The following is a 53450-nucleotide window of genomic DNA, read 5'->3' as shown; positions in this document are numbered from 1 at the left end:
GATTACGCCCATAGAGTGCTCGAAAAGGGTTGATTTATGTAGCCATCTCGTGTTTGAGGGTCTTGTTGAGGCGTTTGGTGAAGATGGCGTGGGGATGTAAACATCTATGGACACGTAGTTGAGTTGCAACGAAGTTGAGGACATCCCCGTGGAAATGTTGGCCTTGATAGTTGGACGAGGCTAGTGACGGAAAACGAACTAGCAATCGGCGAATAGAGATCAATCACTCCTGTGGACTGAGGGCCAACTGGACTTTGCTGAGGTGGGGGACAGGAGGGCTATCGTGTCGGAGGGGGATCGAGGAAAGATCATATGGCGGCGAAGATCAATCGTTCCTATGGACTGAGGGCCACCTGGACTTGGCTGAGGTGGGGGACAGGAGGGCTATCGTGTCAGAGGGGGATCGGGGAAAAGATCATTTGGCAAAAAAAGATCAATCACTCTTGTGGTCTAAGGGCCACCTGGACTTGGCTGAGGTGGGGGTTAGGAGGGTTATCGTGTAGGAGGGGGATCGGAGAAACTCATGGGACATGAAGTTAGTGGGCAACCTAAGGTGAGGGGGAAGAGTTGGTGGGGCAAGACATAAAAGTGGTGGGAGAAAGTGAGAGTGTCTAAGGTGAAGGTGTAGTGGGCTTACGTGCTAGAGAGGTATAGATGGCGATCGCCAAAAAATGATTTGGATGGAGGAAGCGGTGGATATCGGGAGGCCTAACTAGTGAACTAAGGCGGTGCTAATAGAAGAGATACTACTACAAGAGACTAACAAGAGTGTCGGTGATGGTGGTGAGGGCGATGCTACCTACGAAGCGGAAGAGGCGGATGTTTGGATGTGGGGGACTGGTACCCGTCATCTCCACGAAGATGTGAAATGCACATAATAGATCAAAACCAGTCTACTTCGCCTCTTACTTCTTAATCAATTTATAGTTGATACAACGGAACCCATTTGGGTTGGCTTGGTTAAACATGGTGCGCTAAAAGGGTGGGTCAACTTGAGCACACACATCCTAAAAAGGGTGAGCTAAAAGGGTGGCACAAAGGAACACATGCACACCACAATACTAATACTAATACTAATACTAATACTAATAATAATAGTAATAATAATACCTGAGAAAGAGAGGCCCCTTTTTGTAAACTATACCCCCTCCATCGCCCCCTCCCTTAATACGCGATTGGGTTTTAGGGTTTTGCAAGGGTTTCCGCAGCGACCCTTTCCTTGGCCTGCACCTTCCGTTGTCCGGAAACCCTGTTTATCTCCCCATCTGCAATCTTCGTAAACTGCAAATTTTATCTGCTGTTGCTCAGTCGAAGTATCTCCCGGAAACTAGGTCAGTCAACCCTAAATTTCTCATTTTCGCCTTGTTATTGTTCCTGTTATTTTAACACTAGAGCTACGTTGAATATGTTCATTTTTTTACTGAGTATAAGTCTTGGACAATCTATCGATTCTTGAAATTTCATAAAATTCTTTGTCGAATTTAGCCTACTGTTACGATACCTATCTGCTGCTTTTGCATTTTGTTTTCACTGATTCAATTCTTAAATATTTGAAGGAATCAAACATTCCAATGGAAGAAAATCAGAATTGTGTAGCCTTGATGAGGCTCGTTTCACGTTATCCAGCTTTGAATGAAGACCAATCTATAAGTGCATTGCTATCACAGGTAAATCATATCGCATCATTCATATTTGTGGCGATGATGATGCCCGAAGAAGCTAATTACTCCATGTGTAAAAAATGAATTGTATAACTCCTTTTTTCGTATTCCAATATGCGCAATTTATTGTTGGTCTATCAGGGAATGAATGTGAAGGATGAGGACATTATAAGCATTTGTGGGCATATGTTGCTAAGACCTGATATTACCGTAGCTGTAGCTGGATGCTTTCGGCATTCTTTACCACAAATTGTAAGAAATGTTGTTGACACTATGCGTGAACGGTACAGCCGTAGGACAATGGAATCTATCCAAGACATTTTCGGTGAAGATGCATTGTCCGTGGACTCATGGAATATTTACATTCATGAGTATGTTGTTGTGGCATTCAGTCGAATTTTGGAATTAGCACCACACTTATTGAGGTTAGTTTCGCAACCATTACATCATTGTGTTTTAAAACTTAATGTCAATAGAGGAGCTGCAGCTTTATTAGTGAAGTAAGAGAATCTCATGTAAAGTGGTGTCAAGAAATCTGCAGGCATTGCATACATGCCTATTCATATGTTATTGTGATCTTATATGGCTTTAGTTTCTTTTTTATGATGATAGGTCTACAACATTCACCCACTCTCGAAAGAGAACTTTTTTCTCATATCAAATAGTTAGGTTGCTATAACTAAGACAGACTATCTTAATATAGATTTTATGGCCATTGGCTATCGAATCCACGATACATCCACTGTCTTACGGCCTTTGGCTATTGAATCCATGAGACTATACTTTCCACTGTCTTCGTATAACAGACAAGATGGATGGCTAATGAATACAAAATGTAGATAATTAATAGAATTGTTCAGAGGTTGGCCGTAAAAATATTGTATGGTTGCTTTATGCATGTTGTTATTGGAAGGCTTCTGTTGGGACAAGTTGATATACTCCCTTCTGACCAATTTAATGTAAGCTAGCTCTAACTTTCTAGTCATTGATACTGCAAGACTATCAAGAATAGAGTGTGTACTTGATCATCAAATATGGCATTATTTCAATGTATTATTGGATATATTTTAAAGATAAGGTAAACACTAACATATTGATTGTTACCATCATACTGCCTAACCAGTCTCAACAATATCTAACACTGAACTGTACAATATCGTTTTGACTCATCACTTAGCATCCCATTGCCAAATTTTAGGGAGTCCTAGTTGTATACGGTGTAATAAAACATTTTGATGCATTAATCAGCACACATTTGTTTTTGTAGTTTTGATTGACACTAAGTTTACTGATGGAATGATATATTGTATACATAATTAATTGTGGTGTATATATATCAAAGTTAGGAAGGTAAACAAGCGATTTATCAATGGAATGATATGTTGCAGAAATAATTAATTGTGATATACATACCATCGAATTTCAGAAGTTAAACACCTAATTGCCAGATAACAATTGTTTGCCCCTTATTTATTTTGACAGTTCAATCCTCCAATACTTTTTGTTTGCACCTCCTCCATTTGAACGTCTTTTCTGCAGTGATCCTTCAAATTGGAAGGTAAAAAAAGCCTCCCGTTCTTTTTGTCTAGAGGCCCATTATATGAGTATTTTCTGGATGCTGAGTTCCAAGAATCTGCATTGGTTACTAAATTGCAGTCAAAGTTACACCTACTGGATGTTGTGAGAGCCTCATATCGATTCATCCAATTGGAATCTGCTTCGTTTGAGTGTCTCTGGGATTGGAGCCCTTTTCTTGACTTGCTGATGTACAAAGAGCTTTCAGATTACGAACTTAACCAAGATAGCATAGATGTCAGATGGTGTGCTGTGCAAATTCTTTCATTGGTACTCAGATTGAGTGACGAAGCTACTCGTAGAGTCAGCTTGAAAGTATCATGTATGACAGAAGAGATGACCTTTGCTTGCTTGTTGAGGTAATGTATTTTATTTCTTATGGCTGCACTATTCTAAAATGTTCCCATATTTGGTAAATATGTCATGTGAGCTGTTCTTTTTTCATCTCTCCCTTCTCTGTATGTTTGTTTCTCTGACCTCCGTGAATGTAGTTATCTATTAGAATTTGTTTCATATTTCTTATTTTTTGATGTGTCATGAAATTTTCCATTTTTAGGTGGGAGGAATTTTGCCAAGAGATCATTGTAGAAAAGGCTGGTTGGTTTGTGCCACCATCCTTATCTTCAGTTGATGAGGCATTGAAGAGTAGACAGGATGATGAACAATTAGTGAAATGGAGATTTGAAATGCCAAATCAGATTTCTCATGTGGAAATCTTTGGGGTGGAGCTACCTATCAAGAAGAAGATGATAAATAAAGAGAGGCAAGTAATGAATATGCTCATTTTCTCAACAGAAGTCCACCTGAAGTGGCAGTGTCTCTGCTTAGGATCAAAGTACTTAGTGGCCAACTTTGCTGCATTCGTAGTTGTTAAAAAGCACACATTCTATGTTTAGAATACATTTTAGAATACTCTGAAGTATTCTACATGTATTCAACATTTTAGAACTGCCATTTTATATTATTTCACGTATTCTAAATCTTCAACATATTCTACATATTTAACAAGCATTTAATGTTTCCAAAAAGTTAAAAAAAACTTACTTTTTTTTTAGCTTTAAAATCTAAGAAGTATTTAACATATTTCACATTTATTCTACGTATTTCAATTATTTTACATGTATTCTATGTATTTCACGTATTTGATCTATGGAATATGTTTTCTAAGTATTTTTAAAAAAGATAGAATACTTAGCATATGTATTCTACGCTTATTCTATGCTAAGTATTCTACAACAATGGCCGCATGATAAACTTGCTATTGACATAAGTTTTCAATTTAGTTTTACTTATCAGTGTGGGTCCTCTAACATTCAGCATTATGCAGTTTGCTGCCATCTTTTAGTAAGTCATTTCTCATCAGTGCAAACTTGAAGGGGAGTTTGAAAGCTTTGGCATTAGCTATTAGCTGCCAAGAGCCCGTGTTACTAGAAGGTCCTCCAGGTTGTGGGAAAACTTCTATAATTGAGGAGTTTGGGCGACTTACAGGAAATTCTGGTAAATCATATAGAGATCAATCAATTCTTGTATGCATATTCTGCTGTGATAGAATTTATGTTTATAGTACTTGTAACGTTCTTTGCTCTGCAGTACTTAATTTTTTTATGTTTCTATTGATGATTGGATTTACCGAATGAATACTGTTTTCTGGAAACTATATCTATCTTGGCTTACCTATTAATTTTAAAAATTTACAGATGCTGTACATATTCACTTAGATGAACAAGTGGACTGCAAGACTTTGCTTGGTACTTATGTTTGTACAGAGGTTCCAGGAGAGTTCCGATGGCAACCTGGTGCCCTCACACAGGTGGAGTTATTGTTATCTTTAATTAAATATTTTAAACGCTCAGTGCCATAATTCTTTTGTTTAATCCTCTTCACTTTCATGGAAAAACGTCTAGGCTGTGCTGCAAGGTCTTTGGGTGGTGTTTGAAGATGTTGACAGAGCTCCTTTTGAGGTTCTTTCTGCTCTTGTGCCGTTACTTGAAGACCGGAAACTGTACATACCTGGTTTTGCAGAGGTGCGCTCTCATGGAACATGCTTTTGTGTATATATTGTTTGACTCTAAAGAAAGTATGTTGAGCCAACTATCATATATGTATTGTTTGACAGTTTTGTACTCATATTTCAGACTGTTGAGGCAACTGAGGGTTTCCAACTTCTAGCAACTGTATCAAGATCAGATTCAAACCATTCAAGCCATCTACCAGGTTCATTGATACACTGCGATTTGTCATTTTTGCGTTTATTTTGTAGACTAACTTTTACTGGTTCATTGATACATAGGAAACAATATTTTGAATAAGTTGTGGAGGAGAATTGTGATTCCTGCTCCTAATGATGAAGAGCTGGCTGCAATAATTGCATCACAGTTTCCATCATTGAAACCCCTTCTCCCAAAGTTGATAGGTACATATGTGCTGCTTGCCCGTCTTTTTGCTTAATGTGCACGATATGCATCAGTCAGAGCAGTGCTTCTTTCTTCTTCTATTTCATCTTTTTAGATAGGATACACTTTATCTATAGGTTGAGATAAACCTTATTATTTTCTACTGCACCAAACAATTCTTTATATTTTGTGAATTAAGTAGGTTTTACATTGGTTTAGCGTATGATTGTATCCTCTCAGCATTCTTATGATTGATCTTTAGGGATTATATTGTTGATTTAGGAACATCGAAAATGATGGATAGCATTTCGTCACAAATACTCACTCCTGTTAATCTCTCTGCCAAACAGATATGGTTTGGGCGACAATTTTCAACAAGGTCTGTCTTACATTTGATCTCACTTTTAAGTAAAAATTGTGGACATTGAATGCACCGACATTGGTTTTTATATGTAAACAGAGATCTACTAAAATGGTGTAAAAGGCTGAACAATTTAAGAGATTTTGGAGCGAATAACCAAATTGCATTACATGAGGTTATCTACATAGAGGTCAGTGAAATCCTTCATATTTGTAGGTGAAAGCTGAAGTAATCTTATGATGTTTGATGAAAATTAACTTAATATCGTGTCATTGACAGGCAGTAGATTGCTTTTCTGGGTTCATTCAAGACTGTAAAAACCGTCGTTTTGTTATGGAAAGTATTGGAAAAATGTGGGGTGTCAGTGAAGAACAAGTTAATTATTTTGAAACTTTGAACAAGCCAATATTGCAGGTCGTTCAATGTTTTATATACTTGTGCTTAATTTGTCAAAGTGGTTTTATCTTTATTCATCTATTTTTTACTCTTTACAAAGCCATATTTAGAGCAAACTAGATTTCAAATGCAATTTTATGGACGATGTGAAATTTATGCTACAGGTGTCTTCGTGTGGAGTTCAGATTGGCAGGGTTTGCTTACCCTTGCATCCACACAAAGTATGTCGAATTGTATTTACTGTTTGCTCATTAGAAACTGTCATAAATTTATCAAAGACCGTTTGAGAAGTAGAAGAAACAAAAATGAAATGATGAAGGAATATCCCTGTGGCATTGAGAGAGAAGATATTGAAACTATTAGTATATTAATCACATTTTGATAAGATAGGCAGAAGTAACAGAAGGAATATTACAGAGGCATATTTCTGTGGCTATGTTTGAGGGGAGAATAGAAGCTATTAGTAAGGTCATGATCAATAATTCCATATTAAAGGTTCAGTAATGCATCGTAAAAGGCATGATAGTCCAACAGTTCAGCTCTGTTAACTTTTTGAGCATTATATTTTGCCGAATTCTTGCAGGAAATTCGAGCTTCACATAGATTATTTGCATGCACTGGTCATGCTATGAGAAATTTGGAGCGTATTGCAGTATGTGTTCAGCAGAAGGAACCAATACTACTAGTTGGTGAAACTGGCACTGGGAAGACAACTCTTGTGCAACATTTGGCTGAGCAGATTTCCATGCCTTTGACAGTGATGGTGTGCAATCTGTCCTTGTTACTGTTATGACCCCTGAGATTTGACTGAACCCTGTTATTTTTTCTAGACTGCTGCATTTGATCAGGAAGCTAAGAGTGTTATTTGGATCACAGAATTTGAGCCAGCAGAGTGACACTGCAGATTTTATAGGGGGCTTTAAGCCAGTGGAAGCTCACCATATGTGCATGTGTTTACTAGAGAAGTTTCACAATCTCTTTCTCCGTACCTTTCCATCACAGGTTCTTCAGATGTCTGTTGAATTTTGATATTCTGCTTCATTAACTGGTTTCTAAAGTATTCTATGCCTTTGACTGCACAGAATAACTTGGAATTTGTTGCGAGAATCCATCAATTCGCTGCTAAAAAGAAGTTTAAGAAATTGCTGATGGCGTTTGGGTCAGCTGTTACGAAAGTTGAGAGTCTATTAGGGATATTCAGTGTGGAAGGATCTATTAGTACGATCTCTGATACTGCATCACAACCAAAGTCTAAGAGAAAGCGCCTGTTAAGTAAAGAGCTTATGCAAGAATGGCGACAATTTTCTGCAGAGCTGGAGAAATGCAAGCGTCAGGTAGCTGCCGCTGAAAGTACATTTGCATTCTCCTTTATTGAAGGAGCTTTTGTGAAGGCATTAAGGTATGGACATTGGATCCTGTTAGATGAGGTGAATTTGGCACCCATCGAGACTTTGGAAAGACTTACAGGAGTTCTGGAAGGGGACCATGGATCACTGAGTCTGACAGAGCGTGGGGATATTGAAGTCATTCCTCGGCATCCTGATTTTCAAGTATTTGCATGCATGAATCCTGCCACAGATGTTGGGAAGCATGATCTTCCTCTTTCATTGAAAAATCGTTTTACTGAATTCTACATTGACGAAGTAACAGCCACTGAAGATTTGCAGACATTTGTATTCCAATATCTTGGCGCTTTTATGCCTTCTCCTCCGGTTGCAGCTATTGTGGATTTCTATCAGCAAGCTCAGCAAGAAGCGGAGACAAGACTGTTTGACAGTGCAAACCAAAAGCCTAAATACAGTTTGCGATCTCTTGCACGAGCATTAGAATACGCACAAGTTGCAATGCCGCTTTATGGGTTTGCAAGAGCATTGTATGATGGCATCTGTATGACTTTTCTCACTTTACTTGATCCGCCAAGCAGAATCGTAATGGAAAATTTGATTTTCTCCCAATTAATGAAAAAAATTGGCGTTGATCCTAAAACCAAGAGCTTATTGGCCAAAGTTCCATCTCAGCCAAGTCATAATCATGTACAATTTGAACATTTTTGGCTAGAAAAAGGTGATGTTGAGGCATCTGAGTTGTGTTTAGAGTTCACACAAAGATATGTTGTGACACAAAGTAGAAGGGAGCACTTGCAAAATATTTCTAAGGCAGTTTTTATTCGTAAATATCCTGTTTTACTACAAGGACCCACTTCAAGTGGTAAAACAAGCTTAATAGAATACCTTGCAACTGTAACATGCCATCGCTTTGTTAGAATAAACAATCATGAGCACACAGATTTGCAAGAATACCTTGGGGCCTATGTTACTGGGTCATCTGGTAAACTGGTCTTTCAAGAAGGAATTTTAGTGGAGGCTGTGCGCAATGGGTACTGGATAGTTTTGGATGAACTAAACCTTGCACCTTCGGAAGTTCTCGAAGCGTTAAATCGTTTGTTAGATGATAATCGAGAGCTGTTTGTACCAGAACTTCAGATAGTTATAAAACCACATCCCCATTTTATGCTCTTTGCTACACAGAATCCTCCTGGTGCTTATGGAGGTCGCAAGGTCTTGTCTCGTGCATTTCGAAATCGCTTTCTTGAGCTACATGTGGATGATATACCCGAAAAGGAACTATGCAGTATTTTGGAGAAACGCTGTGAGGTTCCTAAAAGTTATGCAGATAAGATGGTTGCTGTTATGATAGATTTGCAAAGAAACAGGCAAGCGAGTCAAGCATTTGCTGGGAAACATGGATTTATTACACCTCGTGATCTATTCAGATGGGCAGATCGATACAGGAAAGATGGTATATCCTATGAAGATTTAGCAAAAGTTGGATATGTGCTCCTTGCTGAAAGATTACGAGAACCAAATGAGAGGCAGATTGTCATGGAATCATTGGAAAAGAATTTGAGAGTCAAGATTGACATCAGCATGCTGTATGCTGAAGTAAGTCAGCACACTATGTATATCCTTAGCTTTTTATTCCCATAGCAAAGTAAAAAAGATAATACAGTTGAAAAAAGTAGTTTTAACACTCTTGAGGTTTTTTATACAGTTGTCATCAAAGTCACTCATTCCTGAAGTGCAGAGACAGCTGGAGATAAATCCCACTGCTGCGGCTCTTGGAAAGTAAACACCCTTATTTATTTGCATTAATCACCCTTATTTATTTTTATGCATGTGCCTAAGTGCACCCATGAAGCTGATTGTAATGATTATGATGGATCAGCTTTTAATCCCTGCCTTCAAGGCTTTCTTCTTTTTGGTTCTCTATAAAAGACGTTAATATATCTTTCTTTCTTTCTATATAAGAGTGCCATTTGAAGCATATCCACATTGAAACTCATGGGTTTCTCTCTTTCAACAGGATAGTCTGGACAAATTCTATGAAGCGTCTCTTTAGCCTTGTAGAGCATTGTTATAAGCACAAGGAACCGATGCTCTTAATTGGAGAGACTGGTTGTGGAAAGACTACAGTATGTCAGTTGTTGGCAATGATCCATGGACAAAGTTTGCATATTTTGAATTGTCATCAACACACGGAGACTGCAGACTTTCTTGGTGTATGTGTGACCATGTTTAGTAGCGTAACTGTTTTGTGTGATATATTGGCACAACTAATAGCTGATATTTTTCAGGGATTCCGACCTATTCGTGAAAGAGACAATATTTCTTTGAAATTTGAATTAACCGTTGATAGGCTCAACGCTTCTCATATTTTATTTGAGCACCATCAAGATAAAGTTAGTGCTTTCATGATTTCTGTCATAACAACAAGTGTAAGCCATACACTTGAACGAATTGTTGATCTGACCTCTGACTGATCATGATGTTTGTTCACACAGCTCTCCAATAATATAGAAGATGCAGAAATGACAATATCATCGATTGAGAAAACAATTGGGAGATTGAAAACACCATTGCTGAATGCGAACGACAGCACAGATGGAGAATTAAGATTTTTAATGTCTGTTCAGAAGGAACTTCAAATACTTTATGCTGAATGGAAAGCACTATTTGTATGGCAAGATGGACCACTTGTAGAAGCCATGAGAAAGGGTGATCTTTTTCTGGTAGATGAGATATCACTTGCAGATGATAGTGTTCTTGAAAGACTCAACAGTATTCTTGAACCTAAGCGTTTGTTGGTAAGTGTTAATATTTGATTGATTCATTAAACTGCATTCGTTTATACTCAGAAATTCAAGACTCACATTTTAAGTGAAAACATTGTCTATGGTCCAATGAACTTCAATCTATGTGGCAAACCAAGTTAGTGAACGAAGTTATTTGCCAAAGAAATTGAATATATATATATATATATATATAATATAATAATATAATAATATATATTCAATTTCTTTGGCACACTGATAATAAAACACATTGTTAATGGGATATAAGGAACACATTGGCATATGGGTACTACATACAAAAACTCAGTTCAAAATTTGGCAGAATTCAGTTTTGCCCATGCTTATTTGCTGCACATGAAACTTTGAGTAAGATTAAAAAACCTAAAAGTATTGTTTTGTTATAAAATCTTATTTCTAGAATTTCCAATATATTTAATATTGTTCATCTGATGCATTTGTGTTCATCTTGTCACTAAGGTATATAAAGACCATTTTATGTAGGTACTTGCAGAGAAGGGAGGATCGAATTTGGAGGAGCTTGTAGCACATCCAAATTTTTTGTTGATGGCCACAATGAACCCTGGTGGTGATTTTGGCAAGAAAGAGCTTTCTCCTGCGTTGAGAAACAGATTCACAGAAATTTGGGTTCCAGCAATTGTAGACGAAGAAGATATTAGAAACATTATTAGTGCACGGTAATCCTTCATTTATGGACTCTCAATCTCACCAGCAGAGATATTTTTGTTATCTTTTTGATTCACAGATATGCACGAGATTCATGTGTTCTTGTCCTTTGGGTTGCATAGGAAAGTGATTACTAATGCAGCTTTCTTCATTCTGAACATAACATACTTCTTTGTTGCTTTTGTCACTGATTTAATTTTTATTTCTAATGCAGCTTCTTGCATTCTCACCTGGAGGCATTGGTAGATCCTCTTCTGAGCTTCTGGAAGGTTGGTTTCATAATTACCAAATAAATAACTCACCTGGTGCGTATTTATAATCATGTCACTACTGATATCACTTTTTCTCTGACAACAGTGGTTTCAGCAACAGAATATTGGAAGATCCCTTACTGTGAGAGACCTATTGTCTTGGATCAATTTTATAAACACCGTTGAATGTAACATTGGAATGTATAAAGCATTAATTCACGGGGCCTTCCTTGTGGTTCTTGATGGAGTTGGATTAGGTATATTTCCTCATTGTTAGGAATTTGAAAGTGGTGGGAATAATGAGAATTTTTTTCACATCTGATACGATCTTAAAACTTGTACAGGCTTGTCAAATGAGTCTATAAAGGGATTAAAGAATAAATGCCTCAACTTTTTACTACAGCAGATACCATTGGTAGTGCTAGACAACTTCTCTTCAACTTTGTAAATATAATGTGAAGATAATATTTGAGTGTTGTTTTCTATGTTTACAGAATTCACAGATTAACAAAGATGATTTTGAGGACGACACAATGATACATGCTAATCATCTATGTTCATCTTCTGAAAATGTTGGCATTAATCCTTTTCTTATCTCTAAAGGCAAGTATTCAATTTCAGATGAGCTTTCTATTTTGTGATTTGAGATACCATGGTGAATTCAATAATTGGACACATTGTTTTTTGATATTTAAAAAGTAATTTCCTGGGTAACTGCAGGATGCATACAACCCAGGGTTGTGTCGTATGAAATGATGGCACCTACGACCAGCATTAATACTTTCCGGATTCTTCGTGCCATGCAGCTGCCAAAACCAGGTGACTCTTTGTATCCAGCAATGAAATCTTATCTGTAGAATGAGCAAGCTAGTTTTATATGGATGTTTATTTGTGTTTCATTTTAGTGCTGATTGAAGGCAGCCCTGGAGTAGGGAAAACAAGCTTGATTGCTGCTCTTGCAAACATATCGTGCCATTCATTAGTGAGGATAAACTTATCTGAACAGGTGAACAAATGAGAAAGGTCACTGTTAATAATTGTTGCTAATACACCTTATTAATTGCCTAGTGTTTTTACTGCAGACAGATATGATGGATCTTCTTGGATCAGATCTTCCAACTGAAGGCAAACGAGCTGACTTTAGCTGGTCAGATGGGGTATTTTTGCAAGTGAGTTATATTGTTGTTGATAATCTCTTGTTTGGTCTTATAGGCCATTTTGGCCTCTTAAAAGATGATAGTATTCTTTCTTTCTTCTTTCTTTCTTAACTTCAGAATACCTGAATATGAGTTTATCCCTTTTTTGCCTTCAAGCCATTGATTATCTGAAATTGCTGTACTTAATATTACGTTATTATCATGGAGACACATGTTACATAGTCGTGCTTACTTATATTGACATTCCATGATTTATAAACAACAGTCATATGTAGAGGTTGATAGGCTTTTCATACTAGGCTAATGTGGCGATAAACTCCATGATGTAAGTATGCCTAAATCAAGGCTTGCAGTGTGAGAAAACTGTTATGAATAGCTGTAAGATGCCAAAGAGACAAGCAGCAGAAGAAAAAGAAACTCAACAAAAACCATATTCCTTAGTGAGGCTCAAAGCCTTCAAATACAAAAATGAGAGTGGGTTTTGTAACAAATAGATTTATAAAATGGGATGGGCTGTAGAGGTTGATGAGCTTTTCATACTAGGCTAATGTGGCGATAAATTCCCTGATGTAAATATGCCTAAATCAAGGGTTGCAGTGTGAGAAAACTGTTATGAATAGCTGTAAGATGCCAAAGAGACGAGCAGTAGAAGAAAAAGAAATTCAACAAAAACCATATTCCTTAGTGAGGCTCAAAACCTTCAAATACAAAAATGAGAGTGGGTTTTGTAACAAATAGATATATAAAATGGGGTAAAATATGCCTAGAAGCATGTGAGTTATGGAGGAGAGAAAAAACGGTGTAGTAAATGTTGTAATAAAGCAATGGCAGTTCCAGAAAGTCAAATGAAATAAATGCTGTATAAAATGAATCTAGAGAGAGAAAAACGTGTAGAGAGACTGTGTGTAGAAGGGATAGATTAGTTCTAGGGATGTCACCCTCCAGCACGCACTTCCATCTTGGTAATTTAGTTTTTCTCTATCTAAAAATAGATATAGCAGTGATGATCAAATTTGGCAAATGTTTTCTACCCTTGATGATTACTAATTTATTCTCTGTGAACAATTACTGAAATCTAGAGTTTATGTATGTTATATACCATCAACAGTTATACTTTCCATTTATTTTATGTCACCTTACTGTTTTGGATAATGGGAGCTTTGTATTTTGAGCCACTGAATTGGAATGTAATTTTCCATGTATTTGCGGAATGCGTATTTCATTATGTTGATTGCAAATCCAGATTATGCCAAGTATAGGGCATTAAGTAATATTTGCTTTTTATTGAGTATTCGGTCTAGATTATGTCAAGTATAGAATCACTACATTATTTGATATAACTAGATTCATGATGGATTTATCAGTATTCGAGAGATAGATTGATTCGTTGATATTATCATTTTTGATTGTAGGCATTAAAAGCTGGCAAATGGGTTGTATTAGATGAATTGAATCTAGCTTCTCAGTCAGTGTTGGAGGTAGGAATCTGCAACATTTTCGACACATGTTATTTTTATTTAATTGGCAGTTTACAATCGATATCTATGTCTTTTTCTCGGAACAGGGTTTGAATGCATGCTTAGACCATCGTGGTGAGATCTTTATTCCAGAACTTGGGCGGGTATTCAAATGCCATCCTGATTTCAGAATATTTGCTTGTCAAAATCCATCTGCACAGGGAGGTGGCAGAAAAAATCTCCCACGCTCTTTCTTAAATCGGTTCACAAAGGTAGCTCTACAAACCACTTCCAAAATAATCTTATTCAATATTAGTTATGAAGGTTATGTGTGTCTGTGATGACAGGTGTACGTTGATGCACTTTCTGAGGAGGACTTTTTGTACATCTCAAGTGCCTTATTTCCTGAAGTACCAAAGCCATTTCTTGAGAAACTAATCCAGTTTAATTCTAGAATTTTTCAAGACACTATGATTTCTCGCAGCTATGGCCGTTTAGGTGCACCTTGGGAGTTTAATCTGCGTGATGTTCTCCGATCGTGCACACTTATAGGAGGTGACTACATTGTTTAGATGCATTGTTTTCTGTAAACGTTTTATGGTACTCTAATCATTTCAACCTATTCTGTCTGCTATGTAACAATTCCAGGTAGGGGTAATTGCACCACAAACTTCTTGGAAGTGATATATTTGCAAAGGATGCGGAGTGGGGAGGACCGATCCAAGGTTTTAAAGCTATTTGAGGATGTTTTCCAATATCCTGCAAGTATTGAAATTTTTCCAAAAATGCACATAGATACGGAACACATAACAGTTGGCAGTGCTACTCTCAGGAGGCTAGATGGACCTCAAACATGGAGTCATAATGATGACAACGCCTTCCTTTCTAGTCAAGTGAAGTGCTTAGAATCGATGACATTTTGCGTACAGAACAACTGGATGTGCATTTTAGTTGGTCCAGCTGCATGTGGGAAGACCTCTTTAGTTAGGTTATTAGCAAAACTCACAGGAAATTCACTTCAAGAATTCTCATTATCTAGTGGTACTGATACTACTGATCTTCTTGGATGCTTTGAGCAATATGATTTATCTCGGTCTTGGGAGCAACTGGTCAGCAAAGTGCATTATCTTGTTAAAATGACATGTAGCCTTTGTCTCACTACATCTTTTGATAAGCTCGCAGTTGATTCACGACCTCCTTTGGTGAGGGCTATAATGGCAGATTGGGCAACGTTCGAAAAATCTGTTAAAGTAAGATTACAGGGTACCTGCAAAAGTCAAAATAAGTTTAGGCGAAGCTGGGGAAGTCATACGCTTGATTCATTGGGAATAAATTTAATTTGCAAGGTTTTGGCTCAAATACGGAACATTGCTTGTATTCTTGACTTGTGCATAGTCCCTGATGTTGAAAAGCTTGAGACCAAACTGATGGAGATAAAAAACAAAACAGACAGTGACGATAATACACAACACTTTGAATGGGTAGATGGTGGATTTTTGAGGGCTGTTCAAAATGGGGATTGGGTGCTACTCGAGAACGCAAATCTCTGTAATCCAACAGTAAGTTGTCAACAGGAAATTATAAATCAAGTCTTAATTTTCCCCGAATTGATCCTTTCTTATGTTGTCATATAGGTTCTTGATAGGTTGAATCCACTGCTGGAACCAGATGGATCTATACTAGTAAATGAACGGGGGCTTATTGATAATAAACCTATGATGCTTCAGGCACACCCTAATTTTCGTCTCTTTCTTACAGTAGATCCCATGCATGGGGAGATTTCAAGGGCAATGCGCAACCGTGGTGTTGAAATTTGTGTTATGCAACCGTACACCATGGTCCAAGATGACTATCTGCTTGGTACACACAGTGCATCAGAAAAAACATCTGATGATGTAAAACAATATTTAATAAGTATGGGTCTACCTAGCATGGCTCTTGTGAATTCTATGTGGAAAGCTCACACTGAAGTTGAAACTGCAAATACTTTGATATCGGGCCATACTTTCTCTTTAAGGGAGCTTCACCAATGGGTCAGGTTGTTCTGGCAATTATTTGAGGGCGGTTCTGGACTATTAGAAAGCCTTAGTTGCAGCTGGAATCAGATTTATGTTCATGGTCTCGAGGATGGAAGAGCACGGTCTGAATCATTGCACATCTTTGATGCACATTTTTCTGCATTGAGCACTGCATCAATCATGCGGTCTTCGTTAACCTTGCAGATCCCTGGTGGATGGCCTCATGTGTTAAGCATTAAGCAATTTGTGAGGACGTCTCTTGAGACAGTTGCCAAACATGATTGCATTTATCTACATCATTTAATAGGCGAGCAAGTTGCTTATAAAATTGGATCAGCTTTTCCTAAAATGAAAATTAGCAGTAGGAAAAAACATTATATGCAGGTCCAAAGTCAGAAGGAGTTATCCTCTATGTTTCCAGTTTCACTGCTTCAGTTCTTCCTGTATCCATCATCAGGAGCTATGCACTCAGAAGTAACTTGTACAGATAATGTAAATTTGGACCACAAGATTCTATATGCTGCAATGTGGATGATTGAACAAGCAGGTACAACCTCTGGTAAAAGAATCCGATTGGTGTGGTTAAAAAACCAGATGTCAAGAATTGGTTTATACTGCAACTCTTTGGTGCTTTTTACTAAAGTCCTTCAAAGACAATTGGATCATCCCATATTCAGCAGGATTAACTTATTAAAGCATGAAAATAGGGAAACAAAGCAAGTTCTGTTGAGTGGTGTTTTTCTACATACATTGCTGCAGTGGCAAATTGAAGATGATGTTTATTTACAATCACAGCATGATGGGTCAATTAGAGCAGAAAATTTGATTATTCAATCTTTCAGATATCATTCAAGCAATAAATTTGATAGAATGAAAACATTTGATTGGAAGGACTTGATTGGAGTATTATATCCACTCTTTGAACTTCTAAGAACTTTAGAGGAAGACATTATCCTCTGGTGCTGCTCTTCTGACAATGATCCTATATACAAGGAATTTCTGAGATTTGTGGACAGTCATAAGCTATTTTGGAGGGTTATGCATGAACGAAAATCAGGCTTTCAAACACAGCAGTTAGTGGTGTCTTGGAAAAAGCTAAAACAGAGTGGAGGAGATCTGATTCGAAAAATCTCTGAACCGAAGGAAAGGTTAAGTAAGGTAATAGATTTATATAGTTTTTGGCGTTAATTACAGATGATTTCCTTCGGATTTGACAATAAAGGTCCTCTTCACTTGGGCAGGTAATGCAGAATGTTGTAGAGGTGTTTGCAATTATCGATAGACTTTTTCGTGAACAATATGGAGTACTAAAACTTTATTTGTGGAAGAATTGTGGCCACCCCTCTGTTCCCAGATCAAAGGAAGCCTTTGATCAGCTACAGGAAATACTCAAATTCTGTCATGGATTGTGGCCAGGTAATGCTGAAAGTAGGATTATAGTGATTGTAGTTGTCAACAATTTTAGAATTCTGGTAATACCAGAAATTTATCTTGAACCTTGATATTAATGATATATCTGATAATGCCAGAGAATCCAGGAAATGGAAATGATCAGAGACTTACAACTACTGAGATGTTTCGTCGACTTACGCTTGAAGGTGGGAGGGAAGTCTTACTTTTTGTACTTGAGATGTGATATATTTAGATGGTGATTATTATTGTATCTCGACGAGGCAATCTTTCTTTTAGTACATGCAAATATGATGTGTTGAAGTTTGTTGTTATTAGAGCATGCTAGATAATTGTTCTGATATTCGAATTCATTGCATATGACAAATGCATCACAATTTTCTGAGAAATGCAATTCAGGATATTTTATTTGATAATTATTGCTCTCCAGAGAGGTAATATATATAAAGAAATATACAAAACATCAAGGTGACTAATGGTTTGGCTCATAGTATGAACCATACGTACCATACATGCATTCACATTCAAGAATGTTTCAATCATTCAAGTATGGTAAACACCCTCAAAGTATGGCAAATACCATACTTTTGTATTCATTATTTATTATAAGGTAATTTTTTTAAGGTAAAAGCGTAAAAAAAACAATAAGAAGGTTTTGATAACATACACATTCGTTCTCATTCGTATGAAAAAGAATGTTTGCCAATACATTCGAGTATATTACGTGCTATGGTTTGGCTGGCTGATTTCAAATCGGCAAATAATGGATAATTTATTTGTTGGTACATGTTTGTCCATCAACGGATGAGATGCATGACATGCATTTGCATCATACAATTCCTACTGTTACAATTCACTAAATACAAGATTGTGCTGCAGGAATAAGCATGGCATTGTGGCTTCTCTGTGGCATGCAAACTCAGAGGCAGGATAATTTAGCAATGAATGATCAGTCAATCAGAGCTATCCCTGAAATAAATGATTTAATAAAGGTACATATTGGTCCACTGAATTAGCAATTCGAACTACTCTTCTCGAGTATAGCTGCTCTGGAAGTTTTTCATTCCATAATATATACAGTTTGATGCGTTATGTGTAATATTAATCTTGTTTCTCATCTCTGTAGGATCTCCGATGGCGGCAAAATGAAGATAAAGCTGAGAATCCTAAACAATTAGGCATTCCTAAAGATTATAGATATTTGCCATCGCATTTCCTTGAAGATCACGAGTACTATAATGTTCTGCTCAATACTACAAGACCTCAAGATTTGGCTTCTATACAATGGCTGGATTCATTCTGTTTACGATGGGATAGGATTATAATTGCCTCGGTGTCTGATATAAACAGCAAACTGCAGTATACCAATGGATCGGATGTATCTCAGGATAAGGTTGGAAGATCATACTATAATTGATTTGACTTTCTTTTTTAAATTTTTTGTAATATGTATATAGAGCATATGATTTTTTATTTAACAGTTCTCTGGAGTGAAGAAGGAGCTTGTTGAATTTCTTGATTTTTCTATAAAATTTTCATCAAGGTCTCCCATGGATTATGTGCCACATCAGCAGCTTGTGTGGCTCATTAATTCAAATGCAGGCAAGATGCTCTATCCTCAACTTTTAAAGAAAAATAAATTTGCCTGCTTATCTTATGATTGATGTAGCAGGAAGTCTGCTCTGAATGTGCATCAGGGGGGTGGAGCTAGGTTTACCATTTACTCACTATGGAGCTAATGAGAGATTACATCTGAAAATGTTCTCAACTTGGATAATAAACCAACGTACACATAAATAAATTAACAAAAGTGGCTAATGTACTATGGCTATAGATCAAACGCTGGGCTAAGCAGATCAATGCTCTTGAAGAAAAATGTTGATATATTCTGATGTGTAACCAAACATCATTTTGAGCTTAGATGAACCTAAACTTCTGGCTTTTAAAGTTTTTGAAAATGATGTTGTCCAAGATATAGAGGTCTCTGTAGCTGTAACCCCTTTAGAATGTTTGTGGCTGGTTCCCTACTTGTCCAACCTGTAATTTATTGGTAACATCAACAAGAAACGAATGTGAGTTTGATAGCATTTTTGGCTCGTCTACCAGATAGGTTAGGAGGGAGAGTTGTATCTGTGTTGCCCATTGTCTGATTTCTTATTGGACAGCAGTGCCATGACCATAGACTACCCATTTTCCTTGTTTTTTGCCCATTGTCTGTTTTTTGGGTTGAGGAGTTATGGAAGTTCTTGATCTACTTTCTATATTTTACTTGTTGATTTGTTTATATAGGTAATGTAGATTTCCATCTTGATGATGTCGGGAAAACCATCTGATCTAATTTCTGTTACTGGCCTGCTATATTTCAGATGGAGAGATTGAAAAGAATTTATTGACAAAACATTTTCGAAATGTTGCTCATCAGCTATATTATAATTGGCACCCCACTTCTTGGAATAATTACCAAGTAAATGATCTGGTATGCCCGGACGACAATTGTTGTCATGCAATGAACTAAATGTTGTCGAGATGTATACTATTTATCATTATACTTCATTGTTTAGCGGGTTTTCTCTTTCCATTTGTATTTGAATATCTGGAAACTCGCGAGCTTTCAGGATCATGTATCTCTTGTAAGGAATGCAAATGTAGGCCCAACTCATCTCTATAATGCATCTGACAGTGCAAAATTAGCAAGCTTAATGTGAGTGCATTTTCTTGTTATTAGATTTTATGTTGGGTTCTTTTTGTGTCGTTTTTTATTGTGCTAAAATTGTGATACTGAAATGTTTGGTGCAGAAAGAGTACAATGCCTGTGAGTGAGTATAATGTTAAGGTTGCGGAACTTAGTGTAGTTGGGAAAGTCTTATGGAGCAGAAGAGAAGGAATTCAAAACTGTGAGAAAGCTGAGTTTCTCTTAGCTAGCTCAGTTTTTTGTCAGGTACCAAACCTTTTCTCGATTGTCCTTTTATCCACTCAAGCACTTTAGTGGGTTCCCAAAGATTATTTTCGGTTTTGTTGTATAGATAATAACCGCTTATGCTAAGACGTTCACGGAATGTGAAAGAGTCCAATTGCAGTGGCTGGTAACGAATTTACATCTGGAAAAACTACAGGTGTCTTGTACAACACTCCTTACCTTCTTTAGAAATTATCTTTTTTCCCTGCATTCTGGTATTATTTTGATGTTTTCTGTCTGATTGCTGTGTACCTGGTAAAGACTGTCATTGATGACCTCATATTTCAATCTTACCATGTCTATGGATTATTTTCAGGATGACAAAGCTGGCAGGAAAATAATCCCGCTGCTTCAAGTTCTTTTAAGGAAGTCAAGTGATCAGAAATTTGTGTCTTTAGTTACTACTCATATTGATCTTTGTGTAGATTTGTTGTATGGCAAGTGGCACCTAAAGTTATTGTACACAGGTATTTAACATTCTTTTATGGTTATCATCAAATATTTGTATATAATGATATGTGAGATTACGTATGTTTACAGAGGCCCAATCTATTCTTGCAAAGGTATGGATACTGTTGGGGTCTATACGTTTAAGGTTAATGTTACCGGACATACCTTATGATCCTGTAACAAAATATTCTTATGAGTATGAAATCATCTCACAGCAAATTGCAGATGTAAAGCTTGAGTTAGAGGTACCATCCAAATCAATGTATAAAGAGGCACACCTATGAAGCAATTTTCTGTACCTTGTGCTTAACGATGGTGGATTGTTTCTTTCAGGTAAGGCAGCAGAGTGATTGTATTATAAGAGGAGGCTCAAAGACAAGATGTTATTCTGAACTGGAGTTAAAGATCAAAGAGCTAGAAGCAGAGAGGTCTGATGCTGCTTCTAAGGTGTAAAATGCATACAAGACATCTGAAAATTATAATGTTTTAATTTGACGTTGTCAACAGTAAATACTCGTAAATGTAGTCTAACGTTGCTCCATAATTTGAAGTGTGTCTATCGTAGTCAAGCTGGAAAAATTCAAACCTTGTTTAAGGAGATTGAGCGGTTTGTCAAGTCTTTGGATAGTGTTGGCAACACCTTTACCTGGATTGCTCAACTAGAGCATGGGCTTGGAAATCTATCAATAGACCAAATTATGCATGAAATATACCAGTGGCAGGTTGCAAAGAACTCATGCATTTTTTTTCTGGCTCTATTGATTATTGTTAATATAGACGTAACAATGCAAAATTTCTATGCAGGAAATTGCTTGGGAATTCATATGTCGTCTAAAATCTGATTATCCAGATTATCAAGATCTTGCACAGCCCATCCAATTGTTTGTATTTGAATTAAAGTTGGGGTTATCATTGCTTCTGTCTTCTTTCCTGCAAGAAAAATTCTTAAAGTATGGGTCTACAGTTACAGATGAAATTTACTTGCATGTAAGTAATACATAGATAACGAATTATATCATACACAATGATTGGATACGTTATTTGTTTAATATCTTAACTTGGATACGTCATGCACATTTGCAGGAAGCCCTCTGTGCGCTAATGGAGTATCCAAGCAGGAGTGACATATTCTGTGATAAAAAGCAGAAGAATGTTTCAGTTGATATGGTCTATGCAGATTATTTTCTGGGAAAAGGATTCATTGCGTCAATGGAGTGTAGAGGTATTCAGGCAACTGATGAAAAGGAAAAAGAGGTATGAATGGAATTAAATATTAGAGCACTGTTAGGAATGTTAGAAAGAAAGAAATATTAATGTCTTTTAAGATGCCAAAATGGCCAATAAGACCAAACAAGAGATTCCATCTTAAGTGTTGTCTTGTCTTTGAGAACAGCAAATCAAAATAAACTAAATATTACTCAGTAAATATAAAAGTAAATAAGATAAAAAGAGACGAAAGAATCTGGTTTTCGGCTCATGTGAGATTCTCATGTTAGGTATATTATGACTTTTGTCTTCGAAAGATCTCTAGCATAGGTCGATCCAGAATGGAGAGGTCACTTTCGATGGCAGGAGATAATAGCCTTTATCAGTCGATGACATGGGGCTGGGGCCTACGTGCACGACAAATTGCTATTGACTGATCTATTGTAACCCCTTTGTTATGTCCTGGTTGGGTGCCCATTTATGTATCCCTTGACTGACTTGTAGCATTAGTAGGAGTGATGGGGCTAAAGAAAGTTGTGATTGTTCTTTGTGGATGAGCTTGTGTGGCTGTATTGTTGTCCTTCTAACGACATTTCCCTATTTCTCTCTTTGTGTTCTAGCAAGAAAAGTCCTATGCAGTGTTGGTCCTCACATTCCATTACCTTGCGTAGTGGGCCAAAGCCTTGTTTAAAGAGGCAATGGTATCTCCCTATCTTCGTACCAGTGATATTTTGGGGTGTTATCTTGTTTTCGAAGTAAATAATATCAGTTTGGATCAGTCTATTCTTTTCCACTTTGGTCATATTTAGATGGCGAGAGTCCAAGCTATATTGGAATGGGGGTATTGTATTTATACTTAGCACAATATCATCAGTATATAGTAATATTTGTATAACTATACTTACTAGGCAAACTCCCGAACCCCCAAACTCTCTATGTAATTTGATACCTTGTCTATATAGAGACCGAAGAGATTGGGTGATAGTGGGCATCCTTGCTTCACTCCGATTGTGGTAGCCACCGCCTCTGACAAACCCTTGGAAGACCGCACTTTTCCTGACACGGATTCATAGAGTGCCATAGAGTGCATAGATTCCCCGTTGCATATCTGTAGGAACACCAAGGACTTCTAGCCGTTGCATAAGCCAAGCACGTGGCAGATGTCAAAGGCAAAGGCTTTTCGGAAATCCACAAAGTAGCATAGCTTGATGTGCAAGTATTGATAAACAACACTCCTAGGCGTGAAGGTTAATTACAATATAGCCTCAATTAATGATACATGTGAATATGAACTTAAACAGTGAACACTTCAAAATTAAATTTTAGAATTAGTTTGTTATGATTTATGGAATTAAGCTGAAAACTATTTGTTGGAATTTTTCAGCCATGGGTTTGTCGTTTCATCTAAACAGAATACCTATTACAGGTTTTGCTCACAAAGCTGAAGGTCAAGGTTCTCCGCTCTACAATAGCATACATCAAGAAAAAAGTAATGCATTCTCGTATGACATATGGTGAATCGTTGAAGGTGAGACCTGAGGCTGAAACTTATATTTGATGGAGCCATTTTCTTGATGTCCATCATCATTGAGTGGCAGAGTCACTTGAGGAATTCAGGGTGCCACAGTCACTTGTGAATGGGACCATGCTTTGACTTTCCTTCCTTTTTTAAACTATTTCAGCATGTCTCTGTGTTTTGGAAGTGTTTCACGCAGTCTTATGTTGGTGATTCCAGGTTCTTATGGAAGTGTTTCACGCAGTCTCTGTGTTTTGGAGTGAGATGGTGGAGAAAAGAGATGCAAAGATGGATGAAGAACATGCTTTGATACAATTCAAGCAGGGTTCACATTCAATGGGTTCAGAATTAGATCATGACGAGGAATTTTACAAAGAGATGTTCCCTGACTATATAGGGACTTTTGATTCTCAAAATGAATCTTCAGAGGTGGTATGTAAAGATAAATTTCGATAGTTAATATTGGCACTTCATGTTATTTAGTTTTCCTAATGTTAAATAAGATCTCTCCATCTAATATTAATTCCATGCTCTGCAGGAACTACCTGAGGATGAAAAGATCATAGTGACAGATGATAAAAGCTTTAATGTCTTAGACCAGGTGTGGAAGGAATATGGAGAAGTTATCAGCAGGGAAATTACTGATTTACATAATAGTGCTTTTGGTCTTTGGAATCGTCGGAAAATGGTGAGCTTGATTTCTCAGTTTTGCTCCTTGCTCCTTTCAAGCTAATGGTGATGTTGTTGATATCCTGAAAATTCGTAATGTTAATATTCTGAAATTGTTACACTTTCTACATGATTTCAGGAATTCGATTCGATGGCTATTTCCGATGAGCAACACTTACGTACTTTTACTTTTGCATATGATGCAGGGGCAACTATTCTTGAAGGTTGCCTTTTGTAGTATATGTTTATATGTCATTCTGTCTGCATAACTTTTACAATTGATTAATAGAATATGATTCTCTAAGGGTCTACTTAAGCGATTTGATACAATCCTTTTCAAAAGAGATCTATGTGATGAGAACTAGGAAATATTGGGTAATGGGCTTGAAGGAACAGAATTCTACTTGTGGAGTGTATATGTCTCCTTTATGATCAGTAATTTCCAGCATGTTTTCAGCATACATGTGTCGTATATTTCAGGTGTAGGAGCTCTACTCCCAGCAAGTGTGAATGAGAAAATAATTTCATCTCATATGCTAATGCTTTCTTTGGAGCATGAAAAACTTTTGACACCTGCCGAAAATGCAAAGAGCTTCAACATATATCAGGTTTGTAGTCTTTAATACTTGGAATTGGAAAGACCAATATTTACACAAATTAAAAATTCGTTACAAGATCATTGAATTTTTTTACAGGATGCATGTCCAGTAGAACTGGCATGTCTTTTGAATCCATTGGCAAGCTTAAAAGACAGAATCTCTGAACTTCTTGCTGAGTGGCCAGACCAACCTTCTCTGCTTCAGCTAATGCGTGGTGTACAAGCTCTGCTATCTCTACCCATTACTGTTCCTCTCATGAAGGTTAATATAGATTACTGGAATTCTTGACGTGTACCATTATTGGTCAGACCCCAAACTGATTTTAAATATTGGCAGGCCTTGACTGGAGTAGAGCATCTTCTTTCAAAAGCTCAGTTATGGGAGGAGAATTCTCCAAAGCATTTGTCATTAGCTGGTAATTTGAGAACAAGGAAATGCTTTTTTATGCCACTGTGTACGAATGTCTTATTTTAATTATATTCTTTGGGCCTAATACTTTCAATTCTGTAGTGATCTTGGATGGTTTACAATACTTGGTGTCACGATGGAGAAGGTTTGAGCTCCAATACTGGACTGTTTTGCTCGAAAAGGTGGAACTTGAATGTGAGACTCAAGCTGATAAGGTAAGCAACTTGCAGTTTGCAACCCTTGTCTGTTTACATCGGTACTCTGAATATAGGATCGTTTCAGGATGAACCCTTTCTTAGTTTTATATAATGTTCCTGCAGTTATGGTTTCCATTGTATAAAGTGCTGCATCCAGCTTCTGGATTAAGTTCAGAGTGCGAACTGGAACCTACAATTGCGAGGTACCCTAGAAGAGATGTGTTTTGTTTTGCCATTAATTCTATATGGCATATATTCATTTTCATCGTGTGTTTGTCCTTATTGCAGTCTGGAGGAGTATATGCAAACATCGACATTAGGAGAATATAAGAAGCGGTTGGAAATCCTGATGGGTTTTTGTGGTGAATTTTACATTCTAAAAAGGTAAAACAAGTTATTCTCTTTGCTAATTCTATTACAATGAAGTGTTGTCTTTCTTACTTTTTATCATTATATATATAATTCTGATGCGAGTATACTTCATTTCCGTTTTTCTATGAAGCAAGAGATTCTTTCCAAGAGATGTTTGAATTAAAAATAGACAATAAATGTTTCACTTCCTGATTTTCAAAACAGAAAATTAAGAAGTAAACTCTTGTTTGGTCTTATATACAGATGTTGCAGTCTTTCCTTCTTTATTTACAAGGACACACCTGCAATGTTAAGTAGCTTGGGGAATTTGTACGCACAAACAAGCAAGAAAAACCTTCCAATGTCTTGTGAGGAAGATGAAGAGATCATATTTAATGTTCCTAGGATACACCTGTATTGCTTGTTCCTAGGACATGAAAGTAAATGAGCATGGAAAATGTTTAATGAGAGGCAATGTACCACATGACTGACTGTTCCCAGTGGTGGCACGAATATGCTAAGGTACTATAGAATATCCTCAGCAGTCCCCACTATCACTCCCACATGGCTCATGCCCAAATTAATCCATCTTTTTGACTTCACAAAATGTATGAATTTGGAAAGATCGGTTACAGTTTTTAAAGTTTCAGGATCATGATTGATGTTGGTAAGCACTTTATCTGTGCCCATGAAACCTTGTTCCAGTTCCTAGCATACATCTCTGATAGTGCTATATGTGAAGGCTTCCTACTAGCTTGACTGAGCATACAATGTGTGCCAATCTTCAAGGGTGGAGATCCCATGATGCAATTATAGGGCAATCATGATTGGCGATTACTTGGTTGTAGTCAGAGTTGAGTGTATGGGCAGAGATAAATGGCTGTCATGACTTTGGATCACATATTGACCCTCCAAGCCCTTATTGGGAACGGCAGAACCAATAGAAAGAGGATCTATTGTTGCTTTGTGGATTTCAAATAAGCAAAACTACCACATTCTGTTTTGTGCAGTGACCACAAGCCCTTGGTGTCTCTATATCAGGAAAATTGTAATCTCCAATAGGTTGTTGAGGCTGTGGACTCGCACAAATGGAGTAAAACAAGCATGCCTTCTATCACTTACTCTCTTGGGTTGGTATGTTGAGGAGATATCACATTACATAGAAATTTGGCGGCGTAGAGAATGCTTGGTGAGTATAACCATACTGATTACTGTATGCTGATGACATTGTGCTGATCTGACTCTCCAGAAGGACTGCAAATATATAGGAATAATCTAAAACTCAAGTAAAGGTGTTAACACCACTCAAGCATGGGTAACAAGATCAGAACCAGAAATCTTCTTGTGAGATGAAAAGTTGGAATACACGCGCTCCTACACATACTAGGAGTTCCTTACAGAAGGTTGCTTGTGCCTGACTTTCTTGTGGATATGCAGTGCTTGGTGCTCTCTAGAGATAATGTTCAAATTTGCAGCTCCAAGAGTCAAGAAGTCAACTGTTGTTGTTATTTGATACACTTGTCACACCAACTCTTCTCTATGGAGTAAAAATGTGGGGACTGAGTCTTAACAAGGCAAATCATTGCAAAGATTAAGAGGGACCTTTAGTGTTAATGATTGCCCACATGATAAGGAGCAAAGCATCGGTGCCCCATGATATAATCCAGGCAGAGATGGGAGCAACACCTATAATGACTGAGGCATTGTTTTGATCAATGACATGTATCCAACGTCTTTGGGAGGTCCCTAAATGAAGTTACCCAAGGTTGGCACTTATGTAATCAAGACAACTGGCTGAAAATGGTATGCTGAAATGCAGCAATGGTTCGAGTCACATGGCATAAGTATAAATGCACTACCCCCGTTTCAATATAGCTTGGACTCTCCCCATCTAAATATGACCAAAGTGGAAAAGAATAGACTGACCCAAACTGATATTATTTACTCCGAAAACAAAATAACACCCCAAAATATCACTCGTACGAAGATGGCCCACTACAAGACACTTTGTACACACATCATAGGATGGGTTCATCATCAGGCCACCTTATATGGACATGCATCTATCCTATGTGTTGCACAGTGTGATAGGGCAGCTGTGAATTTCATCACATCAGTTAGAGATTGAGGTAGGCATATATACACAAATACCTCTAAAAGGAGTGGAATCCGAAGAACACTATGTTTGTCACTATAGTGTCTTTTATGAAATCAAAGGGAGATACCATTGCCTCTTTAAACAATGCTTTGGCCTGTTACGCAAGGTAATGGAATATGACTTTTCTTGCTAGAACTCAAGAGACATAAGTAAAAGTTGTTGAAAGACAATAATACAGCCACACAAGCTCATCCACAAGAACAATCACAACTTTCTTTAGCCCCATCACTCCTACTAATGCTACAAGTCAATCAAGGGATACACAAATGGGCTCCCAACCAGGACATAACAACGGGGTTACAATAGATTGGGCAATAGCAATTTGTCATGTAGGCCTTGGCCTCATGGACCACGACCTCAACGTCCTTGTCATTGACAAATAAAGGCCATTATCTCTTGCCATCGCAGGTGCTTCCTTTGCGTCGGAGATCTCTCCATTCTGGATCTACCTATACTAGAGATCTTTTGAAGACAAAAGTTATAATATATCTAACTTGAGAATCTCACATGTGCTGAAAACTAGATCCCCTCGTCTCTTTTAATCGTATTTACTTTTATATTTGCTGAGTAATATTTATTTTATTTTTTTGTTCTTAAAGACGAGATAACACTTATGATGTAATCTCTTGTTTGGTCTTATTGGCCATTTTTCCTCTTAAAAGACATTAATATATCTTTCTTTCGTTCTTCTATGTCGTGGTTTTCTGGTCCTTTTTAGACTTTGTATTTTTTTTGTAGGTCACAGTGCATATAATACATATTTGATCCCAAGTCCTATAGTATGTTAGTAATGTTTTTCAATGGAATGCCAATGCAGTTCTGGCACAGATAATATCTCAAGGATTCTTACGAACATCATCAAATACTATTCTCAATTTCTACCGCAGTAAGCTTTTCAAGACAGCTGGAATTAATCTTAGTTCTGTCATTATTCCTGACAAGGGATTTTGATGCTATAAATGTTGGTGCTGAAATTTTTTAGGATAGCAGAGCATGCTGCTGCAGAACGTAGTAGTATAAGTAAGGAGCTGCAGGATTTTATAAAGTTGCACAAGTGGGATGAACGGAGCTATTACTCTTTGGTTTCATCTGCAGACAGTATGCATAAAAGGGTCTTTAAATTGGTGAAGAAATACAAGGTAGCATTCTAACTGTTTTTCCTGTAAAAGACTAGTATTGGTTAATATGAAAATTTCCATTATTGAGGATGTGAATATCCTCATTGATATATTTTGTCTACTTGTTTTATGTTCGCAAGTTATATTGACGTAATAACCTTCTAGGGAAGCAATGAATTATGATATGCTCTTCTTGTGAAGCATTGTACAGGTAGCTTGAAAGCATTTGTCAAAGTTTTGTCGTGCTTTTGATAGCATATTCCTGAGCCTTTAAATATTGATGCAAACCTTTATAATGAGAGTTTATATATCTATGCAGACTAGTATAGGTGGAAAGACACCTATAATGAGTGTTTACACATTGATGCAAACCTTTTAATGAGAAGTATGGTAGGATCAATATACCTTTTATAATGCAAACCAGTATGGTGTGATCTCGTGCAGTTTTTAGGGCTTTTAATACATAGCTCATATAAGCTCTGTAAAATTAAGTACACTGCATTTGCATATTCATGCTAATCCCAAAAGGGAACAAATATTCAATACTCTTTCTAAAAAGAAAGTGCTTATCACTGCTGGTGAAATAGTCAAAAGCGCTGGACTAAGGATTTTCAGGGAGTAGTGTAACACATCTTTCTTATGATGCTTCAGACATTGCTTGGCAGACCTGCACTAATGATAATATTAGAAAAAAACCAATCAGGAGATGCTGTTAATTTGATGACTTCTTTCGGTGAGCAAGAGAATGCTTCGGACCATACTGGAAAGGAAGGAAATGAAGGCATTGTTTCTTTAGGGAGTACATTGAACACAATGTAAGCACAGTAGTAATTATTTTTCATATCTAAGTTCAAGGTTGGCTGTCATGTTGAGCAATTTATTTAATGTTTTGCAGGAGCTTCTGTCAAACATTGCAGTCCTTTTTCCATAATAAAATGCAGGATATTCATTCTTTAAGCAGAGTTTCTTGCCATTCTGATGAACTTGGTACATTTTCCTTGACTGAAAGAAACTTCAAGTAGAAATGTAAATATATGATCATTTGTATAATTGACTCATTGTGGCTTTTTTGCAGATATTAAAATTGAATCATACTTCAATAGGCTCCCGTCTTTGCTGCCACAGTTCTGGAGTTTACTTAACAATAGTGTTTTTGCAGAGCTTGCTTCCAGTCTTCGCCAAAGAGCAGCTTCTGAATTTGAGGATCTTGGGAAGACTGTGATAGTCCGAAGTGCTGAATTACAGGAACATGAGAAGAAAACAATGGTAAAAAAGAAGTCCCTTGTAGACCTCCTGAAGACTCTGAGGAATCTTGGCATATCCCATCTCAAATCTGCTGTTCCAAAGGTCTTTTCACGCGTTTTCTTGACAGCAAATCATGTTCGTAGTTCATCTTAAATATTTTATTACATTTAATACTGGTCCTGCAGGAACATAGGACAGCCAAGTACTGGATCGAGCAGCCAGTTTGTAGAATCAGTGAATTGCTTGAGTTTTGGACCGATTATATTGTTGACCAAGAATTCCTAGAAGGAACTGGGGGACTTGTGATTGTTGGACTGGAGGACATTTCTTGTTTATGGAAAAGAGCACAGGATTATTACTACAAGAACCTTGCGCTTATGCAGAAGCTAAGAGTTCAGGCATTGAATTATCATAAAGATCTAACTCTTCATGAGGTATGATTTATGTCATTGTTTTTCCTTGGCGATAGAATTCTGAGGGAAAAATGAGATCCTAAATATAGTGATTGTGAAGGTAAGGACATCAACAGCATACATGGAACATGCACTCTACATCCAGCTGAGACAGCGGTGCTTCGCTGATGAATTTGCTCTGAAGTTGGTTCGTCTTCAGAATGCTGTATGGCAAGTTAGTGACTTTGGTATGTTACATTTTCAACTTCATAATTGTAGAAGAGGGAATTGTTTATTTAGTTTGACCACAATAAACTGCGCATGAATTGAACTATGAGTCATTTATCTATTGGACTAATGTTCCATTAAATAAAATCTAAGTTCTCAGGCATGCCAACTTGCTTTGGCACACCAACAATTGATAAAGAGAGGTAACTATGAGTTTTTGCACCAGACATGATATCAATGAAGAGGATTATTAGATCCGGCTCAGACTGAAAACAAATTTGGCTTTTCATTCAGATGATTGAACTATATATGATGAGGAGATCTGGCTCAGACAGCATTTACGCATAGACTAAAAACACATTTGGCTTTTCATTCAGATGATTGAACTACTATATCGCACAACTATAGATTTTGAGCCTTTTTAACTGACTTGGGTTGAAGAATTCCTCGGATAGCATATTCATTCGACTGAGGATAGATGTAGATGATTCACTTATTAGTGTAAACATGTTTGTTAAAAACGAAGAATCCTATCCAAGAATTTCATTGCAAGCATTGAAGACATGGTGACAGGATTCAAAAATAAAAGAAACACTTTTGTTAATCATACTGAAGCATATTTCCTTTCAGAGAACTGGACTGGAAATGTTTTCATATTCTGTTAATATATATATCTTTCTTTCTGTTGCATTGAAATTGCATTCATGTTTGTTTAGGCAAGCTGGATAGTGGGGAATTTCACTTAGGGGAGTCAGATTGCTTACGGAGCTGGTTATGGATGCAAAAGGTACTGAAATTATATAAAGTGCATCAGCTTAGCTTATTGATAAACTTAATTAATCATGGACACTTTGTGCAGGAATTTCTGGACTCTATTAGTAACACGTGTACTGAGACATTGATCTTTTATAAAAAGGCAAAACCTTTTCAAGACGGCCCTCAGGTGGCTGGTCCAACTAAGCTAACATCCATAAAACATGCTGTTGAGAATGTCATGTCCATCTTGAGTTCCTGCAAGGTTTATTTCTACCTTCAATTTATTTGCATTTTCATGTGTTTCGTAACCTCATGTAGAATCATGATCTATTGTTTTCAGAGCAAGATTGACACAGTTCTTGTCTCTGGCATTCAACTGTTCTGTACTAATGAATTGAAGTCATCCTGGCCGGTTTTTATCACACCTAGTGTGGAAAAGTTAATATATGATAACTTTTCATCTATAAGAGAAGCAAAGGTCATTACGGACAACCTACTTAATCAACACAAGTTGAATTCTCCTGGAATGAATCCACTCTGTCACGAAATTGGGCAGGTAATTTTGAAACCATTTGGCATGTAAGATAAGTTTATCTTAATTGTAACTTTTTATATCTGTTTTCATGATATAGGGTATGATTATGTCTGAAAACTTTGAGAAGCAACTGAAAAACTGTGAATCAGCAAATCTTGGGAAATGGTCAAGGTCAGATGGTGAATATGAGATGCAACGGGAAAAGCTATTATCTGAAGTGCTTCTTTCTGTGCAAGAACTTACCAGACTAAAGGACAGAATAGCTTCAAAATTTATTGAAATGGGAAGTCTTTCTCAGGACATGGATGTAACGTCCATGACCACACAATGTGAAACCATACAATCTTGGGCCTCTCTGCTAGAGGACCAAATGTTAGCTCTTCGGCTCGAAAAGCTTTACGCAAGTGTTGTTTCAACAATCACGATTGGTGTAAGCTTCATCAGTTTAGTTTAATGCATAATGATTAACTACTTGTAGTTTAAGCTGCATTAATCCTTTGATTATGCTATTTTCCAACATGTAGGTTCGACAAATAAGATCCAAGGATGTGACAGGAATATTATTACTGAAGAAAGATTTTGTAATTATAGCTGGGTTGTTGAAGTTCATAACTGCTGCTGGGTTAACCATCTTTATTGATTATATAAAATTTCATAAATCTGTAAGTGAATATCTTGATCTCCTGCCTTGAACAATCTCTCCATGATATGCACCTGATTCCTGTAGCATTATGTGGTTTTTTCTAATTTTTGAAGATATAATGGCATTTACAATGCAAAAATGCTTCAGTATATTACCAGGCATATTGTACTTTCTTTTGGGTCAAATTCTTACCAGATTTCATAATAGATGTGTTTGTGTTTCATTCTGAAGCTAGTAAAGGTAATTATAGTATGACCTGGCTTTTTCAGTATACAAAACAAGTATGACCTCTGCATTATTTTTAAAGGACTAAGTACAAAACAACTGAAGGGCTACAATATAATTCCTTTTACAACTTAAGAATTGAAAATCCTAGAGTAGTAAGTAGCGTCCTCCACAGTTTGTGCTGTCTAGCATATCATCTCAAATTCGTAGTATTCATTTATGGAAATTATAGGCGTTTAGGGTAAAATTGGACATCTTTTTCTGTCTTTGGGGTTTTATTATAATTTTCTAGCTTTATTACTGCTTAGGCTGTACATGCCTCCTGTGCTAGAATTCATCTTGAGATACCTCTATTTCAATAATGTAAGATTGCTATAGGGCAGGCAACAATGCTTGCAACCATTTTTGTATCTTCTCATGCATCATCCACTTGCTTGTGCATCTTGTAGTTTTTTATATAATAACTCACTGCCTTTTTCAGATATCCAAGTTGTCGTACATACTATCCAATATATTCTGCACCTTGTATAAAGATGGATTTTGCAAGAGACATGATGAAGTGGAGGAGAATGCTTGCGATGAGAAAGATGCTCATGGGACTGGTATGGGTGAAGGAGAGGGAAGAACGGACGTTAGTAATGAGATAGAAGATGAGGAACAGCTGCTTGGTAGTTCACAAAAGGTATGTGCCAATGTAAATACATAACCTTCAGGAAATTTTCTGTTGAAATTGTAAATTAAGCTACCTTTGTGCAGGGGGTAGAAGAGCAGAACACACAGACAGACAAAACAGACACCTCAAAAGGCATTGAGATGAATGATGATTTTGAAGGTGAGCTGATGGATGTCAGCCAGAGTGAATCAGATGAGAATAATGATGAAGATGATAATGATGATACTGATCAGAAGCTAGAGTCCAAAATGGGGGACAATGGTGAGAACGAGGATATCCTGGATGAAAAACTCTGGACAAATGATGGCGATGAACTAGAGAATGACGCACAAGAGAAATATGAAACTGGGGCATCTGTTCAAAGTATTGTGGATGATTTAGAGCTTCGAGCCAAAGAATCTAATGATGATAAGGCATCAGAAAGCCATGAGGAAGATGAGAAAAAACAAAACCATGATCAGAGTTGTCTAGAAAGTTCATTGGATAAAAATATTGATGAGAAAGTTGAAGATGAACTTGAAAACTTGTCGCTGGATAAAGAAGATGCATATGAACCCCCAAGTGGAGTGGAACCATCTGTTGAGCCTACAGAGCTTAACGATGGACATAATTCAGACAATGAGGAGGGTGTTGAGACAACTGCTGATGATGTGGAAGATCGGACTGATGAGATGGAAGTTGACGATCATAAGCAAAGAGATCTAGAAGTAAGTGATGAACATCATCAAGAAGGTTTGGAAGACACAATTGCTGAAACGCATCAAGAAAAGTCTGATTCACATTCAGTGGAAAACACTGAAGAAGTCAAATCCCAGGATGAAGATTGTGGAAATCAAGATTCTGGAGAACCAAAATCAGGGCAAATGTCAGAGGTTTGCAACATTCAAGGTGCTAATGCAAATGATGTCAGAGAACCGAGCAAACCACAGAATTTGATGATAGAATCTCCATCTGTGTTTCCAACAGATTTGTCACAATCATCTGCACTCCAGGAGGAAAATTCCCAGATCAACACTGGATCATCTTTGATGACTAGTGATGGGGAACAGCTAACTGGTGAAGCTGCTGATGGTCAGAAAACAGATAACTCATCGTCAGCAAGTGAGATGGAAACGAAGAGAAGTGTTGGACTTGATGCGAACCCTCTAAGAAGCCTAGGAGATGCATTGAAGGAATGGAAGGAAAGAGTCCTTGTAAAAGATGCAGGGAACATGGAATCTGACACAGATGTTCAGCTGGAAGATATGTCAGTTGAAGAAGGAAATGATTACCAGTATGTGGAAGACAATCAAGCCAGCACTGCACAGGCCCTTGGATCAGCTACTGCTGATCAAGCAGAAGAAAATATCCCAGAACAGTCCGATCAAGAAACAAAGGATGCATCATATTCAAAGGATGATGTATCAATGATGGACACCATGCAAGAGGAAGAACAAGACAATAGGACACTGGAAAAGAGGATGCAAAATATCTCAAAAACCAAAACAGAAACTCATGTGGAAACAACGGTAATGGAAGAAATTCATAATATCTCTAATGAGGACACTGAAAAGGATAAAAATCAGCCAGAGAATGACAGAACTACAGACCGTCTTGAAAGCTACGTGTCTACAAAACATGATAATGTGACTCCTGAAAGTGGCACTTTAAGTCTTCTGAATGTAGAAGCACGCTGTTTAGATGTTCACATTATCAGAAAGGAGTTAGAGGCTAATCTGCAAGAAATTTCACAAAGCTATGATAAAGCAAGGGTCATTTGGTTTAAATATGAGCAGATAACATCCCGACTTTCACAAGAATTGAGTGAGCAACTCCGACTCATCATGGAACCTACATTAGCAGCAAGACTTGAAGGGGATTACAGGACAGGGAAAAGGATCAATCTGAAAAAGGTATGGGTGAATAAATAAAGTGGCTTATGAATTACTGCAAAAGTGGAGGTAACATTTGCTTTCCATCAGGTAATTCCATACATTGCAAGCAAATTCCGGAAGGACAAGATTTGGCTGAGGCGGACAAAGCCAAGTAAAAGACAGTATCAAGTAGTTCTTGCGATTGATGACTCAAGAAGTATGTCTGAAAGTCATTGTGGCCATATGGCTCTTGAAGCATTGATCACAATCTGTAGGGCCATGTCTACATTAGAAGTTGGACAAATGGCTGTTGCTAGCTTTGGACAGAAGGGAAATGTGAAAATTCTACAAGATTTTGATACTCCCTTTTCTTCGGAAGTTGGAATTGAGGTAAGTTTTCTTTCAGTCTTGATCAATTATAGCTCATTCAGACTAATCTTTAATTTAATAGTATTCTATTTTATATTCCAGATGATTTCACAATTTACATTCAGGCAAGACAACACAATAGCTGATGAACCAATGGTTGATCTGCTGCAATATTTGACATGTATGCTAGATGTTGTTTCAAAGTCTTCTACTAGGCCCTCTGGACACCATCAACTTCGTCAACTTGTTTTAATCATAGCTGATGGGCGATTTCATGAAAAGGTTTGAGCTTTCTCGTGTGAACATGTGTTTATGAAGAAAAGCACAATGTGTGAAAAAGTGTGCCTACACACTTTCTTGCAATCCATGTGAACTATCTAGTTACACGAAGAACTAGATTGTGATATCTAGCTAGTTGTCAAGTGTAAATGTGGTCAAAGAATATTAGATATTCTTATGACAGAATCATACTCAACTGGATATCTATGTGTAGATTCCACCAACTACATGTAATGTGGCAATCCCTTGAGTACTTGTATATAAGACCCACTTGGCCCATTGTGTTCAATTGATGATCTTTAGTTGATTAATATAGTTTTCTCTTCAGTGCATACATAACCTGTCATCCCCGTTTCCACATACCCCAACTCTACAAGAGTTAGATTGTTTACACCCTTTTGGTTATTTATTATGTTTTTAATTGTTTTAGGAAACTCTTCGTCGTTGTATTCGGGAAGCTGTTTCTCGAGGGCAAATGGTAGCATTTATTGTACTCGACAATATGCATGAGTCTATCATGGATGTCCAGGTATGGTTATATTGAAATGCTTTGTCATCTTTCATTTATGAGAAGCATATTTTTGAACTGATGGGTTCTGTACATCATCCTTATGCAGTCAGTGACATTCAATGGTGGAACACCTACATTTTCAAAGTACATTGATAGTTTCCCGTTTCCATATTACATTCTTTTGAGAAACATCGAGGAACTTCCTCGAACGCTTGTTGACCTCCTACGTCAGGTAATTTTCTCCTTATCGGCCAATAATGTGATAACATTCTGTCAGTATAACTGGAACATAACCTGGCTTTTCAAATCAATAATGCATTTAACTTCATTGTACATATAAATGGGACATAACATTGCCTTTTAAGCCTTGGCATATATTATTAATAAATGATGTCACTGGTTATATGGAAAACCTATTATTAATAAGTGATTTTAAAATTTACAGTGGTTTGAGTTGATACAAAGGACGTCTCAATGAAGATTTATTTGAGGGATGGAAGAAATTATAAATACCACATTTTCAAACTTGCCATGCAGTTTGTATGAATATCCAGATCTATGAATAGAGATATAATGAGATCAAGAAGTGTACAGTGCAACCATTTGAGTGAATTTTTGGGTGGATGTGAATGTATTTGCTACACAATCACTGTGACATTCGCATAACTCAAAAGAGCCCTTTCATCCCGATGTAATCCAACTGCTCTGGCAAGTCAAATTCATATGTATTAAGTGTTAAGCTGTAGGGGCACCTAGAGCTCCTATGCAGCCTCTTGTTGATATTAAGAAACACAGGAGTCCACTAAGTGGTGGTACCTAGAATTTGTTTAGCAGGTGGATCATTGCATTTTATGGGATTATCTTGTATCCCATTTGTAAACTCTGTACCCAAAAGTTTATGTTACGTTATTGCAGCTTATTTTGAATGAGCTCAATGTATTAATCAAAAGCATACTTAGGAACATTTAGTATACCCATTCTTTTCTTACATTCATAAGTACAACAATTTTGTATGTTGCTTATAAATATAAGAAGAAATGTTTTCCATGGTTAAAGACTGGTTTTTTTTGCTCACCAAAGACATTGGATTCAATATCAATCACATCAAGTACATTTATGATCAATTGGAATTGTTATAACTTTAGTGTCACACTAACAGTAACCTCAACTCATTGTATTCTTACTTATGTATTGTGCTTTTAAGAACACTCAAATGGTTTCGAATTTAAAAGTTAAGTCATGATATTGGTACTTCTTTATGGGGTGAAAATATGGTGCTTCATTTCGAAAGAGTTTGAAAACGTCTATATGAGCATTTTTTATAAAGTTTTAACAAGTCAAGCAAGAAATGCCATATATCTGTACTTTTATTTTGTAAGGTGAATTCGCTTTACAGACTGTATAAAGGGTCTTCAAATACATATGTAAGTATGAAAATAGCATATGGGACAAACAAAATAGTTTCACAATACATGAAAGTAAACTTGTGTTTTGGTTGGATGTAGGAAATAGGAAAATGGTCTCAAAAGTTAATTTCAATACATTTGTATTCTGATGCATCAATAGATTCTTCTGAGAGGCCTTTTTCCAATGTCAATGTATCACAGCATGAGATAACGATGCAGGCTCAAGCTTAACACTTTATATTGCATATTTCACACGTAATTACAAAAAACCATATATTTTGCTTTATCAGTTGCCTAATGATGTATCAATAGATTCATTTATGAGTGAGGCGTTTTTGTAATACCAAGAGTTTCAAACTTCACACCTTACATATATCGTACTCATAGATTGACACATGCGTGATATTTGTTTTGCAAAACAAATTAACATAATAAAAATTATTAATTCACTAAAAAAAGAATAATTACTCGTTATTAGACTAAAAATATGATTATTGTCAAGTCTCCTCTTTAGTGTCAAATAGAAAAAGGGAGAGTATGTGAACCTTTATTTTATTTTATTGATTTACTATTTATTTATTTTTAAATGAATATTTTTACATCTATTATAGAAATATAATTAGTGTCAAAGTCCCGTTTTTAATATTAGATAAAAATATTCACAAAATTTGGGAGAGTAAAATGTGAGGAATTAATGAACCTTTACTTTATTTATTACTTATTATTATTTTATTAAAAATAAAACGAATACTTTTCACATCTATTATAAAAATATTATTAGTGTCAAGTTCCACTTTTACTGTCAAGTCCCCTTTTTTTATCTAGGAAACTAAAAAGGAGGCAGTTTATAAACTCTTTTTTTTGTTTTTACGAATACTTTTTCTGCATTCGTATTCGTATGCGTATTCGTATGCATTCATGGTGGAGGCCCCAGAAATGCGAATATGTCAATCTATGATCGTACTTAACTATATTTATTACACTTAACTACAAAACCATATTCTTTCATAACATGCATTATAGTGCATATACTAAACCTAACTATGAAATCGTATTTGTCCTAAACAAAAAGATTCAAAGGATCCATAAAGGCAATCCTTTGTTTTTTGGCTAGAAAATGGTCTCAAAGATGAGAGATCCAATACACATTGTGTAATGATGCAAGGCACAATTAGTGGCTAAGGGATATAGTAGGAATCAGCAACGGTTCGGTTTAGGCTTAACCAGTTTGGCCTTATCCGAACCAAACCAGTTAAACCTAAACCGTTTTGGGGTTCTCAAACCTGAACCAAACCGATCCCTATAACGGTTTGGGACAAAAAAGTTGAAGATACCCAAAAAACACCACTACCACTACCACTACCACTTCCTCCTACTCTTCTTTTCCTCCACATAACTCCCACCCCCTCAGCCTTACCATTGAAGAGTCAAACTCAACTCCAAGTCCCACCTCCATGACTCCCTCTCTATAGAGTACTATGATTGGTCGATTGACATCCATGAATCCCCTGCCTCCCACCACCCGAACCACGAGGCTCGAGCCTATGGCGACCTATCACTCTTGGTGATCCAATCCTTCTCCAAAGAATGCATATAACACTGAACAACAAGGAGGTCCCGCGATCGTCCACTATGCAAGCTCTCTGTCCCTCCCTCTCTCATCACTCAACAGTATGTTGCCTATGGCTTCCTGTCAGTTTCTCTGTCAACTTTCAAGTTCTATCTTCTAACTTCTAACTGTGTAATTTTTAACTTTCTAAACCCTAATTCTTAAATGACATAAATGGCTTAAACGGCTTAACTAGTTTGAACCGGTTTGGCAAAGCTCAAGCCAAGACGAGACGAGCTCAAACCATTTCGGTAGGCTCAAGCCTAAACCGAGCCAAGCCATTATGCCGCTAAGCCATTTTAGCTAAACGGTTTAGGTTTGAGCCAAGTTGTTGCCGATCTCTAGGATATAGTCAAACATATGGCATTGATTACAATGAGACTTTTGCACCTGTAGCGAAGATGAGCACTGTTAGAAGCTTATTTCCTTAGAAGTGAATAAGGATTGGAAATTACATCAATTAGATGTAAAATATATATTCCTTCATAGAGAGTTAATGGAAGAAGTGTACATGGATATCCCCCCAAGTTTTGGTACAATTCAAACAGTAAGGTTTGTAGGCTAAGGAAGTTGCTTTATGGAATACCAACAGACCAATGCAGACCGTACGGTATTTTTTCGACAACACAAGCAACATACTACGTTACTTGTTGTGTATGTTGATAATATAATTATCATGGGTAACGATGAAGGAGAAATTGCCCAACTAAAGGTGCAATTGGGTAAAGAGTTTGAGGTGAAGGATCTAAGATTGCTATGATACTTTCTTGGAATTGAGGTAGCTCGTGGAGCAGAAAGAGTTGTTCTATCTCAGTGAAAATATGTATTAGATCTTCTCACAGAAACTTGAATGTTGGGTTGTAGGCTCGTAGCTTCTCTAATTGACCAAAAGATCAAGCTAACTGAACTTGCAGGAGAGAAAGTTGATCGTGAAAGGTATCAAAGATTAGTAGGTCGGATGATTTATTTGACTCACACTCGTCCAGATATTTCATTTGTAGTAAGTGTGGTAAGTCACGAAACGCATGATCCAAGGAAAGATCATATGGATGCAATGTACCATATTCTGAGATATCTCAAAGGTGCCCCGTGGAAGGGATTGATCTTTAGAAAACATGGTCATTTTAACATTGAAGGCTATTATGATTATGATTGGGCCCGTTGTGTTGATGATAGGAAATCCACATCAGGATACTACATGTTTGTTGGGGGCAATTTGGTCTCTTGGAAGAGTAAGAAACAGTCGATAGTTGCGGAGATGTTATGGTTGGGAACTCTTCGAGTAGAACTAAAGGTGAATGAAGAAAAACATATGATGATGTGGTGTGACAATAAGTCAGCAATTAGCATTGCCAACAATCCGGTATAGCATGATAGGTCCAAGCACATTGAAATCGACAAATTTTTTATCAAAGAGAAGGTTGATAATGCAATATTAAAATTGAGTCATGTTTCTATTGAACATCAAGTAGCAGATTGTTTTACAAAGGGACTTGGGCCAATAAGTCTTACGGGCCAATAAGTCTTACTAGATTATGTGACATGATGGGTTTAGTGGATATTTTTCACCCATCTTGAGGGGGAGTGTTGAGAATGATTAAAAGTTATAACGACTAGCCCAACAGCTAGTCAGCCCCAATAGCTAGCCCTACAACTAGATCTTGGCCTGGATAAAGAGGAACTTTCCCCTCATGTAAATATGAGCGATCTCAATATTTTCTCCCTCCAATTGTGACATACCAATGTATATTATTGTGTCGTTTATTGGATTGGCCACAACTGATTGTCAAGCACAAAAGGGAAAGAAGGAATAGAGAATTGAACACAGAAATAGATGCACTAACACAGAGACACAAGATGTTAACGTGGAAAACCCTGTAATGGGAAAAAACCACAGGAGTCCATAGACTCCAAACTGTTCCACTATATGAAGAGAGGATACAAGGACACTCGCAGGCAATAACCTCGAGCTCGTCTTCGTATAACCGAGAGTTACAAGTATAGCCTATTTACAAGTATGGCCTTCAACCGGCTATGGCTTATTCGGGTTTCTGGATGCTTTCCAGATCAGAATTCCGGATACCTGACAGATGTATTCTGGTCAAAACGGTTTCTTGTTAAAAAACAGTTGTCTGACGCGTCCCATCTAGAGGGATTTTGTTTCCAATAAACTCCCCCTTCACTCTAGTATGGGGTGCTTCACCAGTCTGACCCTTTGTCGGCATGTGTTTAGCTTCTTTGCAGACAACACCTTCGTCAACATGTCCGATCCGTTCCCCTCTGTGTGGATCTTCACCAGGTCGAAATCTATTTCTTCTAACCTCTCTCAAAGCTAGTGATATCTCTGTTGGATATGCTTAGTTCTCTGGTATGGGGTGCTTCGTCAGTCTGACCCTTTGCCGGCATGTGTTTAGCTTCTCTGCAGACAACACCTTCATCAACATGTCCGATCCGTTCCCCTTTGTGTGGATCTTCACCAGGTCGAAATCTATTTCTTCTAACCTCTCTCAAAGCTAGTGATATCTCTGTTGGATATGCTTAGTTCTCGAGTGGTAGTCGGCATTCTTTGCAAGGTGGATGGCACCTTGATTGTCGTAGAGAAGTCGGAATTGATCTTGCTTCATTCCTAACTCACTGTTGAAATCTTTTATCCATATGATTTCCTTGCCGGCTTCGACGGCAACCATATACTCCACTTCTGTGGTTGATAGAGCCACAACCTTCCGCAACCTCGATTGCCACGAGACGTCTCCCCTTACATAAGCCATCACATATCCGAAGGTACACGGACTGGTATCACAGATCAACCGACATGTTAGAGTCCATAAACCCTTCCAACACGGGTTTAGGGATTCCAACATATCGGCTGATGTTGATACATATCAAAGGTGTCACTCAGGTATCAGAGTATCCACTTGACAGCAGCCCAATGTTCCTCGTCAGGGTTGTGTCACGGACAAGTAGACGAGGCTAAACACTGAGAGAGAGAGAGAGAGAGAGAGAGAGAGAGTGTGTGTGTGTGTGTGTGTGTGTGTGAGAGAGAGCATAGGCAAGAGAACAAGAATTGTATTTATGCCTCCGTAACTGGTGTTGTTCACCTTGATTGTAATCAAGGAGCACTACAGTATTTATACAAGAATGTGGAGGTATACGTGTAAGGTATGAATATTCTCGTACGTGTGAATCTCATGCAAAGTGTCCATCTCATCTTACATGGCATAACCACTCTCAATTGTGAGTATCTCTGTTTGCTTCCCTAAAGTATTATAGCTCCCCCTCATCTTTGCCTGAATTGCTGGGAATTGAATGGGAGTGAATAATCATATTTTGCTTTAATATTTATTTAGTAATACCCATTCTACATGCAAATGGAGAAGCAGCTTCACACATAATTTTGCCATTGTCCCCAGATATCTCTCTTTTCCTGGATTGCTGGGAATTGAATGGGAGTAAATAATCATTTTTTGCTTTAATATTTCTTTTCTTCATCAATTAAACCACGTATTTACTTTCTCAAGAAAGTCAATAATACCAATTCCACATGCAAATAGGGATGCCAATAACCCCTTTTACCATATCGTGAAATATTAATATAAAGGCATACAATGGACAAAACTAAACTAAAGATTATGGTACTTTATTAGAAGCATTATGCAAGATTATGAAGGTCCAATGACATAACCCTATGGAGCAACAATCCATCCATCTTTATCTGCAAAAGAAAAGCCTTCAAAGCTAAACCTTAAATTTATACATAGCCAACAAAAATGTCAATGCCCAAAATCTTGCTAGAACTAAAATTAGAAAGCACAACTCTCTCATTGACAATCTAAATTAGTGCACCTACGCCTCATTGCTATTACACTTTTCTCACAATCAAGAGTGACAAACCACTGCAAAAATGTTGTTGGCTATTTCATGTCTTCCAAAGAGATGAAATCTTCGTGGTGGATTGTAAAAACCCATTCACCATGAGGAAGAAAAAAATGATTGGATATCTGCAGCCATCAAGCAAGAGATCCTGTCTTCAATTCCTTTGGATGACAGCATTACAACCCTGCTTCATACACGGAGAAGCCCACTTTTCCAATTGATAGTGTGAAGAAGCATCATAAATATAGTATGCTGTATTTGGGACAGCCAAGTTTGATATAGAATAATTCTCTTCAGCTGCTTGAATTGCAAAAAAATAAAATCACGTGCCATATAAATGTCGGTATACAGGAGGTGGCAATTGATTGATGGCTTCTAACCAGGGTTTTTCTACAATCACAATAGACTTGTCAGATAAATGACCCACAAATAGCACTGGATCCTTGAAAGGCACCATAATAAAGTTCCTGTGAGACTCTTTAAAACTCCCATTCTGGTGTGTTCTGGAATGCACAGCTCTATTAGAGACAATGGTTTCCTCACCAGCATTCAATAACGATACCTCTTCCTCAGGAACAGGCATCTGGAAGTCAATGAAACACATTGCCCTGTAAAGATATATGCCAGTTAAAACTCTTGTAAGCAAATATCCAACACTACACCTTTTCAAATAAAGGCATATATATTGTGAAGACAAAACAAACAATGATATTTACTTTGCGCTGTATGCAATAACAGTGGTTTCCTTTCTTGAAGGAGAGCAAGAAAGGCCCTGAATTCCTCCTGGAAACTCAAGGAAAGACTGAGGAAGCCTGCTTCCATGCTTTCTTGACCACTCCCCCATCCTCTTTGCCTCCACATCCAGGACATGCAGTACATTGTTATTTGTTGTTACAATCAAGATTCCGCTGCTTCCAGGGTGGAAAGTGGCAGCAGTCACAGAACCACCATCTAAAGGAGGAACACGCCAATGTTGCCTGAAAAAACAACATAATGTTTAGTGACAAGATTTCTCTTTTCTATTCGAGCTGTACCCTAGTGGTAAGCCACATTTTTATCCACCAGAACATCTAACTGAATGCAACTTTTGGTCTCATATGCTACTTTGGCCTTTAGAAAATATTATAAAACATTTAATTTCATCTCCATGAAGTCAACAACCCTAGTCAAAAAAGTTGAGGTCATCAAAAACTAAACTAAAGAAAGGTTGGGCTCAAGTAGTCAAAGAAGAAGTAAAAATGGAAATCAAAGCAAAAGATGAAATGGAGATGATGTGATGGCATGGTTAGATCCAAAACACTAAGGGAGTGGACTGCTGCGTGAGGAGACAGTAGAAAAACTGTGCAGAAAAAATGGAAAGAAACCCTAGCTGTTTAAAGTCCCTATCTCATTATGAGAGGTTTGTGACCAATTATTATTGATAAGTAATAGGCCACTTTGTCATGTTCACACAGCCAATGACCAAAAGTAATAAAAAGAATGAAAATGCCTATAACCCCTCAAATTGGAACCAAAGAGAGCTTTCACATGGAAGGGTCAAAATATACTAAAACAGGAGAGTCCTTGGGGCCTTTATCCCCAACAATCTTCCACTTAAAGGACCAAGGAGGCTCCTATAAGCTAAGTAACTCCCACCATCTGTATACATAGCTGATGTTGTGCCTTGGGTAGAGACTTTATGAGAGTATCTACAAGATTCTGTGAAGTATTGACCTTGATCAAAGTGATTAGACCATCCTCTACCACCTCTTTGATGAATTAGTATCTCACATCAATATGTTCTGTGTAAGCATAAAACATTGCATTCTTTGCCAAACATATGGCACTCTGGCTATTGCATCCAAGAACATGTGCCTTTTCAGGCATCCCAAACTCCCTGCACGAGCAAGCTAACTAAATGGTTTCTTTGGAAGCCTCTATCACTGGAATATATTCAGCCTCTGTAGTAGATAGAGCAACTATTCACTGAAGTCTAAAGCACCATGAAATAGCTCGACCTACAAGGGTGTATACATAGCCACTTGTGGACTTGTGTGTATCCATATCACCTACCATGTCCGAATTAAAAAATCTTTTTAACTCTAATGGACCGGTTCCATAACGTAGGCATTTTACCTTTGGTCCCTTCCAAATATCTCGAGATAGATTTGGTTGCCTCCCAATGAGCTCTACCAAAATTAACCATGAACTTGCTAATTCCAACAGCATGCGCAATGTCTAACTGTGTGGCAACCATAGCATACATAAGTGAGCCACAAGCTGATGCATATTGGACCATTCTCATGCAATTGGCTGCATCGTCATCTTTGGGGCAATCGTCCTTGGAAAGACTAACATTTGGCTGCAATGGCACTCCAAGAGGCTTAGCATCAGACACACTTTTTTCAATATGTATTTTTCTTGGGATAAATGCAAAGTATACTGCTGCCTATCCATTTTTATTTGCATACCAAGAATATGCTCAGCTTTCCCAAGGTCTTTCAATGAGAATGAAATGAGTTCAGCTGCTGTTTTAGAGCATTCAGAGTACTCTTTTTCTTCCCTGCAAGCACCATAGCATCTACATACAATATGAAAATAATTGAGTTGCCATCGTCATCCTTTTTAGTGTAAAAACAGTGGTCTGCGTGACTTCTTTTGAAAACATGTTAGAGTATAAATGTATCAAACTTTTTATACCATTGCCTAGGGGCCTGTTTCAACCCATATAAGCTCCAGATGCTCTTTTCCAGGAATGGCATATCCTTCTGGCTGTTACATGTACAGCACTTCGTCTAAAGCATCATGCAAAAAGGCTATTTTAACATCCATTTGGAATAATTCCAAATCTAAGGCAGCTGTGAGAGCAAACAAGACACGTAGTGTGGTCACCTTAACCACTAGAAAGAAAGAAAGACATATTAACATCTTTTAAGAGGCCAAAATGGCCTATAAGACCAAACAAGAGATTACATCTTAAGTGTTGTCTCGTTTTTTAGAACAAATCAAAATAAAATAAATATTACACAGTAAATAAGATGAAAAGAACAGAAAAGAAACAAAGGAATCTAGTTTTTGGCACATGTGAGATTCTCAAGTTAGATATATTGTAGCTTTTGACTTCGAAATATCTCTAGCATAGGTCGATCCAGAATGGAAATGTCTCTGAAGCGAGGGAAGCACCTACGATGGCGGGAAATAATGGCTTTCATCTGTCGATGACAAGGGTGTCGAGGTTGAGGTCGTGGTCCATGGGACCGGGGCCTATAAGCACGGCAAATTGCTATTGCCCGATTAATTGTAACCTCTTTGTTATGTCCTAGTTTGGAGCCCATTTGTGTATCCCGTGATTGACTTGTAGCATCAGTAGGAGTGATGGGGCTAAAGAAAGTTGTGATTGTTCTTTGTGGATGAGCTTGTGTGGTTGTATTCTTCAACAACTTTTCCCAATGTCTCTAGAGCTCTAGCAAGAAAAGTCCTAGGCATCGTTGGTCCTCATATTCCATTACCTTGCGTAGTGGGCCAAAGCCTTGTTTAAAGAGGCAATGGTATCTCCCTCCGATTTCATAAAAGACACTACAATGACAAACATAGTGTTCTTCAAATTCCACTCCTTGATGACACGATTGGCAAATTCTCTCTTCTAGAGGTAGTCGTGTATATCAACCTACCTCAATCTATAACTGATGTGATGAAGTTCGTAGCTGCCCTATCACACTACACAACGCATGGGATAGATGTATGTCCATATAAGGTGGCTTGATGATGAATCCATCCTCCGATGTGTGTAAGAAGTGTGTCTTATAGTGGGCCATCTTTGTACCAAGTGGTATTTTGGGGCTGATTCATGTTATTTTGTTTTCCAAGTTAATAATATTAGTTTGGATCACTCTATTCTTTTCCACTTTGATCATATTTAGATGGGACAGTCCAAGCTATATTGGAACGGCGATAGTGCATTTATACTCATGCCATGTGACTCGAACCATTGCTGCATTTCAGCATACCAACATACATCAAAATGCACCAAATCTAGCACATTTGGTTTACGAGAGATACCAGAATAATAAGAATTTCTCACTTGTTTGCCAAATAGACAATCATTACAAAAAACCAGCTTTGATCCTTTAACATCAAATCTTTTTAAAGCAGAAAGGACTTCAAGTCCTTTTTGGCTCATATGTCCTAATCTCTTATGCCAAAGCTCTAAACGAGAGTCGAATTCAGCAATAGCAAGAAACTTTCCAGGTAAAGCTTTGCATTGCAAACAATACAGAGTGCCCTTTTTGCAACCTTTCACAATAACCATAGATCCTTTCTTTAGTTTCCATAATCCACCACCGAATAATGTGGTGTAACCATGCAAATCCATCTGTCCTACAGATAGCAAACTTTTCTTTATGCCAGGTACATACCTAACATCTTTGAGCACAAGCTCTTGACCATTATCCAAAGACAAGTGTATGGTTCCAATACCATCAATATTGCAAGCACTATTGTTACCAAGATAAACTTTTCCATAACTGCCTGCATCAAATGTGGTAAAGCACTCCAAACATGGAGTAACATGAAACGAAGCCCCAGAGTCTACTATCCATGTCTGTGTCAATCCATCATCGATTGACAATAAAGCATCAATAACATCTGTTTTGGTGATTTGCATGTCTTGAACATGAGCTATAAAGGCATCACCTGTAATACAAAGTACATCACCATCTTCACTAGATAGGTCTTCAATGATAACATTTGAAGCCATATTAGCTTTCTCTGTTGTATTAAACTTATCCTCTTTGTTTTTCTTCTCTCCAACATTCTTCTTCCTTTCTAGTTCCATCTTCCAATATCTACAATCAGGTTTCTTATGACCTTTACGGCCACAATGATAGCAAGTGATATCTTGTTGTTTTCCTTTCCCTCTACTCTTACTTCTATTTCTTTGTCCTACATTTGGGTTCCTCTTATCATATCTCCCCCTAATATTGTATGCTGAACCACTACCTTCTCCGCTAGATTGTCTTCTAATCTCTTCACTGAGAATAGAGCCCCGCACACCATCGAAGGTCAAGGTGGGGCTATTAGATAGTGAAACAACTAATGTTTCCCACGAATCCGGTAAAGTCATAAGTAGGAAGATAGCTTTGAGCTTGTCATCAAAAGCTAGTAATCCTGAATCTTGTAGTTGGGAGAGAGTACCTGTGAATAAAGATAGATGCTCTGTTGCACCTTTCGACTCATCAAGCCTCATACTGACAAGTTTTCTCATCAAATGCACCTGATTCACAGGAGTAGTATTCTCATAAGTTTTCTTAAGTTTCTCCCAAACTTGATGGGCAGTAGTCAAGCCCTTTACATCTACAAGAATTTCATCAGAAACAGCCATTTTAATATATGTAATGGCTTTCTTATTCAGAGTGTTCCAAGCATCATTTTCCATGCTCTCTGGTTTCTTTTCTACGAGAGCATCTTCACAATCTCTTAGAAAGAGGATGCCCAGCATACGCTCTTTCCACAATTCGAAACCTTTTCCATCAAATCTCTTGATTTCAAAGAGGTTTTTCACTTCAGCTGAAGTGGAGGCCATTGCTCCCAAGATTTATGACAGATGCCTTCAGAAATTGAGCAGAATACCAATAGGAAAGGGTCTGACGGATTTTTTTTTTTATTTTTTTTTATTTTTTAAATCTGTGTTTTCTGCTGATTCTGAATCTAAAGAAAAACAGCAAAGTAGAGGAAAGAGATTTGGCTCTGATACCAGTTAAAGGTAAAGAGGGATGTTTGACGGATCAGCTATTGAGAGATGACGTTCAGCAAACAGGACTGTAGTAGAGATGAGAGTAGAGACACACAGATCTTTGGTGTACCCAACCGCCTTGATTGGTACACAAGAAAAAAGAAGGTTATTATATTAGTTAACCTTACATAGAAAGTGGTGTGTTCACATTATAAAAGGAGGTGTCCTGTCCAAGTGAACAATGTGTTCACATATACGAATAATTACCTAATTTGTGAACTACGGGCCTTTACACCTAACATAGTGGGCATCCTTGCTTCACTAAAATTGTGCTAGCCACTGCCTCAGACAAGCCCTTGGAAGATCACACTTTTCCTAACACGGATTCATAAAGTGCATAGATTCCCATTGCATATCTGTAGGAAACACCAAGGGCTTCTAGCCGTTGCATAAGCCGAGCACGTGGCACAGTGTCAAAGGCTTTTCGGAAATCCACAAAGCAACAATAAATCCTCTTATTATGGGCTCTGCCCTCCTCAATAAGGGCCCAGAGGGTAAATATGTGATCCAAAGTTGTGAACCCCTTCCGAAAGCATGCCTGTCCAACTGAACGGCAGCCCTTCCGCTCTGCCCATATACTCAATTCTGATTCTAGAATCAACCCATATAGTTTAGCCAAGTAATGGCCAATCATGATTGTCCTATAGTTGTTTGGCATCATGGAGTCTCCACTCTTGAGGATTGGCACAATGGTATGTTGAGTCTATCTAGTAGGGAAACCTTCACACATGGCTCTATTAAAGATGTGTGCTAGCAATGGGAGCAAGGTGTCACGGGCATAGATAAAGTGCTCACCCACCAATCCATCATGATCTTGGGCCTTACCAAATTGTAGCCGATCAATGGCATTTCTTACATTTTGTGGAGTAAAAAAGGTTGATTCATGTGGGCAAGAGCCATGTGGGTGGGGAAGAGGAGGTTGCCCTGGGATATCATATAGAACCTTTGCATATTCATGCCACACTTGAGGTGAGGTCAGTTGTGTGGTAGGTTGCCTATCATTAAACATTTTCCATGCTCTTTTACTTTCTTGTCCTAGAAACAAGCGATACAAATTATTTTCAAATTTAGCCAAATACAATCTCTTCTTCTTCCTTACGAGGCGTCAAAAGGTTGCTCTCATGACCCGAGTTACATCATGCTACAAGCATCTCCTTGTATCACGACATTCCCCATCATACCAACAATTTTTATTACTCTACCAAGTTTGGGGGGATTGGCCATTGTGAGAGGAAAGGCATTTGTGGTTGCTTTATGCAATGATTTTGACAATCCTTGGGTAAGTGCTTCAAGGGGTGCAAAAGGATCCAAATCGAGCCTGCCATTGTATACACATCAATTGTCTCGCGAGTAAGTAGACACTTAGCCAACGCACTCTCCTTAGCATATACATCCTTTGTGCATCCATCCTTTACCTTGAAGCGTAGACATGAATGATCTGCTACCAAGCCAATAGGTCTACTCGAAATAGTGAACTCTTTTATTTCAGGTATAAGAGATGGAGATCCCGTTAGATAATCGATTGTGCTTGCACCTCCTTTTGGGTTCCAACATGTCAAAGCATCTTATCTTGGCCATTGTGACAAACCATTATATATCACAAATCCATGCGCACTTCCCAAGGCTAGAAAGTGTTTTCCATATTCAGTTATAGCACTCATATCTTGAGCTTGTCGCTTTAGACCAACCTCTTCTGCCATAACTTCTCCATAAACAGCCTCATTGGTGTTAAACATAGTTGTTTGTTCATCCTTGGTTTGTGCATTAAAATCTCCTAACAGTATTATGTCCCCCATAGTGGCAAATCTTATGATATCATCATATAATGGTAGATATGGTGATTCACCTAGAGGTGCAAACCTTGAGTAGGCAGGTGGAAAGTAGCAAATTGCAATATATAACTCTCTAAGATCCCCTCATTTGATTCGTATCCACATGTAGCATGCATCTACATCCTTATGGACAACATGCACTCTATCATGGAGCTCCTTTTTGTATAGCATAGCCACTCCTCCCAAACCTCTAGTGCTTCCTGGTGTCCGAGGTTGGGGGTGACATATTGACTCCCATCTATATCCTTGTACCCAGGGAGTTTGCTAGCCATGCATTGGTGGGTCTCTGTATACATAGCAATATCTGTGTTTTTCAAGGTATCTTCAAAATATCCGACATCTATCCGTAGAGAGCCGTTGCAATTCCATATGGTCATGTGTAGGGTCTCATAGGCCATATATCGTCATGCGGTTCTCTTCTATGTAATAATGACCTTGCCATCTCTATATACGGCCCATTTTCCTTCCTTTCTTGCATCAAGCACTTGTGGCATGTTTTCTTTGCGGTGTGCCACGTGGGTTGGAGTGAGTTCGTCATCTAAGTATATTTTTTTCACCCTTGAGTGCTTTTCTTTTAGAGAGGAAAGCTTTTTTCTTGTCAATATCCATGAAGTGGATGATAAGGGCTTTAGCTCTAGACTCATCTCTTCCCACCCTCCATGCTGAAGCAAATGGAATATCTGATGCCCCAATCTTTGTTCCAAGATTCTTGGCATCTTCTTGTGGGCTCCTTTTCCGATTTCTTAGCCCAAACAGAGGACCAAACCTACTCTGCAAAAAACGTAACCTGCTCTGCAGAAAACCTTAAACTCTGCTCTGCAAAAAACCTTAGATTCTGCTCTGATACCAGTTTGAAGGCAGCACGAGGATTAGGGTTTAGGTAAAAAACAGAGAGGGAGAGAGTCTGAGTGAGAGAGAGAGATGCACGTTGTCTTGGGTACAAAGTGTACCTCTTTTTTGGTTTTAGATATTATGTATATATAAGTCAAAAGTGTGCTACGAGTGCGTTCACACTCGTGCACTAATAAAAGGCACGATGGCCCTTTATTCCCAACACCAACCAACCACTCGTACATGGAATGCATGAGCTTCTTCTTCTAATGCAGTATTCATCATTGCCATCCTATCCATGGATGTTCCTTTTTGCTTTTTCACTACCTCTATCCAAGGAGCATTTGCTTTAATTTTTTTGGGGCATGCTTAGCTTGAGCTTTGGCATCTTTGGCCATGTCTGCCCGTGTTTGCATTTCCTTAGTGACATTGGCTTTCACTGTAGGGATGCATCTTTCCACTACTTCTTGTCCTTTTTCTAAATCCACTTTTATTGCTCCTAACGCAACCTTACTTGAGGATATTTCATCCTTAAGGTATTGTGTCATGTCATCCTTGAGCTCTAAGTCTGTTTTCTTCACATGGCTTATTATGTCTTTCCGCATCTCTTCTAATAACTCAGTCTTGAGAGGCATACAACTTAGTTTTTTGTTTCTCTATCTCCTTTTTTATTTCTTCTTTTAGTGCTATTTTTATATCCTCTCTAATAAGATTGATCTCTTGCACAATCAAATGGCATAATAGATCATGTTTCCCATTTTCAACATCAAATGGGGCTTGCGTTTTGGGTGCCTTGTGTGCCCTTCTAACACTATTTGAGATAGATTATATTATCGTCTTCAGAGGTCAAATATGACCTATGAGACCAAAAATATTACATTTCATGTGATACATGTGAAAGTGAGTAGTGACTCTCGATGTTCAAGAACTTTACCAATGAATGTTGCAATCGAGAGTGCACATTGTGGTTGTGAGAGGAATTCATGCAAGGATTGGGCTCAGTCAAAGAAATGTGGAAAGCATGGTCGAATATGATCAAAGGCAAAGCATTGTATCAAAGTGTGATACCTCGTGAACTTGTTTAGGGCAAAGTGTGCATAGCCGACCACTCTCATCACTTGTGCCCCAATGCCCTGTCTCACATCGCAATGCATGTGAGCTAAGTCGCATGGAAGCCAAGGTTCGAATGGCAAATAACGATATGGGCTCTAACATGTATCGATGTGTACGATTTCCCTGTTCCACAAAGAATATGGTTTTGTAGTTAGGTGCAACATGTGTAGTATAATGTGTAAAG

General features: G+C 37.7%; 2 protein-coding genes across 4 annotated transcripts in view; one reads left to right on the top strand and one right to left on the bottom strand.

The window, feature by feature from the left end:
- The first annotated feature begins 1169 nt into the window (after positions 1-1169).
- On the top strand, positions 1170-37790 carry LOC147856265 (midasin-like protein). The gene is made up of 79 exons (XM_087329164.1): positions 1170-1331; positions 1557-1667; positions 1803-2086; positions 3144-3219; positions 3318-3595; positions 3793-3999; positions 4564-4733; positions 4934-5046; positions 5141-5260; positions 5372-5450; positions 5527-5649; positions 5912-6008; positions 6090-6180; positions 6270-6404; positions 6551-6607; positions 6970-7149; positions 7263-7388; positions 7469-9328; positions 9438-9511; positions 9750-9945; positions 10021-10125; positions 10228-10530; positions 11020-11213; positions 11417-11471; positions 11560-11710; positions 11798-11868; positions 11948-12056; positions 12174-12272; positions 12359-12459; positions 12536-12622; positions 14023-14088; positions 14175-14339; positions 14415-14622; positions 14716-15626; positions 15702-17243; positions 17327-17501; positions 17615-17683; positions 18375-18487; positions 18622-18888; positions 18977-19097; positions 19862-19971; positions 20111-20196; positions 20292-20433; positions 20519-20608; positions 20768-20918; positions 20992-21146; positions 21235-21348; positions 21453-21623; positions 21706-21888; positions 21985-22155; positions 23534-23635; positions 23843-24052; positions 24162-24311; positions 24432-24516; positions 24773-24900; positions 24988-25152; positions 25228-25306; positions 25402-25514; positions 25620-25699; positions 25785-25880; positions 28823-28891; positions 28988-29144; positions 29775-29938; positions 30019-30110; positions 30199-30470; positions 30554-30802; positions 30882-31008; positions 31705-31775; positions 31848-32006; positions 32085-32300; positions 32377-32709; positions 32804-32941; positions 33629-33829; positions 33904-35712; positions 35782-36063; positions 36145-36324; positions 36752-36850; positions 36939-37064; positions 37278-37790. Exons 2-79 carry the CDS (start codon positions 1572-1574, stop codon positions 37308-37310), a joined length of 16632 nt encoding a protein of 5543 aa, XP_087185290.1. The 5' UTR covers positions 1170-1331; positions 1557-1571; the 3' UTR covers positions 37311-37790.
- A 5669-nt stretch (positions 37791-43459) lies between these two features.
- Positions 43460-53450, bottom strand: part of LOC147856264 (WD repeat-containing protein PCN-like) — a 19476-nt gene continuing 9485 nt past the window's right edge. For 2 of the 3 annotated variants that reach the window (XM_087329662.1, XM_087329661.1), the window contains exons 10-11: positions 44437-44697; positions 43460-44328 (exon numbers count right to left, since the gene is read on the bottom strand). In XM_087329662.1, coding sequence (XP_087185788.1) covers positions 44043-44328; positions 44437-44697 — 547 coding nt within the window. In that variant the 3' untranslated portion in view covers positions 43460-44042. Of the gene's footprint in view, positions 44329-44436; positions 44698-53450 lie in introns of those variants that run through there. The other variant, XR_015530729.1, reaches the window with a different exon arrangement.

The sequence above is a fragment of the Azolla caroliniana genome, unplaced genomic scaffold, assembly GCF_043228905.1.
Source record: "Azolla caroliniana isolate FFs.n. ecotype wild unplaced genomic scaffold, voAzoCaro1.0.p SCAF_13, whole genome shotgun sequence".
Classification (NCBI taxonomy): domain Eukaryota; kingdom Viridiplantae; phylum Streptophyta; class Polypodiopsida; order Salviniales; family Salviniaceae; genus Azolla; species Azolla caroliniana.
The sequence above is the reverse complement of the archived record's forward strand: the minus strand, read 5'-3'. Positions and strand labels throughout refer to the sequence as shown.

Bases quoted from the DNA above. Each gene is read 5' to 3' on its own strand.
- LOC147856265 (XM_087329164.1), top strand. From the start codon at position 1,572: ATGGAAGAAAATCAGAATTGTGTAGCCTTGATGAGGCTCGTTTCACGT. The intron at 3,220-3,317 runs GTAAAAAAAGCC...ACTAAATTGCAG, and splicing joins GTGATCCTTCAAATTGGAAG to TCAAAGTTACACCTACTGGA. The intron at 20,434-20,518 runs GTACCAAACCTT...TTTGTTGTATAG, and splicing joins CTAGCTCAGTTTTTTGTCAG to ATAATAACCGCTTATGCTAA.